Source organism: Lathyrus oleraceus, chromosome 7, assembly GCF_024323335.1.
Source record: "Lathyrus oleraceus cultivar Zhongwan6 chromosome 7, CAAS_Psat_ZW6_1.0, whole genome shotgun sequence".
In the NCBI taxonomy this organism is placed as follows: domain Eukaryota; kingdom Viridiplantae; phylum Streptophyta; class Magnoliopsida; order Fabales; family Fabaceae; genus Lathyrus; species Lathyrus oleraceus.
This window is the reverse complement of record NC_066585.1, coordinates 360,875,433-360,947,521: the sequence shown is the minus strand read 5'-3', so window position 1 is coordinate 360,947,521 and position 72,089 is coordinate 360,875,433. Positions and strand designations below refer to the sequence as shown.

The 72,089-nt window shown below is 38.4% G+C and overlaps 1 protein-coding gene across 1 annotated transcript; it reads right to left on the bottom strand.

Annotated features, from left to right (window-relative positions):
• Positions 1 to 49,266: 49,266 nt before the first annotated feature.
• LOC127103845 (uncharacterized) lies at positions 49,267 to 63,785 on the bottom strand. The gene is made up of 3 exons (XM_051041086.1): positions 63,654 to 63,785; positions 63,323 to 63,428; positions 49,267 to 50,210 (listed from the first exon to the last, which is right to left on the bottom strand). Exons 1-3 carry the CDS (start codon positions 63,783 to 63,785, stop codon positions 49,267 to 49,269), a joined length of 1,182 nt encoding a protein of 393 aa, XP_050897043.1.
• Between the last annotated feature and the right edge of the window lie 8,304 nt (positions 63,786 to 72,089).

The following is a 72,089-nucleotide window of genomic DNA, read 5'->3' as shown; positions in this document are numbered from 1 at the left end:
CACTAACCGGTCGCCTTGCTATGAGTGTGTGGAGATAACGGGCTTAATGTGATTGCGCCTGAATGAAAAAGAGCAAAAAGAAGGATGAGTAAGTTAGGCTTTAATATAATAACATGATTCGAGTTGATTTATGTATTCAGGAGGTTTATGTCTGCATAACTGTGGATTAGTGTTCTTACAATGTCCTTAGTGTGCAAGATTAGTACCTATCGAAGCAAACTTAACCAAAGATGACTTGTAGCCTAGAATGAGTAACCGTTGATGTGTCTGTGTTTTGTTTTGTTTTTCATTTTGCTCGGAGTGCAAAAGTTCAAGTGTGGGGAAATTTGATTAGTGCATTTTGATGCACGTTCTTCCATGTTTGTACTTAAGAATTTCTTCGGTTTGCTTTGATTATTTTTATGTTTTAATGTGTTTTCATAATTTATTTTATTTTTGCACGTATTTAATTTTCGTATTTAATTTTCAGCATTATCAGCTTTCGCGAGAAAAATCATATCTTGAGCTAGGAGTATTGGATTGAGACGTGTTACCAGTCGATGGAAAGCTAAGAAAAAGATCTACAACGTTTGTTCAGAAGTCGAGAGCTGAATCGGAATGTAGCAGGGCCAGAAAGTCTGTTGAAGTTGGATATTTTATTTGTATTTTTGTTGGGTCATTTGTAGTGGGTTGGGTCGACCCAGTTGAATTGTAAAACGGGTCTTTGTTTTCCCCTAGGTCTAGCAGCCGTACACCATGGGAAAGGGGGAAAAATCATGGTTCATGTACGAATTTGAGAGCTCGCAAATAATGACTATGGAGAACTAATTTCCCAAGAATCAATTCACTGTAATCGGATGCCACTTTGAGGTTCTTTTATAATTTTCCATTAATCTGTTCCTTTGAATTATATCTATAATCATAATTACTTGCTTAATTTAATTGTTTTTACATGATAGAATTCTTTAATTTGATTGTTGTCTGCTTTTGAATCAATTTCGTGATTAGTGTAGTTTTTGCATTATCGCGTTCGATCATATTGCGTTTGCTTAATTCGCAATAGTTTTAATCCGTTTGCTTTACTCGGAATTCAGGGACAAATTTCGTATAATTGTTATTGTGCTTGTCAGTAGCTTTTGTAATCGAATAGGATCAGACCCGTTTAGGGAATTGGAATTTTATAGGGATCAATGATAAGTCGGAAGATGATATAGTGGGTTGATTCGTTTCAGCTTATTCAAATAATCACTTTTCATAATCATTTATTTTCTGCATTTTTGTAATTGAACCCCAAATCAACCCCCCCATTCGATTACGTTTAATTATTACAAACAAGAATCCTTGAGACGATATCCGAGTTTAATTGTCATTGTATTACTTTTTTACAAAATTACTCGTTTTGATCCGCGCGCGACAGCGGATCACACTCCTATGCCACTCAATTCCACTCTAAATTCCTATTAAGAGAGAAATCAGAGATGGAAGTTTGGTGGTGTTCAACTGAACTTGCTCGATTCCAACAATTAAACACACAATAATGATGCCTCTAAAGAGAGGACTTCAGACAACACAAGATCAAGGCAAATGGAACAATGTATGATGAGATTCGAAGCAAATTTTAGTGGAGCAAAACCTTTGGATTGTGAAGAATTGAGTCACTCTCTTTGGTTCTTTTTGCAAACAGAAGCTTCAATGGATCAAAGTGAAGAGGCTTAGGAACTTTAGATCTTAAAATTCAACCAATGCAATTGAATTTCAGATCTGAAATTTTTAGAGAAAAATGAAGTTTATTCCTTTGGTATGGGTGGGGATTCAATTCAGCAGGGATTTAGGCGCCATTAGGTTGAAGAATTGTGAAGGCAAGGCATGGTATTTATAGATGGAGAGAGCTGAATGCATGAGCTAACTCGTGTGCATGGCCAAGTGGATTTTGAATTGCATGGGCATGTGTGAGCATGTGGAAGGCCCAATGAAGGATGAAACAACTTGCTGAGTTCATGTGAAAGGCAAATGGACGTGTACATTTGATGTAATCAGCTCATGCATGGCAATTGGAATAGCTTTCAAAAAATGCACTTAATTATTCATGTCTTCGAAAATGATGCTTCCAAACTCCAAATGCAACCTTATGAGTAATGGTTAGAAAGCTTGCTGCATAAGGAACAAATGATATATTGATCAAAACTCCAATTGGGCCTTGGAAATTAGTGAAATTTGAGCTTGAAGTGTAGGGTGCAAAACATGCATATATGAAGTTTCCAAATTTGGCCAATGTTCAAGCCCTTTTGTCTCAATGATGCAAGCTCCAAATGATAAAATCTTGAATATTAAAGTTGTAGATCTTTTCAAGACAATCAATTTGGACTTATATTTTGCATCATCTGGATTTTTAATGAAGAAGGTATGGGCACTTGAAGTTGGCCTTTTTCACATTTCAATGCATTTGGCCCAAAGTGACCTATAATCTTTTGCATTATCACATGTATTTATTTTGAGATTTTGCAATTTTGCTCAACATAACATTTAAAGTATACACAATAATCTTTCCAATGCATTAAGTCTCATCCCAAAATCATGAAAATTAGAATGAGTTATGTTCTTGGGAAGTTGACCCAAAATTAGGGTTTCAGTCAAAATGACCTATAATGTTTTGGAGTGGATGATGACCTTCCAAGCTTCAAATAAACTTTTGATGAACATGAAAGTTGTTCATATTGTCCTTAAGAACATTTTCTCTCTTGGGGTCATCTCAATTTGACCAACACATAAAACGTTAATTCTTAGTGCATTTCAAAATAGTCAGATGAATTGACTGATCAACTTCTCAAGTCCACAACTCATATCTTGATGAATTGATGATTGAGGACACTCAAATAAGTTGAAATATGAATGAGATGATGAATTAAAGAACTTCCCTTGATTGTATTTGACCATGGGTTGAGGTTTCTTCATGGGCAAGGCATAGTTGATGAACAGATGAATTAGGGTTTCCATGGGAACCAAACCTCAAACCCCTTGACTTGCTTTGATCAAAATGATGAATTGAGATACCTGGGAGGCATATTTGATGGATGAGAGCTTTGGGAACCATTACCATGCTTGCTTTCATCTTCTCTTGATCATATCATTGCACATAGGATCTCCTAGAAGCTTTTGACCTTGTGACTGCTCAAGCTACAAACAAGAAATGTTAGTGACATATTTTTGTGCTTTTGATTTAATAAAAAAAATGAGAAAAGAAATAATATACAATTCAAGCATGCTTGGTGATCTCAAACCACTCACAAGGGATCCCACCCCAAAGGCAAATGGAACCAAGATGCTTATGATCCTTGAGGCTATGCAAATGCAATGTTATGATGCCATGAGGGATCTTAGGGTCCAAATTAAAGTCTTACAGATGCCCCTATTTAAGGTCATTCTAGCTGGAGAAGGGAAGGTTAAAATCTTCGTCTCGACGAGGTAGAATGGGCTTAAATAATAACAAAGAGATGAATTTTGGTCCCTAAGAGACCTCATGATGTGAATGTATGTATGCAAAAGATAATACTCTGTGGAGATATGTGTCTACAAAGAGAAAAGAAATTTGGAGGAACTGACAATCCATACGAGTAATACACTCATAAATGGGACAGAGACTATGGGGACTCTTATGGGAATAAGAAAGAGAATAAATTGCGTGAACAGGTCACGACTTAGTACTTACTGAGACACGAGAGGGATTCCATGAAAATAGTTCAATGGAAAGACTCAAGCTGACTCAAGGATGCATGTATTGGGGAATATACCAATACAGCAAAAACTATCCACAAAGGATACCTCGGATAAAAATCCCGACTCGGGCTGGGGAGAATCTGACCAGGATATCCTTGCCGGGGAAAAAAATACATGTATTGGGGAATATGCCAATACAACGGAATTATCCACAAAGGATACTTCGGATAAAAATCTGGACTCAGATGGGGAAAATCCACTAAGGGACTCCGCTGGGAAATTCCAAACAGGACTTATCTGAGGAAACAACAGGATGGGGTATTACCGGTTACCGGGTAATAAGCTCAGGGAGAATGAATATCTAAGACCGTTATAAGGGTGAGAGATATCAAACATCCAAAATCATCTTAGGAAGACCTAAAATAGGTATATTTCGACTCAGGAAATCTGACTCCACAGGGGACAAAAGGTCATAATAGGGAGCAGAAAGGAAGGAACACCAGGGATACCGGTTACTGGGCATATAATAGGTGACCAACCAAGGCGTGAATTGGGGAATATTTCCAAGACACTCCTCATCCAAAAGAGGGCTAAAAAGAAAACTCAATTATAGGATGGACATTCGATTCTGCAAAAAGGGGATACGAATCTTACTCGACTGGGGAAGGGCAAAAGACTTCGACCGAAGAGTGCATGAGATATATTATCTATTACCGTCAGAACGTAGATAACATACTCGCATGGAAGATTATCCACAACCGGTTATTGGGTTAATAAATGATAAATCAACCAAAAAGAAAGGACATCGTGATACCAAATACTAGGTATAAAATGATGACCAAATCAAAGGGAGAAACGATCATTACCGACAAACGGCAAATGAAAGATGACCCGCTGGGGATACATTGACAAAGGCAATGATCCGGGAGATATATCACCGGTTACCGGGAGATATACTCAAAAAGGGTGAAGGACGATCAATACCGAATATTGGATAAAGATAACCGTCAAGGAGGGGATTATATCTACCAGATACTGGGTAGAAAACCATGGAAGAGTAACCGTCATCGGTTAGGATGAACAAAAAGGTTAACTCTGCAAAGGGGATAAAAAAAAGGTTTACAACTACCGGTATGAAGGTATAAAACCACATACTCTGCCATGGAAAAGATGGATAATTACTGGTTACTGAGCAATCATTCATCTAAACTACAGGGCAGTACAAGGAGAAACGCAAAAAGCCAATCTAGGAATAAACTAGAGAGGCACGATGAAACAAGACTCATCCCTATGAGGATATAACTCAGGGGAAACCTCCATCCCAATATATGTGTTGGGAGGAACAGAAGTAATAATCATCCATGAGGACATAACTCAATGGGGAGTATGGAAGAAAGGATAACCACTTCCTGCTTATGGGGCTGACTCTATATGGGGAGATCAGACACAAACATCTGCTTGGGGATATATTACCAACTAGCAGGAGATAAAAAACAAAGATATATGGCAAAGAATGCAACATGAATATCTGAATATTAAATTTATGCATATGTGTGGTTTATGTATGATGAATGCTGACAAAACAGACATATCTAACACAAAAAGGTTCAACGATCGATGAACAAACATCCGGTACTACATCTCGTGAGAGAAAGCCAGGTCCAGTGGAGAACATCCAACCTGCTAGGGATCAGGAAATGCAAAGATCTCTACAGGGGAAAGAGCAGCAATCATTCCAGCTGGGGACAAGATCGCACAAAATCCGCCGCAAAAGCAACTTTACCGGGGAAATTATCAAAGGGGAGGATGGATCTCTATGGGGAACAACCACCAATCAGAAGCTTCCAAGGTCACCACCATATACTGTACTACCAAAGAGATAACATCTGCTGAGGAGGAGGGATCACTTCTCTGCTGAAGGAAAGAGGGATGAATATATCTCTACCAAATATTCCGCTCGGGAGAAAAACCATAAAAGGCTCCGGAGAAAGAGGAAACAAGCATGCCAGGAATATGAATAAATGTCTCACCCTGTTGGAAATCATGCTATCTTTGAGAGAGCACTGAAGACATCCCAAGTATCTTTTTATCATTGTGAATGTTCACTTTGTTTAAAAACAAGTTATGAAAAATTTATTTATTAAAAACAATTATATTTCTCATTTAAAACATGCAAAACATTTGTTGAATAGAAACAAATAAGAGTGGAGATAATTGGATAAAGGCTAAAATTTATTTGATGGAATGGTAGTCTGCAATTGGCAAGACTCCATAGATCTTTACAAATTTGAAACTGGTGATATATTGAACATAATGACCATTTCTCCACCAACTCTGAATCCGATGTATTTGAAGCTTTAGTTGACGATGACTGAGCGAGAATCTCTGACGGATGACAGTTTGTAGAACAAAGTCTTGTCAGGATGCAGTTACTTGCCAAATCCCTAATTTTTGCCTAGATTTCCCCAGGGTGAGGTACTCAATCTAGCGGGATATATATTCATTTTTTATGTCTCTAACTTTTGCCTGGATCGCCCTTTCGGGTTTTCAATCCACCGAGATGCTCATTTTTGCCTAAGCCGCCCTTTTGGGTTTTCAACTTAGCGAGCTATTCTGTTTTTATTTTTAGGCGAAGTATTTCTTGACTGCATCTGAATTCACAGGACGAGTGAAATCCTCCCCATCCATAGTTGTAAGCATCAAAGCACCGCCTAAAAAGGCTCTCTTGACAACATATGGACCTTCATAGTTTAGAGTCCACTTGCCCTTGGAATCGGGCGAGAAAGACAAGACTTTCTTGAGCACAAGGTCACCCTCTCGGAACACACGAGGCTTGACCTTCTTATCAAAGGATTTCTTCATCCTTTGCTAATATAACTAACCATGGCACATGGCAGTCAATCTCTTCTCTTCTATCAAATTCAACTGGTCATAATGACTCTGAACCCATTCGGCATCAGTCAACTTGGCTTCCATCAAGACTCTCATTGATGGGATCTCCCCCTCTACTGGGAGCACAACCTTCATGCCATAAACAAGAGAGAAAGGGGTTGCCCCTGTTGAAGTGCAGACAGACGTACGATATCCATGCAAAGCAAATGGCAGCATCTCATGCCAATCTTTGTACGTGACAACTATCTTCTAGATAATCTTCTTGATATTCTTATTAGCAGCTTCAACAGCCCCATTCATCTTGGGTCTGTAAGGCGAAGAATTATGATGTGCAATCTTGAACACGCTACACAGCTCTTTCATCATCTTGTTGTTCAAGTTAGATTCATTATCAGTAATGATCTTATCTGGCACACCATAGCGGCATATGAGTTGATTCTTGATAAACTTCACGACCACCTGCCTGGTCACGTTTGCATACGATGCCGCTTCAACCCACTTAGTGAAGTAATCAATTGCTATGAGAATAAATCTATGACCGTTGGACGCTTTCGGCTCTATCATGCCAATCATGTCAATTCCCCACACAGAGAAAGGCCATGGTGATGAAATCACATTCAGAAGTGTCGGGGGAATATGAATCTTATCCGCATAAATCTGACATTAGTGGCATTTCTTCACATATTTGCAGCAATCAGACTCCATTGTCATCCAATAGTAGCCTGCTCTCAACATCTTTCTAGCCATGGCATGTCCATTGGAATGAGTACCAAATGAACCCTCATGGACCTCAGTCATTGACAGATCTGCTTCGTGTCTATCCACGCATCTGAGCAGAACCATGTCAAAGTTTCTCTTATAAAGCACATCGCCATCGAGGTAGAAACTACCAGACAATCTCCTCAAAGTCTTCCTATCTTTCACAGATGCCCCAGGCGGGTAAATCTGGTTCTGAAGAAAGCACTTGATATCATAATACCATGGCTTACCATCTTGCACCTCTTCTACTGCAAATACATGAGCTGGTCCGTCCAAGCGCATCACAGTGAAATTGGGAACTTCATTCCAAAGTCTAACCACAATTATTGAAGCAAGTGTAGCAAGGGCATCTGCCATCCGATTCTCATCTCGAGGAATATGATGGTAGTCAACCTCAGTGAAGAACGTTGAAATCCTCCTCGCATAATCTCTATATGGGATGAGGCCAGGCTGATTCGTCTCCCATTCACCCTTAATCTGATTAACAACAAGGGCCGAATCACCATAAACATCAAGATGCTTGATCCTAAGATCAATACACTCTTCCAGTCCCATAATACATGCCTCATACTCAGCCATATTATTCGTGCATTTGAAAGTTAGCCTTGCTGTAAATGGAAAATGTGTGCCCTGAGGAGTAATAATCACTGCCCCAATACCATTTCCATATTGATTCACTACACCATCAAACACCATGCTCCATCTAGAACCAGGCTCTGGCCCTTCATCAAGTGTAGGTTCATCGCAATCTTTCATTTTCAAATACAGAATCTCCTCATCTAAGAAGTCATACTGAACTGACTGATAATCCTCGATTGGTTGATGTGCAAAGTGGTCAGCCAAAATACTACCTTTAATAGCCTTTTGAGCTCGATACTCAATATCATACTCAGATAACAACATCTGCCAATGGGCAATCCTCCCAGTTAAAGCAGGCTTCTCAAAGATATACTTGATTGGATCCATTTTGGATATCAACCAAGTCGTATGATTCAACATATACTGGCGTAAGCCCTTAACAGCCCAAGCCAGAGCACAACATGTCTTCTCAAGCATTGAGTATCGAGACTCACAATCAGTGAACTTCTTACTTAGATAGTAGATAGCATACTATTTCTTTCCTGATTCGTCTTGCTGACCAAGGACACAACCCATAGAGTCTTCAAGAACTATCAGATACATAATCAACGATCTCCCTTCCACAGGCGGAGACAGAATCAGAGGCTCGGACAAATACTCTTTAATACTATCAAAGGCTTTTTGGCAATCCTCGGTCCAATCATGAGACTGATCTTTCTGGAGGAGCTTGAATATCGACGCACATGTGGCAGTCATGTGGGATATGAATCTAGAAATATAATTCAAGCGGCCAAGAAAACCTCGGACTTGCTTCTCAGTTTTAGGCGCAGGCATCTCTTGTATTGCTTTGACCTTTGCAGGATCAACCTCAATACCTCTTTCGCTGACAGTAAAGCCCAATAGTTTGCCCGAACAGACTCAAAATGTACACTTGTTAGGATTCAGACGAAGCTTATACTTCCTCAAACGCTGAAAAAGCTTCAACAAGTGCTCTACATGTTCAACTTCCGTTCTTGACTTTGCAATCATATCATCAACATATACCTCGATCTCCTTGTGCATCATATCATGAAACAAGGTAGTCATAGCTCGTTGTAACATGGCTCCGGCGTTCTTCAAACCGAAGGGCATCACTCGATAACAGAATGTTCCCCAAGGTGTGATGAATGTTGTCTTCTCCATATCCTCGGGTGCCATCTTAATCTGATTATATCTGGAAAATCCGTCCATAAATGAGAAGACATTGAATTTAGCTGTATTATCTACCAACATATCAATATGTGGTAGAGGGAAATCATCTTTCGGACTAGCTTTATTCAAGTCTCTATAGTCCACACACATTCGGACTTTTCCATCTTTTTTAGGCACGGGCACAATATTGGCCACCCATTGAGGATATGTAGAAGTCACCAGAAACCCCGCATCAATTTTCTTTTGAACTTCCTCTTTGATCTACATTGCCATATCGGGATGAGTTCTTCTGAGCTTCTGCTTCACAGGAACACACTCATGCCTCAAAGGCAGGAAATGTTGCACAATATCAGTATCCAGACCAGGCATGTCTTCATATGACCAGGAAAAGACGTCGACGTATTCTCGTAGCAACTCAATCAACCCCTTCTTAAAAGATTCTTCCAGGAGTGCCCCAATCTTCACTTCTCGCACACAATCCTCAGACCCCAAGTTGATCGTTTCCAGATTCTCAAGATGCGGCTGAATGATCTTCTCTTCATGCTCAAGTAGATGGGTAATCTTGTCTGGAATCTCTTCAACATCATCTTCTTCGGCCTCAAATACAGGGAACTCAAAGTTGGGAGATGGTGTTGGATCATTATGTTCAATGGGTTTGATCAACCTGCATAATGATTTTGGATATAAAAGATTTTAGAATTCAAACAAGGCAAATCATTATGCAGTTGAAAAGATTGATTTTATTCTTATTTTTAGGGTTTTATGTGATCACCAATTTCATGCAAAAGCGAAAAGGGAAAATAATTGGAAAAACAAACATTTAACATGAATTTATTGAATGAAAATATCATTGTATTTATGCGCCAACAATGTCATCACTTCTCCTTTTGGCATGGGAGAAGGGTTTTCAAACACAATGAACATTACTTTGACTTATGGATAACTGTCGGAATATCAACAGCGACCCAATTATTGCAGATCCCTCCAGGGATGATGAAGTTGCCAGAATCCTCTTCATCCTCTTCTAAAATGGCAGCAGCCTCTTCATCTTGATCGGTGTGGATGAAACCACCACTCTTGAACAACCCTTGCTTGTTGAAGACCCCAGAAGAATAGCCTATGCCAGCCCGGGATTTGTTGTCTTCCAGCTTAATCATTTGCCCCAATCCAGCAGTTGCACCATGCTCAATGGCCAACTTCGCGTCTTTATAGGAAGCAAATGAAGAAACTCTCTTCTCAACAGGTTCAACAATGGATAAAGCTTGGAAGGAGTTCCAACTTCATCCTCAACGTCTATATATGAGAAAGAAGACAAATGGCTAACCAGGAGAGCCTTTTCTCCCCCTACCACCACCAGTTTCTTATTCTTCACAAATTTCAGTTTCTGGTGTAGGGTGGATGTCACGGCGCCTGCCTCATGAATCCATGGTCTGCCTAAGAGACAGTTATACGATGGGTGAATATCCATAACCTGGAAAGTAATCTGGAAATCACTTGGTCCGGTTTTGACTGGGAGATCAACCTCTCCAATCACAGTTTTGCGAGACCCATCGAAAGCCTTCACAACTACCCCACTCTGCCTCATGGGAGGCCCCTTATATGATAACTTTGCAAGAGTGGTCTTTGGCAATACATTCAATGATGACCCAGTGTCCACCAGCACATTGGACATGGCATCATCCTTGCAACTCATAGAAATGTGTAATGCCAAGTTGTGGTCTCTTCCCTCCTCGGGGAGATCAGCATCACAAAAACTTAAATTGTTACAAGCAGTGATGTTTGCAACAATACTGTCGAATTGTTCAATCGTGACGTCGTGATCCACATACGCCACATCCAACACCTTCTGCAGAGCTTCTCGGTGTGGTTTTGAATTCATCAGCAATGATAGTACATAGATTTTGGATGGCGTCTGTAGAAGCTGATTTACCACATTGTACTCACTTCTCTTGATGAGCCTCAGCATCTCATCACAGTCTGGAGTTCTCAATGTAGAGGTGGGCTTAGCAACAGGTGCCGAATTCGGAGCGTTCACAGTATTCCCAATCGGGCATTCAGCATAATCAGCGTTATCATTCTTTCGAACATCAGCTTGCGGCTTTGGAGGAGCCGAGAAGACACGACCGCTGCGGGTCAGGCCGCTGACGTCGGTAATATTAACAACAGATGAAGAGGGTAGGGGCACCTCTTTCCCATTCTCCAATGCTACAGCATTGTAGCGATAAGGGACCGCCTTCTTAGAAGAATATGGCACAGGGCCAGTTGGTTTAATGGTCAATGCGAGAGAAGCCTTCTGCTTGCTACCATCATACTTGATGATAACAGGCTTGGGGATTCGGAATACTGGAGAAATTACGTTGACTTTATCAGCATCTTCATCAACATTTCTGTTTTGAAGGATCTCAATGACTCCCTCATCCAACATTTCTTGAACATCTTTACGCACCTGGCGACAACCTCTTTGATTAACAGAACAGACTCGGCATCTATCATGGTCATGCTCATAATGACTATAATCACACAACAATCTATGCATCTCGACCAGAGATTGTCGAATATGACTGACGTACTTGACTTTGTACTTGCCAGTGCAGCCCTGGACCATGTTGACAGATTTCCCATGCTCGGGCAATGGGTTCTTCTTCACGTTAGGACCTACGGCCTCGAAACACAGAATGCCACATCTTACAAGGTCTTGAACCTTGGTCTTCAAAGGGTAGCAATTCTCCATGTCATGGCCGGGAGCACCAGAATGATAAACATAATGCAATTCGAGCTTATACCACCACTTGGGGTTAGTAGGTATAGCCGGTGGGTCTCGTGGCGTAATCAACTTCCTTTCTATCAAAGAGGGATATAATTCTGCATATGTCATCGGAATAGGATCAAAGGTGACCTTTTTCCTCTCGTAACTGGTGCTGGTTTGCTTACTGTTTCGGGGCTGGTAGGCCTGCTGTTGCGGACGGTGTTGCTATTGTTGATATTGCGGATGTGGTTGTTGCTGATTATTGTTGTGTTGTTGATACTGCTGATTATCTCTGAAAGCAGGTGCTATGTGAGCCACCTGGTGTTGGTTACCGGCAGGACGCACGGTCTTCCTCCTCACAGAGGGTCTTCTTGGTTTCATATGGGAGGTCACAGCATGTGCCTCGCCATCTTTCTTCTTCGCAAACACTCCATAACGTTTGGCAGAAGAGCCTTCTTCTCTGGTTAGGCGCCCTTCCCTGACCCCTTCTTCTAGACGCATCCCCATATTCACCATCTCAGTGAAGTCAGAAGGAGCGCTAGCAATCATCCGCTCATAATAAAAAGAACTCAAGGTCTTCAAAAAGATCTTGGTCATCTCTTTCTCCTCCAGCGGGGGCACAATCTATGTTGCTACCTCTCGCCACCTCTGGGCGTACTCTTTGAATGTTTCCTTGTCCTTCTGAGACATGGCTCTCAATTGATCCCTATCGGGAGCCATATCCACATTGTATTTGTACTGCTTGATGAAGGCCTCGCCAAGGTCGTTGAAGGATCGGATGTTCGCGTTGTCCAAGCCCATATACCAACGCAGAGCAGCACCGGACAAACTGTCCTGAAAGTAGTGGATGAGCAATTGGTCGTTGTCGGTCTGAGTCGACATCTTCCTGACATACATGACCAGGTGGCTGAGAGGACAAGTATTTCCCTTGTATTTTTCAAAGTCAGGGACCTTGAACTTCACCGGGATCTTCACATTGGGGACTAAGCAAAGTTCGGCAGCAGACTTGCCAAAAAGATCCTTTCCTCGAAGAGTTTTCAATTCCTTGCGAAGCTCAAGAAACTGATCGTTCATAGCGTCCATCTTCTCATAGACATCTGGGCCCTCAGACGGCTCAGAATGATAGATGGTGTCGTCTACTCTGGGCATAGTATGCACGACAGGAGGAGGAACAGCAAGGACCGGGCTAGATGCCGACAAAGAAGCAAAGGTGGGTGCAGGGCCCTCAGGAATGAAATTAGGAGGCATCCCCCACGGGAATCCGGATGGCATGGCCGTTGGAGCAAAGTGTGCGCTGGCCGCATGCACAATTGAGGAGACAATCTCAGAGATGAATGTCCTCTGGGGAGGAGTTGAGAGTGTCGAAGAAGACTGGCTCTAGGCAGCCATGAATGACTCCATCAGGGCAGTCAATCTGGCCACTTCTTCCTTCAGCTCGCAGTTCTCTTGTTCTAGATGATCCATCAGTCTTGAAATGTTGGCTCTGGTGTAGTACCGGTGAGTCAGCCTGTCTTCAAAATAAATGAAGAACACAAACTTAGACCATAGACTAAGAAACTTGGAGCAAAACCTGCTGATGCATATGATGCATGCAATGCATATGATTTTATTTATTTATTAGAGGAACTTTTAGAGTTCTATTTGTAAATATTGGAAATATTAAACATTTATCACATATGGAAATATCTCATCAATAATATCTGGAAAATATTTTTACACCAAAGAAGTACAGTCTTGGTAACCAAATACAATACAAGAGAGAAGGAAAATGATCATCCCATGGATCCCTAGAAATAATCATCCAAAGCTCTGGACACAGGAAGATAAGATGCACGAAGCCTCTTTACCTCCCTCTCGTAGGCTGCCTCCATATTTGCCTTCTCTTTGGCGAGTCGATCGTACTTCCTCTTCCAAAACTTGGAAGATTGAGGAAGTAGAGAAGTCCATGCATCGTCAGGATCATCAATAACCTGATGCTCAAGAAACTCTATCAAAGCATCCTTCTCCTTGATCTGCTGAAGCAACTCCTCTCGTTCACGGATCCAAGCACGTGCACGGTTTTCGTCTCTCAACTCCTCTACTCCTTGGTCAGGGAGGGTTGAAGGCCCAGCCACAACCAACGGTGTAGGTCTTGGATACTCGTAAGGCATGAGGTATTCAGAAGCTCTCCTCCTAACCCAAGAAGTATAAGGCTCCAAAACGATACAGTTCTTCGTACCTAGCTCCTTCCTTCCTTTCCTATGGATCTTGAGCCAAGCGCGGACCATCCTGCCCTTCAAGCCTTGGGGATTTTTACCCTCCTGAAAGAACACACCCTCTAACAGAATGTTATTGGGTTTATCCTTTAGGGGGAACCCAAGCTGACGACGTGCCAAAATAGGGTTGTAGTTAATCCCACCACATGTACCAAGAAGAGGCACATTGGAGAACTCACCACAAGAGTCGATAATCTGCACACCATCATACAGACGGTTGTACCAAAAGATATCATCATTGGTGAGAGACATGAGTCTCGTGGACCACCGTAGACATCCTTTGTTCTCCTTGAAGGCGACCGTCTGTGGCAAGTGAGAAATAAACCACTTGTACAACAGAGGCAAACAGCACACAATGGTACCACCACCCTTTGCATTCCTCATATGCAAAGAAAAGTAAGTGTCACCCAACAGAGTCGAAACGGGATTAAGAGTAGAGAAAATCCTAATAGCGTTCACATCCACAAATTGTTGATGTTGGGGAATAACACTAGCCCATATATGAGAAGTACAAATATGGCCTCAAAGGCGTCCTCACTGATGGCCTTCCCATACATAGCAGCTTGAGCAATGAGGAACTCATAAGGGAGACCTTGAAGTCCACCTTTGGTAGTCATATGAGCACCAACCAGAGATTCCTCTATATGCAACATGTTAGCTATCTCTTGAGAAGTAGGAATACTCTCTAAGCCACTGAACGGTAACTGGTCTAAAATAGGTATACCCACAAGGTAGGCATACTCCTCCAGCATGGGCAAAAGCTGAAAATCCGGAAATGTGAAGAAATGGTACAAGGGATCATAAAACTGCACCAATACACTCATCAATCCTTCGTCCACTTGAGTAGTCAGAATAGACAGAAGCTTCCCAAAACGAGCCTTGAAACCCAAGGGATCTAATACATAGGATGTCAAATTCCTTAGCTCTTTCAAGTCGGGTTGTCTGAAACTGTACTTCTTCGTATTCCTTCTTTGTCTTTCCATGTCTGAAAATTTGCAAATAGGCCTCTTTAAGTTCCTTGAAACTTTTCTCATTATTGATGGTATGGATGCAAATGGGTGCATGAATGCATGAATGCAACAATCACACTCAAGGATCAAACAAAGCACACCAAACAAAGGTCATGGGATGGATCATGTCATCCTTAATATCAATTATCCATTTTGGTGGATTATGGTTTACACCTTATCGACACCCAAGTTCCATTGATATTAAGGATACAAGAACGGATCAACCATGAATCAAGGGTTTGTTGCAAGTCACGAGCAAGGAGTCTCGGTTAAGAACCACCCAAAGGGAGTGTACTAGGGTTTAAACCTGCCAGACATGTTCTACAAGAGGTTCCCATAGTCATCATCCCATCTTTTAGATATTATCAGAGAAACGACTACTCGTATTCCAAAAATATTCTCAAGAGAGACTCTTATGAGTGTACTATCGCGTGACAATCGTATCAAATCTTACACTTGAGCTACTTTCGCACTACATCCTAAGAATAGGCCAAGATGGGCTTGGTAAACTAAGGTCCTTGGCTTCTAAGGTCTATATTGGAAAGAGTAATGTCTAACCACAACTACTTGTGTGACATTATTGATCCCAACATGACCTCCACCAAGTGAATGGACTTGCAAGTCAACTTGCTAAGGAATAACTCCACACAAGTCAACAAGACTATGCCATTCTTCTATCCTAAGTGCACTCGAGTTCGGGTATAGAACTCATCTAACAAAGATCACCAAGCATACAAGGAATTAATATTCAAGCAATTCAATCATTACATACAATACAGTAATCCCAAATTGCACAAAAAATATGTCACAAAACAATACACAATACAATACAACAAATATGAAAAGTAGGCAAAACCCACTAGGCAAATGTTCCCCAGCAGAGTCGCCACTTTTCTGTAGTGGGGTATTCGTTACCATTAGAGATATTGACTAAATCTAAGGTAAACCATACAAGTCGAGTCGTCACCGCACTTCTATTTATCCAAAGGAATGGTTAGAAAGCGAATAAAAACCTAAAAGTTTTATCGAATAAAAAACTAGTAAAAATGTCAGAGATCAGGGTAAGGGGTTGGTTATGCAATGAGAAGGTTTTAAGCACCCAAAACATCCTAGGTACTCCTAGGGAGCCCTTTTCATATTTGTTGTAAGGTTGGTATTTTGTGAAAATTTATTTGTGCAAACATGATTGAAGAGATGAGAAGAGAATATACAAGTTATTTACATTTTTGTGTTTGGATGGATAAACCCATTGCATACGTACCATCTTAAAAAAGATTAGGATCAAAACCTCGTAGTTCGGGGTAAAAATCTCAAAAAATGAGTTGGTGAATTGATTGGTCCAAAAGCCTTAAGATCTTTTGTTATCCAAGGGAGAAAACTCAACCCAAAACCACAAATCCACCATGTGATGATAGCTTCAACATGCTAGTGAGGGGTTAATCCTATAATAAGCATGGAAGACTCATTGTCCATCACTAAGGATATAGGTGAGTATTATATCTACCTCAAGGATAACTCAAACCTAATAGCTAAAGTTTATGAAAAGTTTTGATTAAGAAGGTGGCCATTGAAACCACAAAAAGACATTTGAATGGGTTATATTTACCAATGAAAAGTATGTACAAAATATGGTCAAAGTTGACTTAGAAGTTTAATTCAAAATAAGTGTTATGAAAAGAAAGTTTGAAAATCAAAAGCATAAGGATTAGGTTTCTGATGTTTGAAAATAAGTGTTAAATGTTTGCACAAAATGTTTTTGCTTGGGTTAGAGTGGAGGGAAGAAGAAGAATGGCTAAGTCCTAAGCATACAAGAGATAAGGGATAAGAAACAAGATCACATATGGAGTTCCTCTCTTGAGATCATATTGATGATCCAAGTAGCTCCCATCCTTTGGAATATGCAAGCTAAATAATAGTAAGCTCAAGCAAACAACACAATCACACAAGCTTCTTAGGAGATCTCCCAATGTATCTTGTATCTTTCACTTTGGATGAACATGGCAATGGTTCTTCAATTTGAGCTCTCATAGGATTCCCTAGCACAAGAGCACACACATCAAAAATTTTATGAAGCAAATCAAGAATGGACAAGAGTGAGTTTAGAGGTTTGGTCCTTCTAATCCATCTTCATCATTAAGGTCCTTTTACTCCATTTTTGCATAGGGAAAGTCCTAGAAACTAAGTCCATTTGTTCATTTCTTTGCATTTGGTACACAACAATCAAAACAAAAGCACAAACACAATAATATATACACAATTATGTGCTCAAGTGAGCAAAGGGAAAATTGCATTGACATAAACATGTGCTCAAATGAGCAAAGGGGAAAAGCAAATGAATAATATGTACAAGAATAGTAAATTGCATAAATGTAAAGAGCAGAAAGTAAATGTTAATGGTCAATGGTTAGTGTTAGTAGTTAGTGTGCCATAAGGCAAATTTAGCGCTATGTTAAGCAATCGTAATTGGACTTATGTAGAATTCACAACTATCTGAGGCCGGTCAATAATAATGTAGGCAACAATACAAGTTAGAGGTCTTGATTAGTGAATCAAACTCCAACAACTTGCCATGCCAAAAAGAAGATGAGAAATGATCTTGTATTGGTTTAAGTCCTTTGCATGATTTAGAAAGCAATCTATCCTTAATGCAAATCCATTCACTTGATCATGTGATCAAGATGAATTAGATTTGAATCAAGGAAGATTAAACCTCCCTAATCAATGCTAACTATCAAACTTTAACTCATTGATCAAGAAAAGAGAAAAGAAGAAGAAGAAGAAGAAGAATTAGAAATTAAGAACTAAAGTGCATTAAATGAAATGGAATGTACCAATCAACAAGTGTTGACCAAAGATAGGGAAGATCAAGGTCAAACAATAGAAAACAGAAGCAAGATGAAGATTGGAAGTCAAGAAATAAACAAAATATTTTTGGCATTTTTAATATTTAAAATAAAACTTGAATTAAAATTTAAAGAAAGGTCAAACTTCAAACTTACTTCAAATCAACTTTGAAAAGTCCGAGTGAATTATCCCAAGTTCAACAAGGTCAAACAAAGTTTAACAAAAATTTTCAGCATTTTTAAAAGTCAGAAACTATTTTTAATCAATTAAAAATGAATAAAAATAACCTAATTGAATTAAAATCTCAAATAAATCTCAAATCAATTAATCAATTGATGAGAATATTTTTCATAGATCTATCATCATTCAAAGAGGTTGAGAAAATATTTTTGTATTTTTTGAATATCAAAAACTATTTAAAATGAATTAAAAATAACCAGAAAAGAGAAAATTACTAAAAAATAGCAAATGATAAAATAAAAAATATTAAAAATCATTTTTAGAAACTAGAAATTAAAAGAGAAATAATGCAATTGGTCCCATAATTTTTGAACCAATGATAAAAGAGATATGGATTTTAGAAACTGAAATGGAATTTAAAAATGAAATAGAAAATAAAATCAGAATTAAAAAATGGAAAAAAGCATGAGCCCTTGGATCTGAGCTCATTAATTGAGCTGGCAGATCCAAGGATCCACAAGCGCGCACCTAGTGTATTCCACAATCAATGCAACCTCATGGATATTAAAGAAAAGTCATAACAATGAAGCATGGAGATTAAATCTGAAGAGTGCATCGCACAGCTCAGATTGGATCTGGCAAACGGACGGTGGCCAGCGCCACCGTCTTCTTGGGCAAGCTCCGGTGAGAGTTCAAAAATGCAGAGATTCAAATGTTAACTAAAATGCACGATCCAGGCACCATTCGAAAGGTGAAGTGATGTACATCACTCCTATGCCACTCAATTCCACTCTAGATTCCTATTAAGAGAGAAATCAGAGATGGAAGTTTGGTGGTGTTCAACTGAACTTGCTCGATTCCAACAATTAAACACACAATAATGATGCCTCTATAGAGAGGACTTCAGACAACACAAGATCAAGGCAAATGGAGCAATGTATGATGAGATTCGAAGCAAATTTTAGTGGAGCAAAACCTTTGGATTATGAAGAATTGAGTCACTCTCTTTGGTTCTTTTTGCAAACAGAAGCTTCAATGGATCAAAGTGAAGAGGCTTAGGAACTTTAGATCTTAAAATTCAACCAATGCAATTGAATTTCAGATCTGAAATTTTTAGAGAAAAATGAAGTTTGTTCCTTTGGTATGGGTGGGGATTCAATTCAGCAGAGATTTAGGCGCCATTAAGTTGAAGAATTGTGAAGGCAAGGCATGGTATTTATAGATGGAGAGAGCTGAATGCATGAGCTAACTTGTGTGCATGGCCAAATGGATTTTGAATTGCATGGGCCTGTGTGAGCATGTGGAAGGCCCAATGAAGGCTGAAACAACTTGTTGAGTTCATGTGAAAGTCAAATGGACGTGTAGATTTGATGTAGTCAGCTCATGCATGGCAATTGGAATAGCTTTCAAAAAATGCACTTAATTCTTCATGTCTTCGAAAATGATGCTTCCAAACTCCAAATGCAACCTTATGAGTAATGGTTAGAAAGCTTGTTGCATAAGGAACAAATGCTATGTTGATCAAAACTCCAATTGGGCCTTGGAAATTAGTGAAATTTGAGCTTGAAGTGTAGGGTGCAAAACATGCATATATGAAGCTTCCAAATTTGGCCAATGTTCAAGCCCTTCTGTCTCAATGATGAAAGCTCCAAATGATAAACTCTTCAACACGAAAGTTGTATATATTTTCAAGAAAATCAATTTGGACTTAAAGTTTGCATCATTTGGATTTTTAATGAAGAAGTTATGGGCACTTGAAGTTGGACTTTTTCACATTTCAATGCATTTGGCCCAAAGTGACCTATAATGTTTTGCATTATCACATGTATTTCTTTTGAGATTTTGCAATTTTTCTCAATATAACATTTGAATTATACACAATAAGCTTTCTAATTCATTAAGTACCATCCCAAAATCATGAAAACTGAATGCGTTATGTTCTTGGGAAGTTGACCTAAAATTAGGGTTTTAGTCAAAATGACCTATAATGTTTTGGAATGGATGATGACCTTCTAAGCTTCAAATCAAATTTTGATGAACATGAAACTTTTTCATATTGTCCTTAAGAACATGTTTTCTATTAGGGTCATCTCCATTTGACCAACACATAAAAAGTTAGGTTTCAGTGCATTTCAAAATAGTCAGATGAATTAACTGATCAACTTCTCAAGTCCACAACTCATATCTTGATGAATTGATGATTGAGGACACTCAAATAAGTTCAAATATGCATGATATGATGAATTAAAGAACTTCCCTTGATTGTATTTGACCATGGGTTAAGGTTGCTTCATGGGCAAGGCATAGTTGATGAACAAATGAATTAGGGTTTCCTTGGGAACCAAACCTCAAACCCATCAAACCATGCTTGCTTTCATCTTCTCTTGATCATATCATTGCGCATAGGATCTCCTAGAAGCTTTTGACCTTGTGACTGCTCAAGCTACAAACAAGAAATGTTAGTGACATATTTTTGTGCTTTTGAGTTAATAAAATAAATGAGAAAAGCAATAATATACAATTCAAGCATGCTTGGTGATATCAAACCACTCACAAGGGATCCCACCCCAAAGGCAAAGGGAACCAAGATGCTTATGATCCTTGAGGCTATGCAAATGCAATGTTATGATGCCATGGGGGATCTTAGGGTCAAAATTAGGGTCTTACACTGTCCGATTTAGAATGTTTGTTGTTGAATATGAATTCAGTACCGACGAACTAGCAAGCCTATTAGGAATTCCTCATGGGGAAGGTGCTATTTGTGAGGCCCCTTTGGATTCAGATTGGTCGGTCGAGGTGTTTTCCTTCTGGCAGAGATTGTCAAACACTTCAATAAATTCTTTTGAAGGAATTCTTGCCTCAACCATCCATAACCCGACCATCAGAGTTTTTAGATATCTGTTGGCATGTACTATTTTTGGCCGGGAGAATCCAAACAAGGTCAATTGCTCGGGCGCCGATTGTTTTCGGAGGACTCATTACGTCTATTGCTCGGGCGCTTAACCTGAACAATGAGATAGCTACCCTAGATCCCTTACCTCCTCGCACAATCAACCTAAAATTTCTGAGAGATATGAAATTGTGCCGATTGAGGAGAGAAGGAGGCTATGTGCTTATGGTTCATGGTGTAGCTATCCCATATGTTGTCTTACCGTGCACTAGACGTACTGATGTACGTGATGAAAGGAATTGGACCTACGTTTTAGATGCTCCACCTGTTTTGGGTCCACTTCCTCCTAATGTTCCTGATGAGGAGGGACACGAAACTGATGAAGAATATGATCGGAGAGAGCGATCTCCCGTACCTCATGTGTCCCCCCATCACCCTTCACCACCACACACCGCACCATCTTCTTCTTTTGCAGGTTCTGCTCCTGGCTTCCATATTACAGAGGAGATGTGGCGTGACCACATGGCTAGAGAGAAAAGGCGTGATGACCTACTCTTTACCATCCAACAACAACTGGCGGACAACATGAGCTTCATGCAAGAATCATAGTGGAGGACAGATAGATCCTATGAGACTGTTGTACAGTCCCTACTTACGATCACAAATGAGCAAGCTCGTCAACAACACTACCACCGTCAACATACTGCACTCATAGAAGCCGCTCACGGTTCCATTTTGGGTAACCTTCGAGAGGTGAGGACTGCCCAGGATGCCTTACAGGCCAGGATGGATCAGAGAGACCGTCGTCGTAGTCGATCCCGTCGTCCACCTCAGGATGGAGAAGGCACCAGTGGTCAGCAGTAGGATGTCAGGTGACTTTCCCCTTATCTTATTTTGAAACATTGGGGACAATGTTCGATTTAAGTGTGGGAGGAGACTTTATCGCTTTCTATTTTTCTTTGTTGTTTTTAGTTAGTTAGTTTATTTTTTATTGCTTTTTATTTGTTTACTTTATTTCATTTTGCTTTTAGTTTGAGTGTTTTAGATAATGCATGAGTCTGACGAGTCACCAGTATAGTGTATCTTTAGTACAGTCTAATCTCCCCATTCCTTTAGCCCTACCAAAAAAAAAATTTGCAAAAGAAAACAGTGTTATTCTGAAACTTTTTGGGTTTTAAAGACGGGTTTGAATAAGGATGTGGTGACTTGGGGGAACTTTTTGAAACATCAGTATTGTTTTAGCACCATAGACTTCATGAATATAAGAATCATTCCCGAAACCCCATATACCATGACCTTAATCATCATTTCAGTATAAGTCCTTAGTAGTTTATTCCAGCAGTCAGCTCCGGCCTACGGATCCTCTACGTAGGGGACCGATGAACATAAGTGAATGATTCAGTGAAATAAATAAAAGAAAGCAAAAAGGCAACTCAGGTATAGGTGACCCTCACAAAGTCATTTAAACCAAAAAGGTTGTAAAAATCTGCTACAAAACAAAAAAAGAAAAAGAAAAACTCACCCGCTGTTAGTTGGTTTAGAGGTATCTGGCGCTGAACTCGGTAGGATGGATTACAATCCGATCCCACACAACTGCAGTTGGGTCAAATAAAAGGGTTTACACAAACTTATGTTCCAGGAACCCCATGTTTGGATCATAATCACTAACAGGTCACTCTGCTATGAAGCATGTACGGATAACGAGCTTAATGTGATTGCGCCTGAATGAAAAGGACACAAAAAGAGATGAAGAGGAAGGCCTAGGTATTGTGGGATAATATGGGTTGGTTAATATAGGAATGGAGTTTATGTCTGTGTTTACGGATAAGTATCATCATGATACCCTTAGTTCACTCAGTTAGTACCTATCACTGCACTCCGACTTGAACTTAGAAACCTTTTTAACCCGAAGCACCCGTTTACACCAGTTTTTGTTCTATGAAGTTTTTAGTGTTTTGCTTGAGGACAAGCAAAGGTTTAAGTGTGGGAGAATTTGATGACACTGAAATTCACCGTATTTTCGACTCCGATTTCGCATGCATTTTAGTTGTTTTATTATTATTTTGTTATGCTATTACTATGTTTCTCTTTGTTTTCAGGTTTTCAGTCTAATCGGAGCCCCGATCGAGAAAAGGAGTGAAAACGAGCTAAAAACCCTAAAATTCAGCATTTTACACTTGTGGCTCCCACTGTGGCTGGCGCCATGGGTCCAGCCATGATGTGTCACAGCTCAACTTCCCTCAACTGCCACGTCTCCCACTATCTCCATTTGGGCGCCATACTTTGCTCTTATGGAGGGCGCCATGGGGTTGTGGCGGGCGCCACAAGAAGGAAGTTTTTCCCTCCCAATTTCAAACTGAAGGGCATCCTTGTCTTTTCCATTATTTTACTTGCCTATAAATAGAGACTCGAATTCATTTGATTAATCATCCAAACTTAGAGCAGATGCAAACTTAGAGCAAACTTAGTTTCACTTAGGCATATATTCAGTATTTTAAAAGTTACCACAATTGTGTAATCAAGTCTGTGATCGAGTCTGTAATCGAGTTTGGAGCACTTTGGAAGGAAGTTAATCCTGCCGCCATTTTCATTTCCGCTTCGCATTTTATTCAACCCTCTGATTGGAGCAGGTTTTTATTGCTTTGCCTTTATCTAATTTATTTTCCCGCACTGTCTTTACTTTATTTATTTCTCACACTCGCTTTACTTTATTTATTTCTCGCACTCGCTTTACGTTATTTATTTCTCGCACTCGCTCTACTTTATTTATTTCCGCACTCACACTACTTTTATTTAATTTCCGCACTCTGTAGCACCTCAAATTTGCACCTCCCATTTTGTACATACATTTTCATGTCTAGGTCATTAACATTATCATTGTCCACTGCATAGCATTGCATTGCCCATTGCCCAAGTGCAAGTCATCAGTTAAGACTGGTCAGGAGATCCAGTTGTGCAAGCAAGCAAGTGAAATTCCTATTGAAGCAAAGCCCTAGGGTTGGTTCATTGAGTTCATATGACCTAGGGATCATTTTGATATGGTTTGGCCAAAGGTTGGATGTTCAGAGATCATCAGTCAAGGCACAATTCATTTGAAACCCTAGAAAGTCAACCAAAGTCAACTGTCAATGAAATCATGGATTTGAAGGTGGGAGATGGTTAGAGAGGCCTCATTCATGTCCATACAAGTCTCATTTGACATTTCAAACATCAACATTGAAGAATTTGAGGTCAGATGAAAAGTTTTCAAAAATAGTAAGTGACCTGTAATTTGAAATTGCCAAAAATGGAAATGTTTTCTCCTCAAGATTACATGATCAAGCAATCTTCAAATGAAATTTTGTCCAACATTAAAGTTGAAGATCTTGTTCTCCCATTTTCAAAAAGTCCAAGAACATGAATTTCCCATGTATGGTTGGCAAGATATGGATCAATCATGGTCAATGGAATTTGAACTTCACAAGTGCATAACTTTTGAACCAAAAGGCCAAATGGAATGGTTCTTTTTGTAACATTCTTGTTTTGACATGAACTATCCAATTCATGCATCACATATCATGCATTTCCATCACAAAATTTTTGGCATTTTCATTTGAATTTTGGAGGGAAATTCCAAATTCAAAAATTATGCATTGCTTTTACATTTTTCCACTAGCACTTGGTCTTAAACAGGTTTTGCAAGTGAATTAGCTCAAAAATCGTGCACTGTAGCATCCATTTCATGCACATAAGGTGAATTTGAAAAATTGCCATAACACCTTTATTTCACTTAATACACTTGCATTTGGCTAATTGTGATTAAGAGTTTCATTAGCACACCATATATAAACATAATCATAACAAAAAACATGGTTAACACATCAAAATCTCAGATCTAGATCCATTTTGCAAAATCTCTTCAAACTTTTTCTCTCACTTTTCATCCAAAATTCTTCAAAAACCTTGCCTTGTTCTTGATCAATCATTGATCCACAAGCATAATTGGACCTTTTGGAAGCAAGAATCCATCATTTTCGAGCATTTTTTGGAACTGTTGAAGCATATGCTCACCAATGGCAGTTGAAGATTCAAGTCAAATCGTGCATGCTTAACCTCTAAATCTTCATCCATTCATTCATCCAAGAGCTAAGAAGCATCTGTTTGGACTTCTCAAAGCTTGAATCAGCTTGTTTCACTTCTGCACTTCCATTAAGGTCAGATTTCGAATGTCACAATTCTTGAAATGTTTATGTGCTTCTGGTAGATCTTTCAACGTGGAGTACATTGAGCTTTGTAGCATCGGATTTCATTAAGAAATGACCTAGTTATGTTGATTCTAAGTTTGACATATGAATGTTATCTTGCTCGATCCATTCATGATAATGAGAATTAGCAAAATCTAAGACTGGCATGATGTTGTATGTTGAAAGACGAGTGTAATGATGTGCTGGATTTGGATTTCTGTGCAAAAATGTTCTTGAGTGCATGAACGCGTATGAACATGAAGAACACCTAGGGTTTCTATTTCCAGAATTGGTTTAATCCGTTTGAGCGCATGTTTGCATGTTATTTCATGTTTAAGGCCATGCATTGGTCCACGCTGGAGACTACCTGGCGTTTTGATTGGATGTTGTTTATTTGCGCTGCCAGATAGACTTAGTGAAACGGTGCATTTCACTAGGAAACGCGCCAAGTTTAAATCCTCACTCACTTCGATTCCCAGTGTATGAGTTTTTCCAATATGCCTTTGCATTTTTTTGTTCCTTATTCCTTCCATATTCATGCCATGCTTCCATGTGATTTTTACTTTTCCAATCATTCAAAAAATCATAACTCATTGATGGATGATCCAATTGACCTGGGAACTTTTGCACCTTGTTCCTCATGATGTCTAGTATTTTATGAGATTTTTTCCAGAAATTGTGCATGGATGGAATTTGTTTTGGCTTAGGGATTGTTCATGTGTATGCTATCTTGCACCTACCTTGCCATATGCTTCATGAAATGATGAGTTTTGATCCAATGCTCTTGAAACTTTGCATGCTTAAACTAGACATCCTAATTGACATTTTGGTATAGAGTTTGCATTTTTCTCATTTCTGGTTGTTGAGATATGACTTGTTTAATGTAGGTGTGACAATGTGTGTCACACCATTGCTTGCTCAACTTGTGGATTTTCTTTACCATGCCAAATAAATGTCAATTGATGAGATTGTTCGCATGTTGCTTCTTCTAGATGTTAGGATTGATCATGAATTTTTGTAGAATTTTTGGATGCATTTCTGATTTGTTTGAGATTTTCTTTGCGGATTCGTCATGTTTGGACTTTTGGATAGTCATGAACTTCAATGATTTGTGAAATGCTTGATGTTTATCATATGAACTTGAAATTTTGTACTTTGATTCTAGACACTCTGAAATTTATTGTGGCTTTGGTTTGAGACATTTATCATGTTTGGATTCTGTTTTAGGCTTGTGTGAAGTTGATGTAGCATTTTGTGCCCTAATTGAGCTTGTTTGTGCTTGCCTTGCCTTATGGAATTTAATTGCCATGCTTAAACTTTCCCAAATGCCTTGAATTTTGGTGTGATGATCATGTGATGTGTTCTGTTTAGCCATGATTTTTCTTGAGATTTATTGAATCAGTTTTGACTTGATGTGGATTGGTTCATTCTGTTTGCTTCTATGAGCTTTCAACTTGCATGCTTTGCCTTATGTGCTTTATGAAATGAACTTGGTTGATTCTATTGATATGAGACCACTTGGATATTGTTCCTAATTGATTAAGCTTGATTCATGCCAATTTTCATGTTCTGTTTTGGATTATTTCTCCCTCTTTGACCCTAGGCCTAGTCCTAGTGGTTGGTGCTTATGTTTGAGTTTTGTTTTCAGGATAAGAAGCATATGGCCTTGAGGAGATTGATTCACATTGCTTAAGTTGGATTATTTGTTTGATGTTGACTAATCTTGACTTGTTTTGTAGGTTGCTTTTAGCTCCTTTGAGTCAAGCTTGTGCTTTGCCTTTGTGCATTGATGCTTGTCTGTTTAATTGTGTACTATTGACTGTTGACCACTAGTCTGTCTGTTTGACTTTTGTTGAGTTGTGTACTGACTGAGTTAGATTGTTTTTAGGTACCTTAGTTGCTATAGTTCCTTTGTGAACTTGCTTTTGCTTTGCTTGATAGCTTAAGCATTGAGGTATAATTTCTCTGACTTCATGTAGTCTGGAAGACCTGTCCTGTTACTTGGGCAGGCACCTGTCTGAAGTCCTCCTTAAGAGGCAATGCTTGTGTTTGTTTATCTTTGTCCCCTGTACATATCAAAGACCTCCTAAGTGAAGAGGCATTGGCAGATACAAGAGATGTGTAGTCCATCTCCTGCTAATCAGTGAGTCATCCACTTTGCTCACACACTTTGTGTTGATGCATTGTGGATAATAGCCCAAGATCTTTGTTGTGTCAGTCATGTGGATAGAAGAGTTCCAACTTTCTGAACTCCCACACCTTCATTTGTCTGAAGCTCTCCCAGGCCAGGGATAAGAGCTGTGAGGCACACCCCTCACTTCCTATTTCATCTGCTTCACCCTAACTCTCAATGTTAGGGTTAAGAGCTAACATCACCCTGTTACAGTGGCTTGTTTCTCGAGGTTGACATGACCCCTTGACTAAAGCCTAACCTTGTGTGAGCCCACTTTGTTTGTATATAGTGTGTGCTATTTGTGTGAATTTTTGCTTTGCTTGTGCTGTTTAGGATAGCTTGCTCCCTGTGCAAGTTAGATAGCAACCTTAACTTAGGGATGATATGCATGATAACTTCTAGGCTCGAGTCGTAGTCTCCCTAGTAGTGTGTCTCCCTTTGTATCTGGTTAGGCTAGTCCTTTTTCCATGCGTAGGGGAACTACGTCGCCCTAATCCTCATACCAGATGAGGTACGTAGGCAGGAGATGAGCTGATCTCTCCGGGCGCCCTTTTGTTTTGTTTGTGTGAGTTGTTTCTCCTTTTCTAGTTGGAGTCCGATGTAAGTCCAGCGATTGGCATTCGGTTTCCAGTTTCTTTGTTGGAGTCTGACATAAGTCCAGCGATTGGCAGTCAGTTTCCTGTGTGTGTTTGTTGGTTCGGAGTCTGATGTAAGTCCAACGATTGGCATTCGATTTCCATGTTTGCCTGTTTTTGTGTGGAGTTTGACGTAAGCCCAGCGATTGGCAGTCGATTTCCTGTGTGGTTTTGTTTGGCGTGCGTTAGCCGAGCTACGAGTGCTCTGATTCTTCTTTAGTCCGAGAAGATACGTATGCATAGGATACGACATCCTAGCGAGCACGTTTCTCCTAGTCCCGAACTACGTCGACTCTGATGTCTATGCCTGATAGACTACGTAGGCCCAGGATGCGATATCCTGCCGAGTTAGTTTCGTTTGTTTTCCCGTGTCTCTTTCAGCCTTGTGTACAGTTTGTTTGTGAGCAGCGTCTTAGCAACCTTTATCCTTCCTTTTGTGCGTGGATCCCGTCGAGTACGACGGATGCGTAGGGGTGCTAATACCTTCCCTTCGCATAACCGACTCCCGATCCCATTCTCTTTGGTCGCGAGACCATGTCTTTTCCAGGTTTACTTCGAGCGTTTCCTTTCCCTCTTTTGGGATAAATAACGCACGGTGGCGGCTCTGTTGTCTTGTTTTCCCGCCGGTTTTTCACGTAATGCGACACACTCGCACTACTTTTATTTACTTTCCGCACTCGCACTACTTTTATTTACTTTCCGCACTCTCACTACTTTTATTTACTTTCCGCACTCGCACTACTTTTATTTATTTTCCGCACTCGCACTACTTTTATTTAAATTCCGCACTCGCACTACTTTTATTTAAATTAAAATGCACTTTTACTTTACCATGTTTAACTAAATCGATAAAGGTTAGAATGTAAGGATCGTAATTGAACCGATAATCCGTACAATTGTTCGTAGAAACACTTAAGGGCTATTTTAACTTTCAACTTAAGTTTTCCCGCACTTAATTTCCGTTGGGTAAGATCGAAAGCCGTCCAACGTCCTTTTAAACTTAGTTGTTCTTAACTATTTCAAAAACAGCGAAAGTGTTTTGTTTAGTTCATTAGGAGTTTTTAATTTAAGAAGAAAAGTGATTTTAAAACTATTTCCGAACGCGTTTATAAGTTTAGAGTCTGGTTCGTGAGAACCTCTTTTGGTTAAGAATTCCAGGTTAAAATACTTTTCAACTTAGTCAAGATACTATATTTCTTAAAAATAGGTTTACTACTCTAACGCAATACACGCCTTTTTATAAGTGACAATAAGAGGGATTGATTAGGGAGTACAACTCGGTTCTGAATACGCGAAAGTGACAATTCCTATTAAATTGGTTCTTTTCAAAGTAGGAAACACTGCCCATAAGTAGTTCTATTAGCAAGTACTTGGATTATTAATTGATTATGTGAATTACATTCGAGCCTGTCTTTATTAATTGAACTTAATTTAATACTTTACTTTTCATTGCACACTCTAAAAACCCCTATTTTGATTACCTTAGATAAACACCATAACAATAGATAACGATAGACCGACACTTGGCTTCTGTGGATTCTACAATCTTTTATATTACTCTGACGTGTTCGTATACTTGCGAAAAGTACGCATCAACACTTGTGGCATCTCTTCACATATTTGCAGCAGTCACACTCAATTGTCAGCTAAGTAGCCTGCTCTCAACCTCTTCTTAGCCATAGCATGTCCATTGGAATGGGTACCAAATGAACCTTCATGGACTTCAGTCATCAACAGGTATGCTTCGTGTCTATCCACGCATCTGAACAGAACCATGTCAAAATTCCTCTTGTAAAGCACATCACCATTAAGGTAGAAACTGCCAGATAATCTCCTCAAAGTCTTCTTATCTTTAACAGATGCCCCAGGCGGGTAAGTCTGACTCTGGAGAAAGCACTTGATATCATAATACCATGGCTTATCATCTTGCACTTCCTTAACTGCAAACACATGAGCTGGTCTATCCAAGCGCATCACCGTAATATTTGGAACTTCATTCTAATAATTGACATCAATCATTGAAGCAAGTGTAGCGAGAGCATCCGCCATCCGATTCTCATCTCGAGGAATATGATGGAAGTCAACTTTAGTAAAGAAAGTTGAAATCCTCCTCGCATAATCTCTGTATGGGATGAGGCCATGCTGATTCGTCTCTCATTCACCCTTAATCTAATTAACAACAAGGGTTGAATCGCCATAAACATCAAGATGTTTGATCCTAAGATCAATACATTCTTCCAAACCCATAATACAAGCCTCATACTCCGCCATATTATTCGTGCATTTGAAAGTTAGACTTGCTATAAAAGAAAAATGTGTGCCTTGAGGAGTAATAATCACTGCCCCAATACCATTTCCATACTGATTGACAGCACCATCGAACACCATACCCCATCGGAAACCAGGCTCTGGCCCTTCATCTAGCGTAGGCTCATCACAATCTTTCATCTTCAAATACAGAATCTCCTCATCAGGGAAGTCGCATTGCACATACTGGTAATCTTCAAGTGGTTGATGCGCCAAATGATCAGCCAAGAAACTACCTTTAATAGCTTTTTGAGCTCGATACTCAATATCATACTCAGACAACAACATCTGCCAACGGGAAATCCTCCCAGTTAAAGCAGGCTTCTCAAAGATATACATGATTGGGTCCATTTTGGATATCAACCAAGTTGTATGATTCAACATATACTGGCGTAAACGCTTAGCGGCCCAAGCCAAAGCACAACATGTCTTCTCAAGCATTGAGTATCGAGACTCACAGTCAGTGAACTTCTTACTCAAGTAGTATATTGCATATTCTTTCTTTCCTGATTCATCTTGCTGACCAAGGACACAACCCATGGAATCATTAAGCACGGTCAAGTACATAATCAATGGTCTCCCTTCAACAGGCGGAGACAGAATCGGAGGCTCAGACAAATACTCTTTCATACTGTCAAAGGCCTTTTGGCAATCTTCGGTCCAATCATGACGCTGATCTTTCCGGAGGAGCTTGAATATAGGCGCACATGTGGCAGTCATGTGGGATATGAATCTGGAAATGTAATTCAAGTGGCCAAGAAAACCTCGGACTTGCTTCTCAGTTTTGGGCGTAGGCATCTCTTGTATTGCTTTGACCTTGGCAGGATCAACTTCAATACCTCTCTCGCTGACAATAAAGCCCAATAACTTGCCGAAACGGACTCCAAATGTACACTTGTTCAGATTCAAGCGGAGTTTGTACTTCCTCAAACGCTGGAAAAGCTTCAACAAGTGCTCTACATGTTCAACTTCCGTTTTCGACTTTGCAATCATATCATCGACATACACCTCGATCTCTTTATGCATCATATCATGAAACAAGGTAGTCATAGCACGTTGATACGTGGCTCCGGCGTTCTTCAAACCGAAGGGCATCACTCGATAACAGAATGTTCCCCAAGGTGTGATGAATGTTGTCTTCTCCATATCCTCAGGTGCCATTTTAATCTGATTATAATCGGAAAATTCGTCCATAAATGTAAAAACATTGAATTTAGCCGTATTGTCTACCAACATATCAATGTGTGGTAGAGGAAAATCATCTTTCGGACTAGCTTTATTCAAGTCAGGGTAATCCACAAACTTTCGTACTTTTCCATCTTTCTTAGGCACGGGCACAATATTGGCCACCCATTGAGGATATGTGGAAGTCACCAGAAACCCTGCATTAATTTGCTTCTGAACTTCTTCTTTAATCTTCACTGCCATATCAGGAGGAGTTCTTCTGAGCTTTTGCTTCACAAGCACACACTCAAGCTTCAATGGCCAAAAATGTTGCACGATATCAGTATCCAGACCAGGCATGTCTTCATACGACCAGGCAAAGACTTCGACATATTCTCGTAGCAACTCAATTAACCCCTTCTTAACAGACTCTTCCAAGAGTGCCTCAATCTTCACTTCACGAATGCAGTCTTCAGACCCCAAGTTGATTGTTTCCAGATTCTCAAGATGTGGTTGAATGATCTTCTCCTCGTGCTCAAGCATACGGGTAATCTCATCAGGAATCTCTTCAACATCATCTTCTTCTGCCTCAAATACAGGGAACTCAAAGTTGGGAGATGGTGTTGGATCATTATGTTCAATGGGTTTGATTAACATGCATAATGATTTTGAGTATAAAAGAGATTTCAGAATTTAAATAACGCAAATCATTATGCAGATGGAAAATTGATTTTATTCTCTTTATTAGGGTTTTATGGTGATCACTAATTTCATGCAAAAAGCAAAAAGCAAAAATAAATTTGAGAAAACAAACATTTAACATGCGATTATTGAATGAATATCATTGTATTAATCAATTATGCCAATAATGTCTTCACTTCTCCTTTTGGCATGGGAGAAGGGATTTTAAATAAAATGAACACATCACGTTGACTTATGGATAACTGCTGGAACATCAACAACGACCCAATTATTGCAGATTCCTCCAGGTATGACAAGGTTGCCAAGGTCTTCCTCTTCATCTTCTTCAACGATGGCAGCAGCTTCCTGATCTTCAATGGTGTGGATGAAACCCCCACTCTGAAACAACCCAAGATCATTGGAAACACCAGAAGAATACCCCATACCAGCACAAGATTTATTATCTTCCAACTTGATCATTTTCCCCAAACCAGTAGTTGCACCATGCTCAATGGCCAACTTCGCATCATTATAGGAGACAAATGAAGAAAGTCCTTTCCTAGAAGGCTCAGCAATAGATAAGGCTTGGAACGGAGTCCCAACCTCATCTTCAACATTAATGTAGGAAAAGGAAGATAAATGGCTGACCAAGAGAGCCTTCTCTCCCCCTATCACCACCAACTTTTTGTTCTTAACGAACTTCAAATTTTGGTGTAGGATGGATGTCACGGCGCCTGCCTCGTGAATCCATGGTCTACCAAGCAAACAGCTGTATGACGGATGTATATCCATAACCTGAAAAGTGATCTGGAAATCACTAGGTCCAATCTTGATCGGGAGGTCTAATTCGCCGATCATAATTTTACACGATCCATCAAAAGCATTCACTACCACTCCACTTTGCCTAATGGGAGGCCCCTGATATGAAAGTTTGGAGAGAGTGGATTTTGGCAATACATTGAGTGATGACCCTGTGTCCACCAACACATTGGACAGGGCATCGTCTTTACAGTTCATAGATAAATGTAAAGCCAAATTGTGGTCTTTTCCCTCCTCGGGAAGATCATCATCATAGAAGCTCAAATTGTTGCAAGCGGTTATATTTGCATCAATGCTATCAAACTGCTCAATTGTGACATCGTGATCCACGTATGCCACGTCCAACACCCTTTGCAATGCTTCACGGTGTGGCTCTGAATTCATCAACAAAGATAAGACATATATCTTTGAGGGAGTTTGAAGCAACTGATCCACAACATTATATTCATTCCTCTTGATGAGCCTCGGCATCTCATCATCATCCTCTTTCAACATGCCAGACTGGCCAACCAAGATAGGAGTATTATTGGTTTTAACAACAACATGTTCAACACCCTTCACAATAGGAATATAATTATTTGAAGAAGAAGTCCCCACAGGACCAGCAGGACTAACAACATCTTTCTTCACAACGTCTTCATGGGATTTCGGCTGAGCCAAGAAAACACGACCACTACGGGTCACTCCACTAACGTCAGAAATGCTTACCACAGAAGTTGAGGGCAACGGCACCTCCTTCCTATCCTCCAGCATAACAACATTATATCGGTACGGGACCGCTTTATCTGATGCATACGGGACAGGGCCCGCTGGCTTGATCACAAGAGTTGGTATCGCTTTCTTCTCGTTGCCATCATACTTAATGACAACAGGATCCGGAATCTTGAATATGGGAGTAATAACATCAACTTCATCCTCATTACGATTCTGAAGTATCTCAATCATCCATTGATCTAGCATCTCTTGGATGTCCTTTCTCACTTGACGACATCCTCTTTCATTGATAGTGCACACCTGACACCCATCATGATCATGTTCATAATGACTGTGTTCACACAACAGTCTATGCATCTCTACTTAGGTCTTCCTTATGTCATTCACATAAAGGACTTTGTACTTGCCAGGGCACCCATGAACCATATTAACAGCTGCCTTTCCATGCTCAGGCAATGGGTTCTTCTTCACATTTGGGCCTACGTCCTCAAAGAACAGTATCCCACTCCTCACAAGGTCTTGCACCTTGGTCTTCAAAGGAAAACAATTCTCCACGTCATGTCCGGGCGCACCCGAATGATATACACAGTGAAGTTTGGGCTTGTACCACCACTGAGGATTGGCTGGCACAGCAGAAGGATCACGCGAAGTTATCAGCTTCCTATCGATTAAGGAAGGATAAAGTTCAACGTAGGTCATAGGAATCAGGTCAAAGGTTACCCTCTTCCTCTCATAGTTGCTGGTGCTGGTGTTGTTATTGTTGCGAGGCTAGTAAGCCTGTTGTTGTTGACGATGTTGTTGTTATGGTTGTTGTTGAACTTCTCTGAAAGCAAGTGCTATATGAGCCACCTGGTGTTAGTTAACAGCTGGTCGGACCTCTTTCCTCCTTACAGAGGGCCTTCTTTTAATATGGGAAGAAACAACATGAGTCTCCCCCTCCTTCTTTCTGGCAAATCCCCCATACTTCTTTGTCGAGGAACCATCATCACGAGACAAGCGTCCTTCATAGACCCCCTCTTCTAGCCTCATCCCTATATTCACCATTTTAGTGAAGTCTGAGGAAGCACTAGCAATCATGCGCTCGTAGTAGAAAGAGCTCAAAGTCTTCAAGAAGATCTTTGTCAGCTCCTTCTCCTCCAAGGGTGGCATTGTCTGAGCTGCCAGTTCTCGCCACCTCTGGGCGTATTCCTTGAAGGTCTCCTTGTCTTTTTGCGACATCTCCCTCAACTGATCCCGGTCTGGAGCCATGTCCATATTATATTTATATTGCTTCACGAAGGCCTCTCCAAGATCATTGAAAGTGCGGATGCTTGCACTCTCCAGTCCCATATACCAGCGGAGCGCAGGTGAATTAGCAGTTGATCATTGTCTGTTTGGGTTGACATCTTGCGAGCATACATTACAAGATGGCTGAGTGGACACGTGTTTCCCTTGTACTTCTCAAAGTCAGGCACTTTGAATTTAACTAGGATTTTAACGTTGGGCACCAAGCACAAATCAGCAGCACTCTTTCCAAAAAGGTCCTTACCCCTCAAAGTCTTTAGTTCCTTGTGCAGCTCAAGGAATTGATCTTTCATCTCATCCATTTTCTCATATACGTACGGGCCCTCAGATGGCTCAGAATGAGAAATGGTGTCTTCCACAAGAGGCAGGGTGTGCACAACGGGAGGTGGCACAGACAGGACCGGGCTAGATGCCGGTATAGAAGCAAGAGTGGGAGCGAAGCCCTCTGGCATGAAATTAGATGGCATTCCCCAAGGGAATCCAGCTGGCATATTAGGAGCAAAGTGGGCGGTGGCAGCAGGCACTGTTGAGGTAGTCACCTCAGAAATAACCGTCCTCGCGGGAGGAGTTGCAGGAGCTGGTGAAGCCTGACTTTGCGCAGCAAGGTTTGACTCCATCATGGCAGTCAGTCTAGCAATCTCTTCCTTCAGATCCCTGTTCTCTTGTTTGAGGTGCTCAATTATCTTCTGATGATTTGCTCGGGTGTTATACCGGTGCGTCAGCTTGTCTTCAAAATAAATGAAGAGAAAAGAGTTAGACCATTGATCAAGAGCTCGAAACAAAAACCTGCTTATGCATATGATGCATGCAATGCTTGTGCACATGATTTGTTTTTTATCAGAGGAACTTTATAGAGATATATCTGCAAATATTTTCAAAAATATTGAATTTTTTAAGACGCATATGGAATACTCATAGCAATAATATTTGGAAACTTTTTACACCAAAGAAGTAGTACAGTTTTGGTAACCAAATGCAATACAAGAGAAAAGGAGAATGAACATCCTATGGAGCCCTAGAAACAATCGTCCAAAGCCTTCGAGATCGGAAGATAAGTAGCACGAAGCCTCTTCACCTCTCTCTCATAAGCTTCTTCCATATCGGCCTTCTCCTTGGCGAGCTGATCATACTTCCTTTTCCAGAACCTGGATGAGTGAGGAAGGAGAGAAGTAACTACATCATCAGGCTCATCAATAATCTAATGCTCTAGAAACTCTATCATTGCATCCTTATCTTTGAGCTGCTGAAGAAGTTCCTCATGCTCACGAACCTATACACGCGACCGGTCTTCGTCTCTCAACTCCTCTACTCCTTGATTAGGGAGGGTTGAAGGCCCAACCATAACCATAGGGGTAGGTCTCGGATACTCGTACGACATGCGGTACTCAAAGGCTCTCTTCCTTACCCAAGAGGTGTAAGGTTCCAAAGCAACACAATTCTTCGGACCAAGCTCATTCCTCCCTTTCCTATGAACCTTGCGCCAGGCACGCACCATCCTATCCTTCAAGTTTTGGGGATCTTTACCCTCTTTAAAGAATAAGCCTTCCAACAAAATGCTGTTAGGTTTATCCTTTAAGGGGAACCCAAGTTGACGGCGAGCCAGAGCAGGGTTGTAGTTAATTCCACCACATGTACCAAGAAGAGGTACATTGGAGAACTCACCACAAGAGTCAATAATCTGAACGCCATCATAAACACGATTATACCAAGAGATATCATCATTAGTGAGAGACATAAGTCTCGTGGACCACCGTAGACATCCTTTGTTCTCCTTGAAGGCAAGCGTCTGAGGCAAGTGCGAAATAAACCACTTGTACAACAGAGGCAGACAACACACAATGGAACCACCATCCTTCACATTCCTCATATGCAAAGAGAAATAAGTGTCACCCAACAGAGTCAGAACGGGATTAAGAGAGGAGAAAATCCTAATAGCGTTCACATCCACGAAGTTGTCGATGTTGGGAAATAACACTAGCCCATAGATGAGGAGTACAAATATGGCTTCAAAAGCTTCCTTACTCATGGCCTTCCCAAACAAAGTAGCCTTGGCAATCAGAAAATCAGATGGGAGACCTTGAATTCCACCTTTGGTAGTCATATTGGCAACAATGTCAGATACATCCATATGAAGCATGTCAGCAATCTCTTGAGAAGACGGAATATTCTCCAAGCCACTGAACAGCAACTGGTCCAGGATAGGTATACCCACATGATAAGCATACTCCTCTAGTGTAGGCAAAAGATAGAAATCCGGAAAAGTGAAGCATCGATACCGAGGATCATAGAACTGTACCAACACACTCATCAAACCTTCATCCACCTTAGTAGAAAGAATAGACAGAAGCTTCCCATGGTGAGCTTTAAATTCCAAGGGTTCTAATACATAAGATGTTAAACTCCTTAACTCTTTCAAGTCGGGTTGTCTGAAACTGTACTTCTTCGTATTTCTTCTTTGCTTATCCATGTCTGAAAATTTGCAAATAGACCTCTTAAGTTCCTTGTAAAATCTTTATTGTTGATGACATGAATGAGAATGAATGCATGAATGCATGGATGCAACAAACACACTCAAGGGTCAAGCAAGTCACACCACACAAAGGTCATGGGATGGCTCAAGTCATCATCAATATCAATCATCCATTTTGGTAGATTATGGCTTACACCTTATCAACACCCAAGTTCCATTGATATTGAGGATATACGAGAACGGATCAACCGCGAATCAAGGGTTTATTGTAAGTCACGAGCATGGAGTCTTGGTTAAGAACCACCCAATAGGAGTGTACTATAGTTAAACCTGACAATCATGTTCTAAAAAGGTTCCCACATTCATCATCCCATCTTTCGGATATTATCGGATAAAACGACTACTCGTCCTCCAAAAATATTCTCAAGAGGGACTTTTATGAGTGTAGTATCGTGTAACAATCGCCTCAAGTCTTACACTTGAATGACCTTCGTACTACGTCCTAAAATAGGCCAAGATGGGCTAGGTATCTAAGGTCCTTGGTTTCTAGGGTTTATATTGGAAAGAGTAATGCCTAACCACGACTACTCGTGTGACATTATTGATCCCAATAAGACCTCCACCAAGTGAATGGGCTTGCAAGTTAACTTGTTAAGGAATAACTCCACACAAGTCAACAAGACTGCCATTCTCCTATCATAAGTGCACTCGAGTTCGGGTATAGAACTCATCTCACAAGAAACCACCAAGCATACAAGCAATTAATATATCAAGCAATTCATACGTTACAAACAATACATTCATCCCAAATTTGCACAAAAAATATGTCACAAATAAATATAAACACACAACACATACAAGCAAAAAGTAGGCTAAACCCACTAGGAAGTTTGAATGTCCCCAGCAGAGTCGCCATTTTTCTGTAGCGGGGTTTTCATTACCTTTAGGTTTATTGACTAAACCAAAAGTCAACATACAATTCGAGTCGCCACCGCACTTTTATTTGTCCAAAGGAAAGGCTAAAAAGAGAACAAAAACAAAGTAAGAAGTTTTTCAAATAAAAAACTAATGAAAATGTCAGAGATCTAGGTAAGGGGGTTGGTTATGAAATGGGAAGGTTTTACGCACCCAAAACATCCTCAGTACTCTAAGGGAACCCTTTTGCAAATATGTGTTGTAGGTTGGTATTTGTGAAAATATTTGTACAAAAGATTGGAGGGATGAGAAAAGAATAGATTATATTTACAAATTTGTTGTTTGAATGGATGAACCCATTACCTACGTACCATCACAAAGGAGGATCAAAACCTCGTAGTTCAGGGTAAAAATCTCAAAGATTGGTGAATTGATTTGACCAAAATCCTAGGATCTCCATTTGGCTTGTCTCTTAACTTGTCTACTCATGACAATGGTCCTCTTTTCACAATCTCAAGATGAGATCCCTATCACACAAGAGCAAACATCAAAAAGTTCACAACACAATAAGGGGAAGGGACAAAGAATAAGTTTGAAGGAGAAGTCCTTTGAGATCAACTTTGAACTTTAGCATTCTAAAGGCATGAGGCCTAGTTGCTCTTCAACAATTTTGCATTCTAAAGGCATGAGGCCTAGTTGCTCTTGAACTCCTTTAAGCATAGGTAAGTCCTAATTCTAAGTCCTTTCTCCTTTTGCATTTGGTTCACACAAAACAAGCACAAAGCAAACCCAAGATAGCAATATGTTTATATACAATAATGGGCTCAAATGAGCAAAAGGAAAATGACATAAACATAAAATATGTGCTCAAGTGAGCAAAGTGAAAATTAATATGAATAATGAGCAAGAAATAAATGACATTAAAAGTAAATGACAAGAAATTAAATGCTCAAATTAAAGTTAGTAATTAGTAAGGTTATGTTAGTTTGTCATAAGACAATGTAGCGCTATGTTAAGCAATCGTAAGTGAACTAATGTAGTAGTCACACCTATTTGAGGCCGGTCAATAAAAATATAGGCAAGGAACACAAGTTAGAGATCATGACTAGTATGCCAAGCTCCATAAACTTGCCATGCCAAACAAAAGGGGAATGACCTTGTATTGACTTTAGGTTATTTGCTTGACCAAGAAGCAACCTATCTTTGACACAAAACAACTCCCATGATCATGGATCAAGTTGAGTTTGGTTTGGATAAAAGAAGGTTAAACTTCTCATTTGTCAAGACCAACCGTAAGACTTTAACTCATTGGCCATTGATGGAAAGAAAGGAATGAAGATGAAAGGGAGGGAAAAAGAAGACCACAACCAAATCCAATTGATCAAATGTGAATCAAATCATCATCAATCAACACCAAACAGAAAATAAATGAAGATAACAAGTCAACAAGTCAACAATATTTTTTGGTATTTTTTTGAAATAAAATAAAATGCAAATAAAAAATAAACAAATAAGGTCAAACCTCAAATTCAATTCAAATCAACTTCAAAAAGTCCAATTAAATTCTCATAGGTTCAACATAGTCAAACAAACTTTGACTAATTTTCTCATCAATTTTTGAAATCAGAAAGCAATTAAAAACAATTAAAAATAGCACAAAATGGATTAAAATCTCAAATAATCTCAAATCAAATAAGAAATTGATGAGACTATTTTTCATTGACTTATCATGATCCATAGATGCTAGGAAAATATTTTTTGATTTTTCAAAAGTCAGAAAGTATTTTAAAATGAATTAAAACTATTAAAAATCAAATAATCCATGAAAAATATCAAATGAAGTCACAAAAATAATTAAAAATCAAAATATGAAACTAGATTTTTCAAGAAATTTTTTGGAATTGGTCTCATATTTTTATGACTTCATATGAATTTTTTATGAATTTTTGAAAATCAAATGAATTTACTGAAAATAAAAGAAAATAGAATAAATGGAAAAAACCACAGCCGCGTGATGGAGCTCATTAATTGACGTGGCATCAGTCAATGGCTCAAATCATGGAGAACACGCTACATCCGAGTCAAACACACCACATAAGGCATTAAATGAAGTATTCCAAATGAATGATCAAGATTAAAACGTGGCATCCAGATCCAATGGCCAGGAAGCAAGACACGTTGTGGTGGTGGTGGAAACCACCATCTTCTCTGGCGAGTCAACAGAATCTGGCCACCAGTTGCAGAAAAACAAAGTTTAATAAAAATGAAAAATAAGAACATGGAAATGAAGCTCATGTGATGGAGATCATCACTGTACCATTGGATCTTCCTCACTCTTCCTATATTGAGATAAACGTGAGGAAGAAGATCATGGTGTTCCAACTGTAAGCTTATGAAATGGTGAATTGAAAGCACCAATGGCTTGCCTCAAGTATGAGGACTTCAGAAAACCATACAAACACAAGGATACTACATTGAATTGAGAGTTATAGATCCAAAAAGTTTGAATGTGTACCTCTGAATTGAAGCAGTTCAGGCCACGATTCCTTCAAGATCTTTGCACCTCTTTGCTCTAGGGATGCAGTGGAAGTGAAAGGCTAAGGAATTAAGCTTTGAAGATCAGTTAATGATGCTGAATTTCAAGCTCGAAAGTGAGAAATTTTTTGAACAATTCCTTTGGTATGACTATGGTTTCAATGCTGCAGCAATTCAGATCTCCAAAAGGTTGTTGAATGAATGAGAGGGAACCTCTATTTATAGTTGAAAGTCTCAAATGATCACACTTGTTTCATGTGCATGGCAAATTGAAAATGCATTGCATGGGCCTATACAGGCATGTGGAAGGCTCAATGATGGTTGCAAAAGCTAGCTGAGATCATGTAGAGAGCAAATGGTCGTGTGCATTGGACTGAACAAGCTTGCATACTCAAGTTTCATCATAAAATACCAAAATGCATATAAATGAAGATAATTTCGAAACTCACAAATGGTAGGTCCAAATGAGTAATGTGAGTAATGGTTGAAAAGCCATTGAAATAAGGAACAAAAGTCATGTTAGGAAAAAAATCATTTGGCATATGAAAATTAATGAAAACTGGCCTAGAAGATCTAAGTACAAAACATATTCAAACACTTTGAAAATTTTCACCAAAAGAAAGCATAATCAAACCCCCCTGTTTTTATGATGCAAGCAACAAATGACAAAACTTCCAACATCAAAGTTGTAGATATTTTCAATATGATCAATTTAGACATTAAGTGTTTACCATTTGGATTTTCTATGACAAAGTTATGGGCATTTGTAGTTGGGTACTTTTTCAAATTCAATGAATTAGGTCCAAGATGACCTATAATGTTTTGTATTATCACATATGTTTATTTTATGATTAAGAAATTTTGTCCCACATAAAATTTGAAGTAGAAATCTTAAGATTTCCAATTAATTTGGTCTCACCTAAAAACCATAAAAATTAAGGAGGTTATGCCCTTGGTAAGTTGACCTAAAATTAGTGTTTCAGTCAAAATGACATGTAATGTTTTGAAATGAATGATGACCTTCCAAGTTTCAAATGGATTTTTGATGAACATGAAAGTTGTTAATATGGTTCTTAAGAACATTGTTTCTCTTGGGGTCATCTTCATTTGACAAACACATAAAAAGTTGTATATCAATGGACCTCAGTTTAGTCAGATGACTTGACTGGTCAACTTTTCAAGGCCAAACTTCCAATCTTGATGAATAAATGATTTAGGATTCTCAAATATGATCATATATGCATAAAATGATGAATTAAATAAATTCCCTTTATTGAATTTGATCAAAGGTTGAGATTGCTTCATGGGCAAGGCACAGTCAAAGCATAGTGAATTTAGGGTTTCCTTGGGAAACAATCTTCAAGCCCTTTGGGTTATCTTGATCAAATTGACAAATTGAGATACTTGGGATACATATATGATGATTAGGAGCTTTGTGGACTATTTTCATGCTTTTTTCTCATCTTTATTTAGCCATTTCATTGGGCTTAGAAACCTCCTAGGGGCATTGGAGCACATGATCACTTGAGCTTCAAAACAAAAAGAGTTAGTGACATATTTTTGTGCTTTTGGTTAGTAATCAAATAATAAAAGCTATAATATACAACACAAGCATGCTTGATGGTCTCAAAACACTCAAAAAAGTCCCAACCCTAGGGTTAAGGAGCCAAACATGCTATGATCCTTGAGGCAATGCACTTGTGCAATAACATGATGCCATGAGGGATCTTAGGATCAAAATTAAGGTCTTACAAATAAACTTTTACCTTTCGGTTTCAAACAATACTTCTTCAGTCACTTGTCACCAGATACCCAATTCTGTCACTTTGGGTCACTTCATTCCATTCATTTACATGATACACTCGTACTCTATCTTCCTTCACTCCATGTGATATAGCAGCTATCTTTGAGCCAAATACACTACCTCTTTGCACTCCTTCTTGCGTCACCTTGTGAACCAAGAGATGTTTGGGACTATGCCCAAACACCTATTTCCCCGTCTTTTCGGTTTTACCCTATAGCGGAGGTCCTAATAGCCCGCGTATTGGTAATAGCCACCTTACTCTTGGGTTCATCTTTTCACCCTTGTTGGAGTTCAAAACACTATTCTTTGGTTCAGACCATATTCATATCACACTTCTTTCCACCTCCTACCTCTAGTTCCTTGAACTACAAAGTTCTGAATTCCTTATTGCACTATGATGATATGTAGGCATGAGGGCCCTAATCCTCACCGAGCACTTGATCTATTTATTTTCCTTTTTTCCCATTTCTTTTGCGAGTAACCTTTAGTTATAACACCTATTCGAGCGAGAATAATAAAAATGATTCCCATGGAGTACCATGGATCTTTGGGGTGCTAATACTTTCCCCTTGCATAACTGACTTCCTTACCCAACATCTCTCTTTCCCTCGGGTTTTATCGATGTTTTCCCTTTCCTTCTGGAATAAATAAAGTTTGATGGTGACTCTGTTGTATGTTCGAGCGTGCGATACATTCAGGTATATTTTCGCTAGCTTCAATGGGTACAACCTCAACAACAAGACAATAGAGGAGTTGTGTGCAAACTTTAAAATCGAACACCACAACTCGTTACCATACCACTCCAAGATGAATGGTGTTGTTGAAGCAACAAACAAAAACATCAAGAAGATCATTCAAAAAATAGTGATCACATATAAGGATTGGCACAAAGTTCTACCTTTTGCACTGCATGCGTATCATACATCAGTATGTACTTCAACTGGAGTAAACCCTTATTCCGTGGTCTATGTCATGGAAATGTTCCTTCATATAGAAGTTGAAATCCCCTTGATGAGAGTCTTAATGGAGGCTAAGTTAGATGAGGCATAATGGGTTCAAGTAAGGTTTGATGAACTCAACCTTATTGAGGAGAAGCTCTTGAAGGCATTATGTCATGGTCAACTCTATCAGAGGCATCTTAAGAAAGCATTTAACAAGAAGGTTTGTCCTCGAATGTTCCAAGAAGGCGACCTGGTGCTAAAAAAGATCCCGCCGATTCACAAAGATTAAAGGGGAGTGGACGCCAAATTATGAAGGTCCATTCATGGTGGTTAGAGCCTTTTCCGAATGCGTTATAATCCTTGCGACTATGGATGGTGATGAATTTCCACTCCTTACAAATGTTGACACAGTCAAAAAATACTTTGCCTAAAAAAGTGGAATAATAAAAGCCGCTAAGTCGAAAACCTAAAAGGGCGACTTAGGCAAAAAATGGCTATCCCGGTGGATCGAAAGCCTGAAAGGGCGGTCCAGGCAAAAATTAAGGAAAAAAATAAATATCTGACCTGCTGAGTTGAAAACCCGAAAGGGAGACTCAGGCAAAAAAAGGTATCCTGGTGGATCGAAAACTCAAAAGGATGATCCATGCAAAATTTAGGGATTAATTCCAAGGAAAAGACTGTAATTTATGAATCCATTCTATCCATGAAAAGTTCCAAGAAATAAGAATCAATCCAGTCGTCTTCCTCAGAAGCAAAGCGTTGAGACCTTCAGAGACATAAAGACTATAGTAGTATTGAAACTCATTGAAAGCTCAAATTTTATTGCCATTGTATTTTAATTCTTGCACAACAATTACCTCATTAAGGGATTGCATCCCTTGTACATTTTCCCATTTACGGGTTTAATAAATGAAAAGAGAGATTTCTCATCAGAATTATGCCCAAATATTTTTACTTTATATGCTTGATTGTAAACTGTCATTATTTTCTGATAAACATTGCATTAAAACTTTATCCAATAACAAAAAAAACATTTGAAAAGAATAATAGAATTTCTTTTTGAAGTATCAAAAGGGAGATTCGTAGTCCCAAAGGATGTCCTCATCGTGTAGAGACATCAGATCATTTGCAGATCACCATGGTCATTTTTATCATAAACAATTCAATTCTCTTAGGAATTTGCTTATATACAGCCAAACATCAACAAGTCTCCAGTAAAAGTCAACATGAGCATTCATAATACAACCCTGAGCGTTGCGTCGCTAAAGTATCTAGTGTTGAGAAGTCAGAATCCTCTCAATAGCCAAAAGCCCAAATCATGTGAACAACCACTAAAAACCCGAAGTCCAATTTCCATAAGCTCAAATCCAATTAACATTGGTACCTGAAAACTCTCACCTGCAAAAAGGGAGACCAATTTAAAAACATGCCCAATCATCCTCTACACTTTCATCTACATAACATACATTACATGCATAGCTCTCCCGACAAGATGGGAAGTTGCATCAAAATACAGAGTTATTATATACCTAATGCATGCATAGTCTTCCTGCCAAGACAAGATTGGCATCAAAAAATAATCATATCAATCATTAGCATGCCAATGCAAAACATTCCTACTAAAACAAGAAGCTTCATCACAGGGAGCAAATTCTTCGCATTCCCACATGCACATCCAAATATCCCCAGCAATTGTATATTACATACTTCTCTTGCATCATTACATGCATAATACTTACATCTAAAATGGAAGAATGTACTAAACATCAAACATAACATTAATTCCGGATCTAGGGTCAATCATAAGTATCTTGGCCTATCCTTTTTCAAAGTCGGTGGTATTCTTACCCCATGTGTGCTCGTGGAATTATTTCCCAGCAAGTCATTCTTCAACTTTATGGTTGATAATGATATTCCCCAGTGTTTCCTCTATTTTATGCTCCCTAAGCAGAGGTTACCATAAAAAGTCCCTTATGAGCTTTTCCCCTGCAGAAAATTGCTGGTAAAACTCCTCCACAAGGAGTCTTTTCTAGACTACTTTCCCCAACATTTGTTGTTTGAGATACTTCTCTAGCATCCTTGAAGAATCTTAGATACGATTGAGGTATTGTTCCATTGTTGGAATATCTCGATTATATCATATAAGGTACTGCTTCATTGATCCTCAGGGAATCTCATTAACTTTTGTTAGAGATACTGCTATAGTATCCTCGAAGAATATTAAAGATATGATTGAGGTATCATTGTCCTTGTTGGAATATCTTGATTATATCACATAAGACGTTGCTTCATTGATTCAGAGAATCTCATTTGTTACTTGAGATATTGCTCTAAGTATCCTCGAAGAATATTAAAGATACGATTAAGGTATCGTTCCCTTGTTGGAATATCTCGACTACATCATATAAGGTACTGCTTTGTTGATTCTATAAATCTCGTTTATTATTAGAGATACTGCTCTAAGTATCCTCGGAGAATCTTAAAGATATGATTGAGGTATCGTTCCCTTATTGGAATATCTCAATTACATCATATAAGGTATTGTTTCTTTAATGCGAAGAATATCGTTTATTGGTTGAGATACTGCTCGAAGTATCCTCGAAGAATCTTAAAGATACGATTGAGGTATCGTCTTATTGGAATATCTCGATTACATCATATAAGGTACTGCTTCATTGATGCGGAGAATCCCGTTTATTGTTTGAGATATTGCTCTAAGTATCCTCAAAGAATCTTAAAGATACGATTGAGGTATCATTCCATTATTGGAATATCTCGATTATAGCATATAAGGCACTACTTCATTGATTCATAGAATCTCACTTGTCTTGTTTGAGATACTGCTCTAGTATCCTCGGAGAATCTTAGATATGATTGAGGTATTGTTCCATTGTTGGAATATCTCGATTATATCATATAAGGTATTTCTTCATCGATTATACCGTTCCATCTTCATCATTCATCATATAAAATCAGATCCTCCAAATCGCAAACCCGATTGCGTACATTAAACTACATTATTTTCATTGTTATAAATATTTTATTATTTTCATTTTTTATTTCACTTTAAAAATAATCATGTTATCTCTTTTTTTTACTAATAAATATATTATCCCATGTTTCTTTCATTTTTTTAACAACCTTTTTACCTCATTTTAATTTTAGTTTTTTTTTCATAATTATAATCCAATTTTTGTTTCTCATTTTTAGTAATAACTAATATCACATTTTTTTTCGTTTTTTTTAATTAACAATAATTATATCCCATTCTAATTTAATTTTGCTATTATTATTAGTAACCATCTTTGCCTTTTATATTAATAACAACCCTTTTTACCTCATTCTCATTTTCATGATAGAATCATACATTTTCCACTTTTAATTATCACATTTCCATTTTAGTAATTATTTATTTTTTCTTTTGTTTTTAATAACTATTTTATTTTTTTTCCCTTTTTTATAAACATCTCATTTGCATTTTAAAATCATTCTATAATCATTTTATGCCCATTTATAAAATATCACCTCATTTTCATTTAAGTAATTATTTCTTTCTTATTTAAATAAACCTCATTTTTATAATAATAATAATAATAATAATAATTTACATTTAAAAGAAGTGGAGCTTTTTTTTTGGTTATGAGTGAAATCAGCCGCTTGAAAAGGCATTGCATCTTATTGATGTCAGTAAAAAATAAAAATGTTTTACATCAGTATATATATATATATATATATATATATATATATATATATATATATATATATATATATATATATATATATATATATATATATATATATATATATATATATATATATATATATATATATATATATATATATATATATATATATATATATATATATATATATATATATATATATATATATATATATATATATATATATATATATATATATATATATATATATATATATATATATATATATATATATATATATATATATATATATATATATATATATATATATAGAGAGAGAGAGAGAGAGAGAATTTGCATCATAGCAGAAAAACTCATATTAGTAAATTAACATAAAACATTTAGAACAGTTAAATTAATTTGTTTGCACCAGATAACTCAAGTAACTTACATCATTACAAACCACTAAAAATACATCAGTAAAAAAAGAAGAAAGAAACTACATTCAAAAAGGACAAAGAGTACACAAAAATCTGATTGCATTTCTTCCCGCACAACATATTGACTCCATCCAAAATGCCACAAAATCAGGTCGTTTCATTCATGATTCTAATGGTTTTCTCTCCTTCTCATCCTTGACACGAGTTGCATCACATCATCACACAAATCTACGACTAATTTCCCACAGTACCCCAAAGTTGAAAATTTATTCCCACAATGCCCCATTATGAAGAAAAAAAATCCCAGAATGCCCCGCTTTTCTATTTGGGCTCGTCCAATGAACGGGCGAGATGATGAAGCGCACAAACTGATGACTAGGCTCGGCCATTGCTCGGCCGAGCTAATGAAGGAGATTTTTTTATTATTATTTTAAATACTATTATATAAATAAATAACTTTATTAAAATAATTATTAAATAGTTTTCTAATTAATTCTATATTTAAATAATAAAAATGATTTTTTTTTTAAAATAATAATAATATTTTTTTAAAATACTAATAATAGTTTTCTAATATTGTTTTTTTTAAATATTAATAATAAAAATGATTATTTTTTATAATATTAATAATAAAAATGATTATTTTTTTTAAATATTAATAGAAATGATTTTTTTTTAAATATTAATAATAAAAATGATATGTTTCCCTCCAAAATTTCAATAATTTTTTGGAATGATATGTTTCCCTCCAAAAAATTTCGAATGATATGTTTCCCTCCAAAATTTCAATGATCGAGCAATTGCTTTGTGTTTGTACTGTCTCGGCCAATGATTGGCCGAGTATTCAAGTATTAATTTTCTATAAATAGCAGGACTTTGAGAAAATTAACTCAGAGCATAAAATCCTTTATTTTGGTAAAAATATCTGTTTGGGGTCTTGTATTTTATGGACATGTTGAAAAAATTAGTGTTTGTCTCGATCCGCAATGGAATTTCAGAACACTGATTTCAGCCATCCACACTGCCTTCCGACAGTTGGGCGGGCGTCGTATGAAGGTGAGGAAAGTAGAGTATCGTTGTCCATACATAACGTTGACTGATGCAAGCCCCGATGGTACGTACATGTATTACCTGGATCGAATAGAAAATGATGAAGATGTTCAGTGTATGTTTTTGGCACATAGTGGTGAAGTTAATAGAGGAGTTGAAGGTCCACTTGTGTTGGTTGTTGTTGATTAGTTTTTTAATTACCACTTGTGTTGGTTGTTGTTGTTGTTGTTTAGTAGATGTGGTCGTACTTTGTAACCAGAGAAGCCTTTGATTATCAAATGTATTTCATAATTGTTTGTTCCCAAAAGACATTAGAAATACACAATGGTTTATATATAGTACATGCATAGTAGTTAATAATTAAAAAAAAAACATAATCATCTGGACGAATATTTAAAATAACAACATAATCATCTGGATGGTCGTTGGGACGGTCCTGCAACATTAGGACATTTCCTACGCATGTGTCCTATTTCACGGCAAATTCCACACCTTCTCTTTTCCTTCTCAACGTCGTTCATCTCGGTTCTAATCGTGGTGCTGTTTGGGCGCCCTTTCTTCCTCCTTCTCATAGAGTCGTCGTGGCAAAGAATAAATCCTTCATATTGTGGCCAATTCTCCTCATGGAGAAGTCCTAGGAAACTCTCCTTATAGACCTTGAACACGTTAAGAATTTTGAAGACGTCTAGAATGTGAATGGAGTAGTCCTGGCGTATGCTCAAACATGTTACGATTACATGGGAGCAAGGTAAGTGAAATGCCTGAAATTTCCCACAATCACAGTGTTGTTTCCTCAGATCAACGCTGAATGTTCCGGTTGGTTGACCATTGTTATGATTAATCTTCTCTTGGACCATGAAATAAAATCTCTCGCGACCAAACTGCATGACGTTATGCATGTTAGCTCTCATGACTTCCTCAACCATCCCCTTATTGCACTTATCAGTGGAAACCTGCCCAGAGGCTAACATTTTTGTCCATTGATGGCCTCTTCTATCAAATAGTGATGTTAATCGATAGTACGTAGATTTGACCAATATAGTGATTGGATGGTTTCGGGTTTCTTTTAGCACCGAGTTCATTTCTTCTACTAGGTTAGTTGTCATGTGACCCCAGTGTTGCCCTCCGTTAAATGCCCTTGCCCACTTCTCCCGAGGGATGTTGTCTATCCATGATAAAGCGTCGTTGTTTGTTCTTCCGATTTCCCCCCGATAGTAGTTAAATTTCGCCTCTGTTAACGCATAACCCATGTTAACAACTATTTTGCGCAGATCCTTGTCTTTAATCTCGCGCATGAAGTTTTGCGCGATTCGTATAATGCAATAGACGTGTGATGATGGAGGATACTGAAATTCTGGTATCAGATATAAGATGTCGAAGGTAATGTCACGACACTAATATCTGGCAATAAACAATGGATAAACGAAAACAGAATGGTAAAGCGAATAACACAAGCAAATGTTAACCCAGTTCGGTGCAACTCACCTACATCTGGGGGCTACCAAGCCAAGAAGGAAATTCACTAAAATAGAATTAGTTCAAAGACTCTCCGTACACTTCAACAAGTTACAGTCTTTCTCACCTAATCTCTACCCGTGCAATTTCTACCTAAGCGCTCTTAGATATGAGAACCCACTCACTTCCCTTACAATCACACACCAGTGATTCTAAATAACAATCCCTTGTGAAAAGAAAATACTTTTCAATTACACACTCTTGATTTTACTTCACAGTTTCAATCAAGAAGACACACTCTTGATCTTGCTTCAAAGCTTTGATCAAGAAGACACACACTCTTGCTTAACAGCTTTAGAGTGACAAATTACAACCACAAATCAGTCCAACTCAATTATCAATGGATGACTTGAATGACCTACAAGTCTTACGACTAAACAGACACAAACCCTAACTCTCTCTCTATATTTCGCTCAGTCTTGGTTGTGTATCCAAACAGGTTTTCTAAGTCCCTTTTTATAGAATCTTTCAGCTGGGCTTGGGCATCTTGAAAACCCTAAATCTATTTTCCAATCAAATCTTTTTATAACAGCTGTATAGATCTCCTTGGAAAATAAGTAAATCTGGTTGTAATCCATAATTGAATGCGCCAACTAGCCATATCTTCAATCATCCAAAGATTGCCATTAATTGTGCAATCACAAAACACCAGACATTCATACTGAATGTTCTGTGTACAGGATGTCATGACATCGGGTCTGACATCCTGGAAAAATCCTGCATAATCCAATAATTCCTTTTATAACTTCCAGCAGGTACATCCATATCAGATGCCATGACATTGTGTATGTCATCTGAAACAATCCTGCATGAACAAGTCTTTCATCTAAGCTCCAGCAGGTACATCCAATATCAGAAGCCTTGTCATCATATGTGGCATTCTGAAACAATCCTGCATGCACATGTTCTTGAACTCCAGCAGGTACATAGGATATGTCATGTTAAGACATCACACATAATATCTTGTGAACACTCTTTAGTTTTACCAAAATTGTTGTCAACACTTAGAATCAACAAACTCCCCATTTGGCAAATTTTGGCTAAAACATATATCTGTCCTTTTTGTTCACAAGGTAAACTATCAGCAGTTAAACAACATAACAGAAGTTTAATCCGTAGCAGAAGCAAAACAATTACTAGCTATGGCTACTAGTAATACACACATGCACAAGGGTACTTCTCCTCCCCCTAAATCTGTGCAACAAACAGAATTACTAGTTATGGATGCAACTAGTAAGACACACAAATGCACAATGCACAATGGTACTCCTTCTCCCCCTAAATCTATGCACACAACAATCATAACAGCTACTGAACCAGCCAGAATGTCATACTGACATCTGCTTCAACATCAACACATGTGCACCATATCAGACATCCTCTTTGACATCTGTAAACAGAACAACATTCTGTGTTAACACCTGTGCACTTCTTTCAATAATAGTTGTCCTTCTGTCCAGCCACATACAACTTCCACATCAACACTTCTCCCCCTTTTTAGTCAAAATTGACCAAAGGTGACCTTATAACTTCAATCTTTCAAACATTAGCATCCGAATAGCTTCCTTGCCACAACACAGTTTTCCCAGGAAGAAATATCCTCTGGGATAACCACACACTCCTTTTCTTGCTATAGGTTCTCATGAACACAGATCCCCAATTTTCCCCTTAAACATTCAAATTGATTGGCATCCAAAGCTTTAGTGAAAATGTCTGTTAATTGCTTTTCGGTAGTAACATGCTTTAGAGTTATGATCTTCTCTTCTACTAGTTCTCTGATAAAGTGATGACGAATGTCAATGTGCTTTGTCCTGCTATGTTGAATAGGATTTTTGGAAATATTTATGGCACTCAGGTTATCACAGTATAATGTCATGACTTCTTGTGTGACATTGTATTCAGACAACATCTGCTTCATCCATACCAGTTGAGAACAACTACTCCCAGCTGCTATGTATTCAGCTTCAGCAGTGGATAGAGATACACAGATTTGTTTCTTGCTAAACCATGAAATAAGATTGTTCCCCAAAAAGAAGCATCCGCCAGATGTGCTTTTCCTATCATCAGCACTTCCAGCCCAGTCAGCATCACAGTCCCAGTCAACATGGATCCAGATCCATGAGTATACAACACCCCATAGTCATTGGTGCCATTGACATATTTTAGTATTCTCTTCACTTGGTTTATGTGACTGACTTTTGGTTCAGCTTGACACCTAACACAAACACCTATAGCAAATGCAATGTCAGGTCTGCTTGCTGTAAGATATAGGAGACTTCCTATCATGCTTCTGTATAGACTCTGATCTACACTGACACCATTTTCATCTTTGGAGATTTTCACATGAGTAGGAGCAGGTGTCCTTTTATGGCTTGCATTTTCCATTCGAAACTTCTTCACAATGTTCTTGGCATACTTGCTTTGAGATAGAAAGATAGAGTCTTCCATCTGTTTGACTTGTAGCTCAAGAAAGTAGGTCAGTTCTCCAACAAGGCTCATCTCAAACTCAGATTGCATTTGTCTAACAAAATGTTTAACCATCTGTTTTGACATCCCACCAAAAACAATGTCATCTACATATATTTGTGCCACCATGAGCTTTCCTCCTTCATTCTTCACAAACAGAGTTTTGTCAATACCTCACTTTTTGTATCCATTGTCAGTGAGGAACACTGTGAGTCTCTCATACCAAGCCCTGGGAGCTTGCTTCAACCCATAGAGGGCTTTCTTTAATCTGTACACATGTTGTGGAAGATTTGGATCTGTGAATCCTTTAGGTTGTTCAACATATACCTCTTCATTTAAGTAGCCATTCAGGAAGGCACTTTTCACATCCATTTGAAACAGCTTGAATTTCAATATACATGTCACTCCAAGTAATAGTCTAATGGACTCAAGGCGAGCTACAAGAGCAAATGTTTCATCAAAGTCCACTCCTTCAACTTGAGTATATCCTTGAGCTACTAATCTAGCTTTGTTTTTAGTAACAACCCCTTATTCATCAGATTTATTCTTATAAACCCACTTTATTCCTATGACATTTACCCCTTCAGGTCTAGGAACCAATTCCCATACTTCATTCCTCTTAAATTGGCCTAGCTCCTCTTGCATTGCATTGATCCAGGACTCATAAGTCAAGGCTTCCTTGATATTTCTGGGTTCAATTTTTGACACAAAGCAGCCATGTGAGATTACTTCCCTTGATCTAGTAGTGACTCCTTTATCTGCATCTCCTATGATAAGATCTTTGGGATGATCCTTCTGAATTCTGATACAGGGTCCCTTGTTTATTTTGTCATCTTCAGGTTCAGCTTGAGGAGGTTCTTCTTCCTTATTTCTGTCTGAGTGGTCAACTGGAGACTCATTCAGAGATGTCTCAACATCGTCTATGACATCTGTCTGTTGGTCATCAACCACAACATTAATGGATTCCATCAATACATTAGTTCTGGAATTAAAGACCCTGTAGGCTCTACTATTTGTTGAATAGCCCAGAAATATTCCTTCATCACTTTTGGGATCCATCTTCCTTCTTTGCTCACGATCAGCCAGGATATAACATTTGCTACCAAATACATGGAAGTATTTGACTGTGGGTTTTCTTCCTTTCCAGACTTCATAAAGGGTTGTGGGAGTTCCTTTCTTCAATGTCACTCTGTTGTGAACATAGCAGGCTGTGTTCATGGCTTCAGCCCAAAAGCGACAGGGCAATTTCTTAGCATGAATCATAGCTCTGGCTGATTCTTGAAGAGTCCTATTTTTTCTTTCCACCACACCATTTTGCTAGGGAGTGATGGGGGATGAGAACTCATGATGAATTCCTTCTGAAGAGCAGAATTCAGCAAATTTACTGTTCTCAAACTCCTTCCCATTATCACTTCTAATTTTGACAACAGGACTTTCTTTTTCCCTTTGAAGTTTCAAACAAAGCTCCATAAAGACTTCAAATACATCAGATTTTTCTCTTATGAAATTGATCCAGGTGTATCGGGAGAAGTCATCTACCACCACATATGCATATTTCTTCCCACCAAGGCTTTCTACTTGCATGGGACCCATCAAGTTCATATGAAGTAGCTCCAGGACTTTGGTAGTTGTGTCATGTCTAAGCCTCTGGTGTGACATCCTTGTTTGTTTTCCAATCTGACATTCTCCACAGATTTTTCCCTCATCAATCTTTAAGTTGGGAATTCCTCTAACTGCTTCAACAAATATGATCCTTTTCATACCTTTAAGGTGTAGATGGCCCAATCTTTGATACCATATCTTCACCTCTTCTTCTTTGGCTAAGGTCCACATTGAGGAGTATCCAGTTTCTTGAGAGCTCCACATGTAGCAGTTGTCTTTGGACCTAACTCCCTTCATGATTACTTTGTTTTCTTTGTTAGTAATCAGACATTCAGTTTTGGTGACTTTTACATTCAGACCTTGATCACACAGTTGACTGATGCTTATAAGATTAGCAGTTAATCCCTTAACAAGTAGGACATCATCAAGGTCAGGAACTCCAGGGCAATCCAGCCTACCCATTCCCTTGATTTCCCCCTTTGCACCATCACCAAAGGTAACATAACTCATGGCATCAGGATGAAGTTCAGTTAGCAGATTTTTGTTCCCAGTCATATGTCTAGAGCAACCACTGTCAAAGTACCAATCTTCTTTGGCAGAAACTCTGAGGGAAGTGTGAGCTATGAGACTTGTGACCTTTGTCTAAGGAGTCCATTGCCTTTTGTTGACAGTCTTGTGATGCTTGGACCCTGATTGGTATTGAGACTGAACAGCGCCAGGATAGCCATATAGCTTATAGCAAAAGGGCTTCAGGTGGCCAAATTTTCCACAGTATTGGCATTTCCATCTTTGATGCTTCCCTTTTTGCTGTTGTGACATCTCAGGTTTGCTTTTAACATGGCTGCAATTTGGTTTAGATTTTGGTTTGCAACCAGTGTAATTGTACTCAGCCTTGAATCCAATACCAGATTTGTTTCCTGTTATTTGGCCAGTCTGGAGAACCTTGTCTAAGATGGCAGATCCATTGTTAAGCATTCTTACATACTTAGTCATCTCATCTAGTTTGGAATTCAAGAATACAGCTTCCACCTTTAATTTTGAGATGGTTTCCACAAGCTCTTCCTTTTCATTTTCCAGCTGAGCTATCACTTTCTTCTGGCTTTCAACTTATCTGCACACTCCTGCCCTTCTGTGGCATAACTCTTTAAGGGTTCTTTCATCATCAATTGACTCTTCCTCAGACGCCCATCTTCCTGTCAATGCAGTCACATGGTTTGTGGCTTCTTCTGTTTCACTTCCATCAGACCAAGAGGCCACAAGAATCCTCTTTTGTTTCTTGAGGTAGGTCCCACATTCAGTTTTAATATGACCATACCCATTACACTCATAGCACTGAACTTCTTTGGGCCTTTCTTCAGACTTTGGTTTCTTACCAAAGCTGTTGGATTTACTGATGTCAGATGTGATGTTCTTGACATTTCCCTTTGCTCTCACATCTACCCTTTTTATCAGTCTGTTGAACTGTCTTCCCAGCATTGCTATCTCATTTGCCAAGTCTTCATCAATATCTTGACCACCTTCCTCTTCAGTGTTTGACAGAAATGCTATGCTCTTGGCTTTCTTTTCAGCTCTATCACATATTCCCATCTCAAATGTTTGGAGGGATCCAATTAGCTCATCAACTCTCATATTTGAGATGTCTCGAGATTCTTCTATGGCTGTTACTTTCATAGCAAATCTCTTGGGGAGTGATCTGAGTATTTTTCTTACTAACTTTTCATCTGACATCTTCTCACCCAAGGCTCCAGAGGCATTGGCAATTTCAAGGATACTCATGTAGAATTCATGAATGTTTTCATCTTCTTCCATCCTTAAGTTTTCAAACTTGGAGGTGAGCAGCTGGAGTCTAGGCATCTTTACCCTAGAGGTGCCTTCATGAGTGGTCTTGAGAATGTCCCAAGCTTCTTTGGCCACTTCATAGTTGTTTACCAGCCTGAAAATATTCTTGTCTACCCCATTGAATATTGCATTCAAGGCTTTAGAGTTTCCAAGAGCAGGATCATCCTCCTCCTTGGACCATTGTTCTTCAGGCTTCTTAGTGGTGGCTTCTCCTTCTTTAGTAATGACAGGATGTACCCAACCTGTTAACACAGCTTTCCAAGCCTTGTTATCAAGGGATTTCAAAAACTCTACCATTCTAGGTTTCCAATAGTCATAGTTAGAACCATCCAAAATTGGTGGCCTATGAACAGATCCTCCATCACTCTCCATTGTACCAGAAAGTATTGCCCCTAGATCTCCCCCAGAACCAGAGCAGGATGCCTGCTCTGATACCAATTGAAATTCTGGTATCAGATATAAGATGTCGAAGGTAATGTCACGACACTAATATCTGGCAACAAACAATGGATAAACAAAAACAGAATGGTAATGCGAATAACACAAGCAAATGTTAACCCAGTTCGGTGCAACTCACCTACGTCTGGGGGCTACCAAGCCAGGAAGGAAATTCACTAAAATAGAATTAGTTCAAAGACTCTCCGTACACTTCAACAAGTTACAGTCTTTCTCACCTAATCTCTACCCGTGCAATTTCTACCTAAGCACTCTTAGATATGAGAACCCACTCAGTTCCCTTACAATCACACACCAGTGATTTTAAACAACAATCCCTTGTGAAAAGAAAATACTTTTCAATTACACACTCTTGATTTTACTTCACAGTTTCAATCAAGAAGACACACTCTTGATCTTGCTTCAAAGCTTTGATCAAGAAGACACACACTCTTGCTTAACAGCTTTAGAGTGACAAATTACAACCACAAATCAGTCCAATTCAATCATCAATGGATGACTTGAATGACCTACAAGTCTTACGACTAAACAGACACAAACCCTAGCTCTCTCTCTATATTTCGCTCAGTCTTGGTTGTGTATCCAAACAGGTTTTCTAAGTCCCTTTTTATAGCAGCTTTCAGCTGGGCTTGGACATCTTGAAAACCCTTGTCGCATTACGCGAAAAACCGGCGGGAAACAAGAACAACAGAGCCGCCACCGTGCGTTATTTATCCCAAAAGAGGGAAAGGAAACGCTCAGAGTAAACCTAGGAAAGAACATGGTCTCGCGACCAAAGAGAATGGGATCGGGAGTCGGTTATGCGAAGGGAAGGTATTAGCACCCCTATGCATCCGTCGTACTCGACGGGATCCACGCACAATAGGAAAGAAAATGGTTGCTAAACGCTGCTCAAACACACACACACACACTGGCTGAAAGAGACACAAGAAAACAAACAAGACTGAAACTAACTCGGCAGGACATCGTATCCTGGGCCTACTTAGTCTATCAGGCATAGACATCAGAGTCGAAGTAGTTCGGACTGGGGAAATGACACATGCTCGCTAGGATGTCGCATCCTATGCATACGTATCTCCTTGGACGAAGGAGAATCAGAGCATTCGTAGCTCGGCTGACACGCACACAAACAAACACAGGCAAAGGCAAACATGGAGCCTGAATGCCAATCACTGGACTTACATCAGCATCCGAACCAAAACACACCCACACTGGAACCCGAATGCCACTCGATGGACTTACATCCGCTTCCAAGCACACAACAACATAACAAGTTAATAGGGAGTCGGGGACTCGAGCCTATAACTGTCAGGCAACACACACAAAAAAACAGACAACCAATTGCTAAGGAGTTAGGCACTCGAGCCTAGCAACTGTCAAACAACACACACAAAAAAGAAAAAGGGCGCCCGGAGAGATCAGCTCATCTCCTGCCTACGTACCTCATCTGGTATGAGGATCAGGGCGACGTAGTTCCCCTACGCAGGGAAAAAGGACTAGCCTAACCAGATAACAGAGGGAGACACAACACTAGGGAGACTACGACTCGAGCCTAGATGTTGTCATGCAAAGTCGTCCCTAAGTTAAGGTTTCTAGCTAACTTGCACAGGAAGCAAGCCTATCCTAAACATGACTTGCACAGGAAGCAAGCCACACCTAACCCAACTTGCACAGGAAGCAAGGGTCTCGATTGCAACTAGGGCAAGGAGAAAGGGGAGGTCTCAATCGCAACGAGGGCGAGAGAAAAGAATTAGCGTTAGTTGTTAGTCAAACTCGACAAGACATCGCATCTCGTGCCTACGTATCTCATCTGGACATGAGAATCAGAGTTGCCGTAGTTCGGCTGAACTATTCCCGTTGGTTTGTGTTTTTTAAGTGGACAACGTCACTGCGCAATCTACCTGATGCTCGACCTTTGGAGACTTACTCACCTGTAGTAGAAGGAGTTAACGTATCCTTAAGAGGGGATAATGTTTGTTTGTGTTTTAAGAAAGCTCAAGCAAGAAAGGAAGTCCTATACGAAGGAACCATGCTACCTTAATTGACATGCAAACGAGACTACGCGGAGTCTAACAAACCTAGGGGGTACAATCACACCACACAAGCACACATAAGCACATACAGCATAAAATAAACACACCAACAAGGGGCTCAAACATCAAGGTTAGGTTTTAGTCGAGGGGTCATATCAACCTCAACAAACAAACCTCTGGAATTGGGTAGATGTCGCTCTTAACCTTGCCATTGAGGGGCTAAGGTGAAGCAGATGAAAGGTGAGTGAAGATAAGACTTCACAGCTCTTATCCCTGGCCTGGGAGAGCTTAAGACAAGAATGTGTGGGTTCAGAAGGTGGGAACCCTTCTACACATTTGAAACTGACTCAACTGTACAATTGTACAAGATCTTGGGTTTGTATCTGCAATGCATCAACACAGTGGTGTGAGCAAAGCAGATGACACACAGAATAGCAGGGGATAGGTTGCATATCCCTTGGGTTCTGCCAATTGCCTCTTCACTTAGGAGGTCTTTGACTCTATACAAGGACAAAATTAAACATACACAAACATTGCCTCTTAAGGAGGACTTCAGACAGTTGCCTGGCCAAGTAACAGGCCAGGTCTTCCAGACTACATGAAGATTAGAAGTATACCTCAATGCAAATTGCTTATACAAGCAAAGCAAAGCAAAAGTTCACAAGGAACTGAGCAACTAAAAGCACCTGAAATAGTCAAGCAGACATTAGTATGCAACTTCAAAACAAAGCAAAAGGAAACAGACATCAACATTTAATCATAAGCAAGTGAATGTGCAAGGCACAAGGCTCAAGGCATGTGAGCCAAGCCACCTACAAAACAAACAAGTTAATCAATGATATTCAATCAAACTCAATCAAAAAGAATTGGTCTCATTGGTCATTTGTTGATCAACCTGAAAACATAAGCTCAAAGGTGAGTAACAGGACCACTAGGGCTAGCCTAGGGTCAAAAGGGTATGAAAAGATCAAATCAGCAAAGGGCAAGCATCCAAAATCATGTTCAAACAATCAAGAAACAAAACCAATTGGGTTCACATTCATATCAATCATCATCATCATTTCATGAACAAATTAGGTCAAAACATGGCATTTAGAAGCTCATAGAAGTCAACAGCAAGACTTGCATCAAAACCAATCTCAAACATTTCCAAAAATCATCAAATAAATCATGATCAATCACAACCCACAGAAAGGTAAGCATGTCAAATTGCATCTAATTTGGACAAGTGGAAGGCAGTCAATGAAAATCAGAAAGTCAAAGCAATTTTGAACATGCTCAAAGAAGTCAACCAAACATGCATCAACTTAGAAAAATCATAAATCAGGAATGGCATAAGATAAATGAATGGGACTAAAACCATGGCAAAGCTTAAGATGTCTAGTTATCTCATGTAAAATTTCATGTCCATCTAATAAAGTATGAGCATTTCACAAAACAAATGGGCACATGTATCACATAAGGTCAACATTTTGGTCAAACAGGGGAGAAAATCTCAAACAAATGGAAAATGCCATAAACAAATCCACAAAAAATCATATGCAAACTAGACATGTTCAAGCTCAATCATACAAAAAATAAATCCATTTGGAGGTCAATAGGCATGGCTATAAAAATCAACAAGTTACACATCAATGGTGTGACACAAATTGTCACACCCTACTTCAAAAATTCATAACTCACAATCCAGATAAGATAAATTCACAAACTCTACATCAAAATAAACATGAATGTGTCTAGTTTGTGCTCAAAAAGTTTCAAGTCCATAGGATAAGTCATGACTATTTCACAAAGGTTTTGGTAAAATGTGTACAATATTGATACATGTCACAAACCCTAATGCCAAATAAAAACCAACCATCCAAAAATTCTGGAAAAAATGTGATAAGGAAATAGAGATCAAGCAGAGTATGATGCAAAAAATTTCATGAAATTTGGAATTAAAATGGACGAGTTATGAATTTTGCAAGTTGAGCATATCAAATGACATAAAAATTGAGAAAATAAATGATTTAATTGAATTTAAAAACCGGGAATGGCATAATTGTAAATACCAGCATCACTAATCTAAACGATGCGTTTAGGGCACGGCCAGGGAAATGTTTTCATTGGTCAGCTTCAATGGAATAGTGAATTACACATGCATACCACGTGAACAGGAAGCAAAATCTGGGCATGGCTAGGGTTTATGCATCAACAGTATGATCTTCATCCTCTCAAATTCGACTCAACCAAATTTTTCCAGAAATCACAATTGGACATACAGAAATGATCAGCAAGGCACAACTAACATGAATCCATCATCAATTTTCACTAAAACTCACTACAAGTCATGAATCGAGCAAGAACATATTTCATCACCAAACTTCATTTCAACATAACTTGCATAATACTTAGCCAGTTTTAGTGATTTCAAGTTCATTGTGACCAGCAAAGTCTAATCTAACTAAAGCATGGCATAATTTTAAGAAATGAGAGCATCGATTTCTTACCAAAAATGAAGTGCAGTAGTGATTCTGGTGTTGTTTGGCTCCAAACACTCAAATCAGGTGAAGTTCCAAGCTCCAATAAGTGACTGGTGGAAGGTTTCAAGCTCAAGAATGCTTGGTTTGGATGCACACGAGTTCTGCCATTAGAGGAGCTTTGAAGAAACAGTCCATGAAAATGAGCTTACAGTTGTAGAATGATGGTTGAAAAGGGCTCACAATGCTGTTTAGATGGTGAAGCAACAATGGCAAGGTCAAGTTCTTGAGTTCTCTTGACAGATTTTTGAAAATGGGAGAAAAATCAAAATCTTGAGAGAGTGAAGTTTTCTGTGTTACGGAGGCAGCTAGGGTTGCACAATGGTCAGAAAAATGGTATTTGTATGCTGTTTTAAGTTACCTTAATGAAGTGCTAAGCATAATTAGTTTAATGAACCAAATTGCTAAATGACCATTCTTGTCCATATGGTGAGGTGTGATGGTAGGAGCACGAATTTTGGGCCTTCCACAAGTCACAAATAACATTTCAAGTCATTCCCAATTGGCCATTCTGATTAAAAATGCTTATTTCACAAATCCACTTTTGCACCACACTTTGAAATTAAAACATGATAGTGAAAAAAATGCCATTTTGATCCATAGAGTTTGGGTGCATGAAAGTTACATTTTTGGAAAGAGGAGTTCAAATGTGACTTGTTGGAAAAAACCTCACCCAATTTGGTCAAATGGTTTGAGAGATATGGCCTTTTGAAGTTCAAGAATTTTTGAAAATGAATTGATCATAACTTGCCAACCATACATGGGAATTGAGAGTTCTTGGACTTTTTGGAAATGGGAGAACAAGATCTTCAACTTTCATGTTGGGCAAAAAACTCATTTGAAGCTTATATCATGATGTAAGTTTAGGCTCAAGAAGTTTCCATTTTTGGCAGTTAAAATTACAGGTCCAGTTTCTATTTTTGGAAATTTCTGATTTGGCTTCAAATTCTTCAATGAGGATGTTTGCCATGATATATGAGGCCTATTTGGACATGAATAAGCTCTCTCAAACCAAACCCAACCATCAAAACCATAAAATCAAGCCCAGTTGACCAAGTTTGACTTTTTAGGGTTTCTGACTGACTGTGCATTGATTGGAGACTTCTGAACATCCAATCCTTGGCCAAAATACTTCAAATGGATCCCCAAGTCATGTGAACATGTTGGACCAACCCTAGGGCCTTGGCTCAATGAAAAACACACTTGCTTGCTTGATTGACTGATCTCCCGATCAGTTTGACCTAATTCTCTTGATGATCTTGCACTTGAGGCAAAAGGGACAATGCAATGCTATGCAGTGGACCATGTTATGCTATGACCTAATATGAGAATGTATGTACAATGATAGGTGCAAATTTGAGGTGCTACAGCCCTAAATCTATTTTCCAATCAAATCTTTTTATAACAGCTGTATAGATCTCCTTGGAAAATAAGTAAATCTGGTTGTAATCCATGATTGAATGCGCGAGCTAGCCATATCTTCAATCATCCAAAGATTGCCATTAATTGTGAAATCACAAAACACCAGACATTCATACTGAATGTTCTGTGTACAGAATGTCATGACATCGGGTCTGACATCCTGGAAAAATCCGGCATAATCCAATAATTCCTTTTATAACTTCCAGCAGGTACAGCCATATCAGATGCCATGAGATTGTGTATGTCATCTGAAACAACCCTGCATGAACATGTCTTTCATCTAAGCTCCAGCAGGTACATCCAATATCAGAAGCCTTGTCATCATATGTGGCATTCTGAAACAATCCTGCATGCACATGTTCTTGAACTCCAGCAGGTACATAGGATATCTCATGTTAAGACATCACACATAACATCTTGTGAACACTCTTTAGTTTTATCGAAATTGCTGCCAACACTTAGAATCAACAGATACTGCCATCCATTTTCCGGATTGTTATATGCACTCTTTATCGATTCATGTCTGTCTGATATTAGACACAGATTTGCTTGGGGAGTAACGTGTATTCTTAAATTCTTAAGAATGAAACTCCAAGCTTCCTTTGTCTCACTTTCAACCAATGCGAACGCTATCGAAAATATGTTCTCGTTCCCATCCTGTGCCACAGCCATCAACATAGTCCCTCTGTACTTGCCATACAACCATGTTCCATCAACCTGCACAATGGGTTTACAATACGCGAAACCACATATACATGATTGAAACGGCAAAAAAAGACGATGAAATATCCTTTGATCACCCGAGTGTGAACCATCATTTGAAATCACAGGTAAGGATTGCAATTCTATAATGGTACCTGGTAGATATGTTTTCATTACCAGTATCCATTGCGACAGATCGTTGTAAGATGTCTCCTAATTTCCATACAACGACTAAATTGCCTTACACTTTGCAATCCATGCCTTTTTGCAGGATATGATATACTTGTATTTCTCAGCAACATGAGTGATGATAACCTTCACCTTAAGAGAAGCGTCCCGATTTACAAGCTCCATTATGCTCTTACTAATCATTTCTAAACTGAGTTTTGTATGGTCTTGTGACATGGAAGTGATTGTGCACGTATGAGGCCTACCAGACTTACCAACTCTCCACCTTGAGTTGCCCTTACGCAAAGAGACCCTGCATTTGAAATTTCATGTTGAATTTCTACATTTGATGACAAAACATACATTGTCAGATTTAACCACAGAAAAATCTAGACTACATTTTATATGTCATTGTTGCAACGCCAAAACACACTCTTCCTTATTTTCATACTCGATGCCCTCCTCTATTTCATCAGCATTGTGAGTTGGTATGAAACTTCCGAAAACGGGGATTGGTTCAACATCATCCAAACTTATGTTTTGCATGTGCACAGGTGGGTTGTACAAACTAATTGGTTGCGCTCTTAGTGCAACGGTCGGTGTGTCGAAGATGTCTTCATTGCCATCGTCATCGCTAACACCAAATAGATCTTCAAATCGAACCTCCTCAAGATCATCCTCACTATTCTCGCCTACCTCTTCATTTGGTATGAAAGGTTCATTATTTTGAGTCGGTTCTTCGTCAATGGCTTGACTCATTCCGTACTCGTGTGACTGTATAGAATGCGTTGGATAACAGAGATTTTCATTGTGAGTCGGTTGTTCTTCAAGATTTTCATTGTGACTCGGTTGCTCTTCAAGATTTTCGACTAAATGAACATATATCTCAATAGTGGGTAATTGAGATAATGTTATATGACATTGAAACATCGACTTGACATCTTCGTCAGTCTCAATGGGTGTCATTATGTAAAAGACGGTATTATCATCTCCATTAATTAATGGATGGCGATAAATGATGTCTTCAACAAAACTTTGTAACTTTTTTTCAATACGGTCTTTTAAATGATGGAAGTCGGAGTTGATGTGGATTTTGAACATATGCAAATTCGTATTGCAAAATGAGAATCCCTCATTTGCATCTGTGAAAAGGGAGCCTTCAGAATGGATAGACACAATTAAATTTCTTTGAGCCATGAATGTGGAATATTTGGTTTGATGAAGGAGATATGGATGTAGGATATTTGGTTTGATGAATGAGATATGATTGTAGAATATTTGATTTGATGAAAATAAGTAAAGATATAAATGTAGTAGATTTGGTTTGATGAGAATGAATGAAGATACGAATAATATTTGGTTTGATGAAGGAGATATGGATGTAGAATATTTGGTTTGATGAAAATATGTAAAGATATAAATTTAGTAGATTTGGTTTGATGAGAATGAATGAAGATATTAATGCAATTTATAGTCAACAAAACATAATCCTAGTAAACCAAACCCTGAAGAAATATTACATGCAGCTCGTCCTTCAATTGAAAGAGAGAGAAAACGTGAAAACCCTAGATGAATAAGCTCGCCCATTCATTGGATGAGTCATAACCCTAGAAGAACAAGCTCGCCCATTCATTGGACGAGGCAACATGTCACATGGCTAAGCTCGTCATTCCATTGGACGAGGCAACACAATACAAGGGTTAACTCGGCCATCAAAGGGAAGAGTCTGCACACATGCTTTTTTACAGTGTAATTTCCAATCAGCATGGGAATCGTTCTTGCAGGGATTCCTTGTAAAAAAAAAATTGCATGCATTCCCTTACTAGTCCAATCAACCTATACAATTCTCACCTATATATTTAATATTTTTTACCACTATAAATAAACCTTTCCTCTACAATTCTTTCTCATCATCTTCCTTCAATTCCCTTACTAGTCTCTTCAAATATTTACTCTCTTCAAATATTCACTATCTTCTATTCCAAAATGTCTTTGTTGTGGATGGGCGAATCACACTGTGGGACGGCGGCAAACATTGCCGAATACGTAAGTCTCTTTAAAATCTATTTCAAAAATTCTATATGTAAATATCACATCAAATATTTATTACCGTATTTATTTGAATTTCAGGAAGACGGTAGGTTTCGGGTCTATTCACATACATACATTCAACCAAGTGCGGTTATAATAGCGTATTTGGAACTAGCCGGTTTTGCAAATGTGGCCAAGATTGCAAGTCTAAAAGTAGATTCTAAATTAATTATTGCATTTTTAGAGAGATGGAGACCCGAGACACATACCTTTCATTTACCAACGAGTGAATGTACTATCACACTAGAGGATGTGAGTATGTTACTCGGTGTAAAGCTGTTAATGGCCCAACAAACGTAACCAATGATGTTTACATGGAGAATTTGGGCATCGAACCAACAAGTTCATATAAAAATGGGGCTTCTGTCAAAATTGTTTGGTTAGAAGTCGTATTAACACAACTGAAAAATAACCTTAACCCGACCGAGGCGGAAAATATTCTTCATTCAAAAGTTTATATTTTACTTTTAATTGCTACTTTTCTAATGCCAGATAAGAGTAACAATTTATTGCATTCTTCTTGGTTACCTTTAGTAGGAGACCTAGAAAAATGTAACACATACAGTTGGGGTTCTGCTTGTCTGGCATGTATAGACATATGTGCAAGGTAGCCTATAAAGGAGTCAAGAGCATAGGAGGTTGTGTTGTATTACTAACTGTATGGGAATTCACATGTATACCCTTGTTAGCCCCGGTTAGTAACAAGGTTCCATCACATCCTTATGCATTAAGGTAACGATTTTCATTTAAATGCAATTTATATTTCTCAAAATTATTTATACGTCGCTTTAAGGTATTTGTTTTTATATGCAAGATGGTGCGAACGAGGTATAAATTACGGAAATAATCCTCGTCATCATCTACGAGGGTACCGTGTTGCAATAGAACACATGGAAGAACATATATGGTACATACAATATCCAGTGCCTGATTATAGTGACAACCGAGTTTGGAGTGCAACAACATATATGGTATGTTTCTTTACCGTAGAGATGCATCATACGGATCGAGTCAAACTCCAATTTGGATTTGAACAACAAATACCGTCTCAACCAAGATGTCTATGTGAACACCATAACATGACTATGGTCCAAGCTTGGCACACACATTGTCAAGATTTAAACAAAGAAGAGCTAAAAGAATGGAAAAGAAGAAGGCATTTGGTGTTACAAGGAAACTCAGTGATTGGTGAGTCTAAGCCGGGTAGAGAAGACATGAATTGGTTTTTATCAATTCCTTTTATGCACGTTGCTCCAACACAATTTTTGAATGATCACCGTCAACGTGTAGATTCTTCAACCCAAGAAACAACATCACCTCCACATCAAGACATTCCCCCCACATACACATCCACATTTGGGGCCCAACCATCATCCTCAGCTCAACAAACTTACCAACACACCCAGACCACACAACAACACACAATTTATTCCACCTCAACCCAACACCATAATCCCCACACTCCATTCCCTCAAACAAACTACTATTACAACCAACAATATCAATAACAAACCAACCTACGCCCACCCATACAATACACTCCAATTCCTCAACCCAACTTTGAATACTCAAACCCTCATTCTCAACCCCAAACATCTAACACCACATTCGCACAACCCACTCCTACATACAACCCTGATGATGTCTACTATCCTCCTATCCAACACACCCAACCCAACACCTACACACAACTCCCACATTCACTACCAAATTTTGACCTCACTGATGACCATCTAATGAATATCCCTTCTTTTCGCATTCAAGATCTCGACAGTATGGATATGCCTCCAAACACATCACAATAACATCAAAGTCAACAACAACATCAACAACAAGACACCCATGATGAATTATCTTCTGACTCATCTCCGTCTCCCGCAAGACAAAGACAAGAAGACTTGGGCAAGGGAAAATGCAAAAAAGTTGACACAAGATGTGGACCAGGCAGTCACTATAAATAAAATGTATTTCTTCCATTAGATCAATAAAATCATTATTAATCATTATAATTCATTATAATATTTATAGTTGTATAATAAGTATTTAAAAAAATAAATCATTTCTATTATTAATATTTAAAAAAAAAAATCATTTTATTATTAATATTTTAAAAAACAATATTAAAAAACTATTATTATTATAAAAAACTATTATTATTAACATTTTATTATTAATATTTTTATAAAAATAATATTATTATTTAAAAAAAACATTTTTATTATTTAAATATAGAATTAATTAGAAAACTATTTAATTATAATTTTAATAAGGTTATTTAATTATATAATAGTATTTAAAATAATAAAAAAAAATCCTTCATTAGCTCGGCCAACCAATGGTCGAGCATAGTCATCATTGTCAGCGCTTCATGCTCTCGCCCATTCGTTGCACGAGGCCCAATAGAAAAATGGAGCATTCTGGGATTTTTTTTTCAGAATGGAACATTGTGGGAATAAATTTTCAGGTTTGGGGCACTGTGGGCAATAAGTCCAAATCTACCTCATTCACACGCTTGAAAAATTCATTCACACAGATACCATATTCATATAAGAACCTACACTAACCTACACTAAAAAAAACCTAGCAACTAGCAGCACCTCTGAAGCAAAACCTACAAATAAATTCTGCAAACTTGAACCCAAATACTAAAGCTCGTCTAAGAAAGCCTTCAGGTTCACCATTAGAACCAGATCTTGTTTTAGAGCTCAAACTCGACAATATTCAGGCTCGTCGAAAAATAATCGGAGCAGAGGAAGTAGAGGAAAAAGGAGTAAAAATCAACAGAAGTTGTAAAATAAGAAAGGTGTCAAAGAAATATACATGAGGAAAATCAAAGTTAATCCTTTCTTGTTGATACTCTCTTGCATGTCTGTTACCTTTTGCATCTTGATCGAGATTTATCTGTTGCTCATCATAATTTTTAGCTTATTGCTTGTAACAATCAAGAATCCTTAATAAAATAAGGGGTTAGGGTGTTGTGGGGACTAAGAATTTTGTGCATAAGTATTTATATTTTTTTTTCATGTTTGATTGCTTGAGTAGAATAGAACACATTGAAGATTATGGTTGATTTGGAAGTTTTTTATGTTTAGTTTTTATTTGGATTCCGTGAGGCCGATCTGGCCAAGGGAGCGGTTGTTTGAGAAAACAAAGGCTTGATTCGGAACCTACACGAAAAATTAAGGGGTTGGCCTTTTGAGTTTTTGGTTTTAGGGTGGGTCGTCGGAGGTGGCGGTACGGCCACGGTGGGCCGCTAGCGATGGATGATGAAGAAGAGAAAAGTGAGTAGAGAGAGGGGGATAAGAGGAAGGGACGTTAGAAAGAGATGGTATGATATTAGTTTTTTTCTAGAATGCTTTTCATACTCCATTGCGTGAGTATTTGCCCACAATGCCCCTTTCTTGAAAACGTATTCCCACAATGCCCCATTCTGAAAAAAAAATCTCAAAATGCCCCACTTTTCTTTTGGATCTCGCCCATTCATTGGACGAGAGGATGAAGCATTTAAAATGCTGACTAGGCTCGGCCATTGGTTAGCCGAGCTAGTGAAGGATGTTTTTTTTTAATTATTTTAAAAACTATTATATAATTAAATAACTTTATTAAAATTATTATTAAATAGTTTTCTAATTAATTCTATATTTAAATAATATTTTTATAAAATAATAATAATAAAATGTTGATAATAATAGTTTTTTATAATAATAATAGTTTTCTAATATTGTTTTTTTAAATATTAGTAATAAAAATGATTATTTTTTATAATATTAATAATAGAAATGATTTTTTTTTTAATTATTAGTAAAAAAGAATTTGTTTTTTAAAATAATATTATTGTTTTATAAAATACTAGTAACGCATTTTTTTTAGAATAATAATAATATTTTAATAAAATAATAATATATAAAATGTTAATAATAATAGTTTTTTATAATAATAATAGTTTTCTAATATTGTTTTTTTAAAATATTAATAATAAAAATGATTATTTTTTATAACATTAATAATAAAAATGATTTATTTTTTTTAATTATTAATAAAAATGAATTTGTCTTTTAAATATTAATAATAAAAATGACATGTTATCCTCCAAAATTTCAATAATTTTTTGGAATGATATATTTCCCTCCAAAATGTCAATGACCGAGCAATTGGTTTGTGTTTGAACTGTCTCGGCCAATGATTGACCGAGTATTCAAGCATTAATTTTCTATAAATAGAAGGAGTTTGTAGAAAATTAACTCAGAGTATAAAATCCTTTATTTTGGTAAAAATGTTTGTTTGGGGTCTTGTATTTTATGGACATGGTGAAAAAATCAGTGTTTGCCTCGATCCGCAATGGAATTTCAGAACACTGATTTCAGCCATCCACGCTGGCTTCCGACAGTTGGGCGGGCGTCGTATGAAGGTGAGGAAAGTAGAGTATCGTTGTCCATACATAATGTTGACTGATGCAAGCATCGATGGTACGTACATGTATTACATGGATCGTATAGAAAATGATGAAGATGTTCAGTGTACGTTTTCAGCACATAGTGTTGAATTTAATAGAGGCGTTGAAGGTCCACTTGCGTTGGTTGTTGTTGTTGATTAGTTTTTTAATTACCACTTGTATTGGTTGTTGTTGTTAACATGGTTGTTGTTGTGGTCGTACTTTGTAACCAAAAGCCTTTGATTATCAAATGTATTTCATAATTGTTTGTTTCCAAAAGACATTAGAAATACACAATAGTTTATATATAGTACGTGCATAGTAGTTAATAATTAAAAAAAACATAATCATCTAGACGGATAATTAAAATAACAACATAATCATCTGGATGATCGCTGGGACGGTCCTGCAACATTAGGACATTTCCTACGCATGTGTCCTATTTCACGGCAACTTCGACGCCTTCTCTTTTCCTTCTCAACATCGTCCATCTCGGTTCTAATCCTGGTGCTGTTTGGACGCCCTTTCTTCCTCCTTCTCATAGAGTCGTCGTGGCAAAGAGTAAATCCTTCATATTATGGCCAATTCTCCTCATGGGGAAGTCCTAGGAAACTCTCCTTACAGACCTTGAACACGTTAAGAATTTCGAAGACGTCTGGAATGTGAATGGAATAGTCCTGGCGTATGCTCGAACATGTTACAATTACATGGGAGCAAGGTAAGTCAAATGCCTGAAATTTCCCACAATCACAATGTTGTTTCCTCAGATCAACACTGAATGTTCTGGTAGGTCGACCGTCGTTATGATTAATCTTCTCTTTGACCATGAAATAAAATATCTCGCGATCGAACTGTATGACGTTATGCGTGTGACTGTACAGATTGAGTTGGATGACAGAGGTTTTCATTGTGAGTCAGTTGTTCTTCAAGATTTTCATTGTGACTCAGTTGTTCTTCAAGATTTTCGACTAGACGAACATATATCTCAATGGTGGGTAATTGAGATAATGTTATATGACATTGAAACATCAACTTGACATCTTCGTCAGTCTCAATGGGTGTCATTATGTAAAAGATGGTATTATCATCTCCATTAATTAATGGATGGCAATAAATGATGTCTTCAACATAACTTTGTAACTTTTTTTCAATACGGTCTTTTAAATGATGGAAGTTAGAGTTGATGTGGATTTTGAACATATGAAAATCCGTATTGCAAAATGAGAATCCCTCATTTGCATCTGTGAAAAGGGACCCTTCAGAATGGATAGACACAATTAAATTTCTTTGAGCCATGAATGTGGAATATTTGATTTGATTAAGGAGATATGATTGTAGAATATTTGATTTGATGAAAATAAGTAAAGATATAAATGTAGTAGATTTGGTTTGATGAGAATGAATGAAGATATGAATAATATTTGGTTTGATGAAGGAGATATGAATGTAGAATACTTGGTTTGATGAAAATAAGTAAAGATATAAATGTAGTAGATTTGGTTTGATGAGAATGAATGAAGATATTAATGCAATTTATAGTCAACAAAACATAATCCTAGTAAACAAAACCTTGAAGAAATATTACATGCAGCTCGTCCTTCAATTAGAAGAGAGAGAAAACGTGATAACCCTAGATGAGTAAGCTCGCCCCTTCATTGGATGAGTCATAACCCTAGAAGAACAAGCTCGCCCATTCATTGGACGAGGCAACACGTCACATGACTAGGCTCGTCATTTCATTGGACGAGGCAACACAATACAAGGGTTAACTCGGCCATCAAAGGGACGAGTCTGCACGGATGCTTTTTTGCAGTGTAATTTCCAATCAGCATGGGAATCGTTGTTGCAGGGATTCCTTGCAAAAAAAAAATTGCATGCATTCCCTTACTAGTCCAATCACCCTGTATAATTCTAACCTATATATTTAATATTTTTTACCACTATAAATAAACCTTTCCTCTAGAATTATTTCTCATCATCTTCCT

Bases quoted from the DNA above. Each gene is read 5' to 3' on its own strand.
- LOC127103845 (XM_051041086.1), bottom strand. From the start codon at position 63,785: ATGATTAGTAAGAGCATAATGGAGCTTGTAAATCGGGACGCTTCTCTT. The intron at 63,429-63,653 runs GCAATTTAGTCG...CCCATTGTGCAG, and splicing joins CATGGATTGCAAAGTGTAAG to GTTGATGGAACATGGTTGTA. The intron at 50,211-63,322 runs GTGAGACAAAGG...ATCTGATACCAG, and splicing joins AGCGTTCGCATTGGTTGAAA to AATTTCAGTATCCTCCATCA.